The 72,089-nt window shown below is 31.4% G+C and overlaps 4 protein-coding genes and 2 pseudogenes across 4 annotated transcripts; 2 read left to right on the top strand and 4 right to left on the bottom strand.

Moving 5' to 3' along the window:
* The first annotated feature begins 12,089 nt into the window (after window positions 1-12,089).
* On the top strand, window positions 12,090-13,576 carry LOC105783756 (classical arabinogalactan protein 9). The gene is made up of 2 exons (XM_012609392.2): window positions 12,090-12,789; window positions 13,234-13,576. Exons 1-2 carry the CDS (start codon window positions 12,187-12,189, stop codon window positions 13,315-13,317), a joined length of 687 nt encoding a protein of 228 aa, XP_012464846.1. The 5' UTR covers window positions 12,090-12,186; the 3' UTR covers window positions 13,318-13,576.
* A 9,075-nt stretch (window positions 13,577-22,651) lies between these two features.
* Window positions 22,652-25,320, bottom strand: LOC105784036 (uncharacterized). The gene is made up of 3 exons (XM_012609803.2): window positions 24,618-25,320; window positions 23,998-24,345; window positions 22,652-23,890 (listed from the first exon to the last, which is right to left on the bottom strand). Exons 1-3 carry the CDS (start codon window positions 25,068-25,070, stop codon window positions 23,288-23,290), a joined length of 1,404 nt encoding a protein of 467 aa, XP_012465257.1. The 5' UTR covers window positions 25,071-25,320; the 3' UTR covers window positions 22,652-23,287.
* A 29,831-nt stretch (window positions 25,321-55,151) lies between these two features.
* On the bottom strand, window positions 55,152-59,632 carry LOC105783030 (uncharacterized). The gene is made up of 6 exons (XM_012608198.2): window positions 59,266-59,632; window positions 58,443-58,648; window positions 57,437-57,725; window positions 56,642-56,749; window positions 55,986-56,230; window positions 55,152-55,592 (listed from the first exon to the last, which is right to left on the bottom strand). The coding sequence occupies exons 1-6, from the start codon at window positions 59,494-59,496 to the stop codon at window positions 55,475-55,477; spliced, it is 1,197 nt and encodes a 398-aa protein (XP_012463652.1). The 5' UTR covers window positions 59,497-59,632; the 3' UTR covers window positions 55,152-55,474.
* Window positions 59,633-60,875: 1,243 nt separating this feature from the next.
* On the bottom strand, window positions 60,876-62,694 carry LOC128036247 (acetyl-coenzyme A carboxylase carboxyl transferase subunit beta, chloroplastic-like; annotated as a pseudogene).
* Window positions 62,695-70,085: 7,391 nt separating this feature from the next.
* LOC128036026 (ribulose bisphosphate carboxylase large chain-like) lies at window positions 70,086-70,415 on the bottom strand. Its single transcript, XM_052626534.1, has one exon. The coding sequence runs from the start codon at window positions 70,413-70,415 to the stop codon at window positions 70,086-70,088; it is 330 nt and encodes a 109-aa protein (XP_052482494.1).
* A 626-nt stretch (window positions 70,416-71,041) lies between these two features.
* Window positions 71,042-72,089, top strand: part of LOC128035919 (ATP synthase subunit beta, chloroplastic-like) — a 1,834-nt pseudogene continuing 786 nt past the window's right edge.

Genomic DNA, 72,089 nt, shown 5'->3' with positions numbered 1-72,089 from the left:
CCTCATCAAAAAGGATTGGTGGCGACTCCCATTTTCGTTTTCGTTTTCAAAATCCAAGTCGACCCCGTTTTATCAAAAAAATGGTGTCAACAAATAATTCATATTATCAGATTTTGATATTTCCTATTTTTTAATCGTATCATTAAATCTAAGTTGAGAAATTAGCCCAATTAATTCCTAACTATGATAAACCCTAAACAAAAGTTAATAACTTGGGAAATTACAAAACTGTCCAAGGACGCATCCGGACCAAATTATTGTTCCTTAATTAAAAAAATCTGTTTAAATTTAATTATTAAACATAAAAATTAATTTAATATATAATAATATTTATAATAATAATATCTGCCTTCAAGTATCCTAGACTCCTAGTAAGGAAAACCCTAAAATGAATAAAGCATAAGCGAATTATGATTGTTATGGTAAGATTAATATTCACAACTTTACGTAATCATTTATTTGGTCCTTCAATTTTAAAAAATTATATTTTGGTCTTATATTTAATTTTGTCTTTTTAGTTTTTGAACTTGTATTTCTTTGTCAAATTATTCCAAAATGGATGAAAATATTAATATTTGTTAACTTTACTTGACATGACATACATATGGATAGCCACGTAGATGACACATCAACATTTAATTAATTTTAAAAATATTTATATTTATTTGATAATTTTAATGATTTTAATTTTTAAAATAGTTTTTTATATTTTTTAAAATTAATTAAATGTTGATGTGTCATCCACATAGCAATCCACATGTATGCAACATTAGCAAAGTTAAAAAACATTAACATATCCATTCATTTTGGAGTGATTTGACAAAAAAATGCAAGTTTAAAGGCTAAAAATGGTGAAAAAAATACATAAAAAGCTAATATGACTTTTGTTTTTGTGCCAAATAAGTCATTATGCCAAAAGAAGAAGAAGAAGTAAGATTTAAAGTCAAAAGAAGTTGACCAAAAAATTGAAGCTAGATTTAGCTCAATTTTGTATATTAAATTTTATGTAAACTCGTTTATATTTATAAACTAGTTTTCTTATCTCGTGCAATGCATAGGTTGATTGTGTGTGTAAATTTTTAAATATAATATATTTATAATATTATAAATATAACTTATGCTTTAATTATGAGGAAGAAAATTTGAAAGATGAAACTATTATAATATATATAGAATATATATGATATATGATATAAATTTTTACCCGTTAATAATTAAATATCATTAAATCTTTTGTAAGTTTGTTATAATTTTTATGAATGATGTAAAAATAATTTAAACCATATTATGATTGTAACGCCCCAAAATTTTTATTTTTGAATTGTTAAAAATTATCAAAGTGATTAATCTAGTTTAGTGGTTATGTGTTGTGTTAGTGTGTATGAGGTTCTAGGTTCAAATTCTTTTGTTTAATTTTTTTTTTTAAATTTTTGACTCAACCCTTGATTTGGATATTAAGCTTATATATTATTTTTGCTCAATTAATGATAAAAATGAGCTTGTTGGTTCAGTGGTAAGACTTCAGCTTACCTAGAGGTCCTGTGTTTAAATCATTGTGGTATTGATTTTCTGACGTGTAATCATCGTGGTGCTATGTTCGAGCAAGGAATTCGTATTTTTGTTCAAGTGTAAGTCTCGTAAGTGTGTTCTTCAGTAGTAAGGTTAATTCGTTTCCGTATGACATGTTATGTTTCAATAGGAGAAGTTTGTGAGGCGTGTGATGTCTTTTCGGCGAATTAGAAGATTTTTAGGACTGTCGCTATTGTTCTGGGTAAGTAACCAAATGTCTGAAAGACTGATTTTTGGCTTGTTAAAGCCTAATGTTAGTGGTTGTGGCTGAATAATTAGTGGCTTATATTTAGTGTATCGTTGCTAAATTGTTCGTGTTAAATGTTGTTTTAGGTTCTAGAATCCTTGTAGTGGTGTTAGTATCAAAAAACGACTAGATGTGTAACGATAATCTCCAAGCCAAAAAATTCACTGTCGACGCCACACTACCGTGTGCCAAACCGTATAAGCCACACGGACTAAGTTAAGTGGGCCGTGGGCCACATGGGCATGTGTGAGGCCATGTGCCAGACCATGTGGGCCACACAGGTGTGTGAGCCCATTTTCTGTAAAATTTAGTTAGGGTCGTATTTGAAGTACGATTCGAGGTTTGCCATTTCTTAGGTTCCGTAATGTGTTATGTATGACTTATAGATATGAAATCTAATATTTTACTTTTGTTAGTGCAATTTCTAAAAGCATGATAATATGTTTTGATATGTATAGCATGTATGATTTATATATGCATCTATTATCTAATTAGTGTTTGCATGTGCATTGGGGTGGGATAATGATATGATGGAGGAAGTGTTGACAATTTAATGATTTGCCTTATTTGGTAGTATAAACCACATATCTATTCTGGTGGCTTTACCACACTTATTTAATTCTGGTGGATTACCGCATTATTTCTGGCAACTTGATTGCACTATTCTGAAAAATGACATATGCTCACTTATAGGTGTATGGGTTGGATGGATATTTAATACCCTAATTGGTGTGTAGGGATGGATGAAGATGGTGTGTAGCGAATGGAAATAGAACCAGTATTAGTATCTGTAGTTGCATATGTATTCGTATCTGTTACTGTATCTGTGTTGTTTGTATGGATTGAGTTACACATGAAACTTGTTAGCTCACCCTTTACTTTTATCATCTCAGGTGATTAGGAAACCTAATATTGGACGACGTGTGGGAGCTTGGGTTAGATTCTCTGAATTAAAATGGTTAATGTAATTATTATGGATTTTTTGGACTGTAAATTATTCTGGGACTTTATTTTCTGTTTTGATTTGCTTTAACGGAGTTTGCAACTGTTATATTTTTAAACTGCAAAATTATTTGTTTTTACAAACCAAGCCACAGTTTTCAATATTTTATAACTTAGAAAATTTCCGCTGCAAAATGAAGTGATCACTGAAGTGTTTTTCTGCAATAAAAGAAATAGTTTAAATGAGTATTTCCCTTAAAATTGGAAAGCGATTTTACAAAGTTAACATTATTCTATTACACGATTTCAAATTAAAAATCTAGTTTTAAAATGAACTTCTGTAATTCCTTAAGATCTGGCCATAACATCTAGACCGGGTATGGGGTGTAACAATTCATAAAAATAATAAAATTAATTAGTTCTTTTGTAAAAAGTTAACTACTCAAATAAATCTTCAATTCTTTAATATGACAAGTTGCAGATAATGATATGTTAGGAAAAAATAAAAAAATGTAATTAGTAAACATAAATTTTTATGTAAAATTATTATACTTTTTAAAATATGTTACCGTTAAAACATTTAATAGTATTTATAAAAAATAAAATAAATATTTTAAAAATAAATTTCTAATTACATTATATTTAATTTTGATTTAAAACTTTTAGTAGTAATTGATTATTTTTTAAAATTTTGTATAATTTTTTAAAAATTAATAAAATTTTAAACATTTTCATATTTTATTTTTTAGAATTATGAAATCTTATAAAATTTAATATTTCATTGTGATATTTTTTAAACACTATTGGTTTTTTAATTAATTAATTAAACAATATTTATTTTAAAACGGGCTGAGCCTCGAGTAAGGATTTTTGGGTTTGAGTCCGGCTCAACCCGACCCGAATATACAAAATAAAAAAAATTGCAGTTTTTTTTTCTGTTTTTTTTTTATTATTTTGTTGCTATTTTTTTTGTTGTTTTTCACTATTTTGCTACCATTTCACATTAATTATATTGCTACTATTTTGTTGTTATTATTTGGATATTGTACGACTATTGTTTTATTATTAATTTTGTTACTATTTTAGAGGTATTTGCTTGTTAAGTTTCACCTATCTTAGTTTTATTTAAGTACATATTTTTTAAAAACTTATTTTTAATTTGTTGAGAAAATTTTATTTAATATTTTTAGTGTTTTTGATGTATTGTATATTTTTTAAATTTGTATAAAAAATTAATACGGGCAGGCTGGACCAAGCCTAACAAATGGGTCTAAAATTTTGATTGGACCCGGCCTGGCTCATGTACACCTCTAATCATGGTGTATCTATCTTGCAAAATGAAGATAAAAGTTGTTTCACTAGTATGCAATTCTTTACACTCACTCTCCCAAAATATTATCACATACCGCAAACATATTTGCATACAAATGAATAAAACTCTCCAAATAATACCTAAGGTATCAAGGTGTATATACCTTGCAAAAACACTCAAAAAGTCTACCCCATCTGTGTGTATCGACCATCTTTTATAAGTTGTATAAATAGCATTTAATATCAAGATAAAATAATCTTATTAGCTTGTATTTTAAAATTGAACAATTCTTGCTAATAAGTTATTAGGGGTGAACAAAACTCGATTTGAAAAAATAAAATAAAAATTGAATTATGAGTTAATTGAATCAAGTTATTTGATTTTTTGAGTAAAATTTATAATTCGAGTTTTGAGTTCAAGTCGAGTAGAATTTTACAATTGAATAACTCGAACAATTCGAGTAATAGATTGATATAAATACCCTTTTGATCCCAAATCGGTTTTAAAATGAGCAAATTGGTCTTTTCAACAAAAATTACAAAAAAATCAAAATAATTTTAAAATTCAAAATATTTATAAAATTCCAAAAATTATATTTTTAAAAAATATAAAGAATATATAAAGAAAGTTAAAAATTTAAAATGTTCTAAAATAATAATTTTGGGGACTTAAATAAGTTAATTAATGATTCAAGTTTATTATACTAAAGTATTTTTTTCTTATCTTGCTTTGAAAAAGTTTTCAAATATATATGGTTTCAAATTTATGTGCTCTAACATGAAATTAATTATTCGTAATAAGATTTTAATTTGACATGTTTAATTTTTTAATTTAACTCGAACAATTTCACTCGATTCGACTTAATTTGAATTTCATTTTACTCGACTTCGAGAAAATTTCAAATTGAGTTAGAATGATAAAATAGGACTCGTCAACTCGATTAACTCAAAAATTTTTCACTCAATTCGATTGAAAGCTAAACCTATAAGCCACATTGTAAACCTTAGCTGATCAGGTAGACTCTTATCTTTTAAGCGAAAAGAATTCTATAAAGCCTTCAAAACAGTTTTTAGCATGCACTTTATACAAATTTATCTAATCCTACATTTCATGCACTACTTAATACAATAATACAAATCAACATTATTGATTTTATCACGAAATCATATTGTAACACTAAATTTTATAGAAACTATATCGAAATTCATGTTGCAATATTGAGTTAAATTATCCATGTTTTAATAATCTTAAATGAGTCCAAATGTATTTTACATGTCTGCTTTTATGATTCATGTTTGAGATTTGTGAATATTTTTTTAACAATGTCGTTTTTAATATTTGAATCTACATTCTTTTCTTAAGAGTACAATGTATCTTACCATTACGCTTAACATGACTTATCGATAAATTCAACCTATAATTTAAATAATTAAGCTTAATCTTTTCCCAAATCCATTATCCTATAAATCTTTGTATTTTTTGTGCAAACCTTTTAGAAAATCTTAGGAGCTTTAGGCTTGGTATGGCAGGTAGCCTGAGATGTACTTGAAAGTGGGTTATTAATGTTAATTATTAGTAGGTTATATAATTGAGAGTGAGAGAGAGAAGGAAGATATGAGTTGAGGTTGTTGATTACATTTAATTGAGATACTATAAGTAGTTTTCATTAACCCACATGCTTCTGCAGTTAAAACAATATTATGGCATAAAGTAAAACATTTTAATGATTAATGATTGGATTTATACACTTAATTGAAATTGTATAAACTGATTACCCATAAATATTTTTTTTAATAATCTCATTATAGGTTCTAATCATATCTATTTTTTTAATATAATATCTACAACTACTCATAGCCTCCCAACCCTTAAATAGGAGGATAATGTGCCGAATACACGCCCTCCTGTATTGACAACAATACTCATACTAATCGAGTTAAGACTCAATCGATTACCCATAAATATTTATACAATATATATTGTGGAAAGGAAGGAAAATGAATGGGGCAAGAGGAGGAAGCTAAGCAGTTAACATCACTTCACATTTGGAGAAAATGATAAGGGCCCTCAACTTAATCCCTTGTACTCTAAGCTACCTAGGACCACTTGAACTTATATAAATATACATAAAATGATTTAATACGTTATTAGTGTAGTTATTAGACTTTATAAGTAGAATCCGAAAGATAATATATATTTCATTCATGATTTAATAAAAATAAAAAATATATATAGAAAAATCGAGATATATGAAAATTTTGAAAATTGCTTATAGAATTAATATAATTTATATAAATATATTTTTGTTGGTAATGTCTAGATGTTTGTAGTCAATTTTTTTAAAATATATTGAATTAGGCGGAGATGAAGTTAGAGAAAAAAATTAGAGGCTAAAGTTGAATTATAATTTTTTAAGGGTTAAATTTATAATTTTACAATTTAAAAGAAATCCAATTTTAGTGCTTCAAAATTAGAAAGATCTAATTTTAATTTTACCAATTTTGGGTTAGGTCCCTGCCCAAGAAATTAGATAAATTAAGTTTAAACATTTTGATTTGAGTATAACTGATATATCTTTTAAGATGTTTTTAATTGGTATTAAAGGTAATCTCATATGAAAAAAAGTCCACATTTAAAAGTATTTGTAACATGCAACGTGACAATTAAATTTATTTTAAAAAAATCATAAAATTTTCAGATTAACGAATTGTATGAGGTACACAGAGAAAGGATGTTCTTCAAAATGTTAGGTGATACAAACAAAAAGACCATTTGAGTAAATTAAAGAAAACTCTTTCTGTGTTAATGATTTCTCTATTGAATTAAATCAAAGCTTTATTAACAAAATAACCCCTAAGTTATATCTCAATTCCTAGAGTAGTCCTTAAAACTTTTTATTTGATCAAAAGTGATCGTTAAACTGTTAATGTTATTTTAGTTTACTCAAAAATGATATTAACCAATAAGAATGTAACACGTGTCACATTTTAAATATTTTTATTGGATGTCGTAAGCTTTTTGGGTAAAATGAGATAAATTTGATAGTGTGGGGACCACTCTTGATAGAAAAAACTTTTAAGGACCAATCTAAAAATTGAGGTATAGTTTAATCAAACCAAAGCAAAGATAAAAGGGTATCCAAAGTAAAAGGGTAAGGGCCCATGTTATGGCAATCATGAGGGGAGAAAAAGAGCTTAATAACCGAATGGGACCCTCTAATTTAGATCGAAATCCTCACTAATTGATGGATCAAGCAAAAGCATTGGTTAAAGCTGCAAATTAAACCAACCAAAATTTGGTGTTTTGGGTTATTGTATTTTCCCTTTGTCTTTTTTAATATTGAATGTCTACCATGACATATTTAGAAATAGAGTCAATTCAGCCAAACCTCCATAATTATGGCCACGATTCTACGTTCATCTCGAGCTATAAAACATTACGATTGAGTCTGTAAAATATCATTATTATATCAATCAAGTTGTTTTGTTTGTCTAACCGTCAGCTTCGGTGATAAATGCTAGATAAGATCAGAGGTGGGGTATATTTAAATGTGTGGATCAAATTTTAAAACTATGTGTACCTTGGATATGATTATCTAAGTAGTACACTCGTATTTAGAATTGTATTGATTAACATTGTTGTCAGTGCAAGAGGATGTGGATTCGAATGCGCTGAAATGTATTATCCTCCTATTTAATGATTGGGGAGGGGCTATAGATAGTTGTAAGCATTGTATCAAAAAGAGCCGATATGATAAGAATATAGATTCAAATTACAGATTTGTCAATATTTTAGTAAATACTAATTAAGTATGTTTCAAGTAGCATTTAAAGGAACGAGGGGCATTACATTAATCTTATTATAGGTTCTTATCACATCTACTCTCGAACATATAGTCCCTTCGCAACATTTAAATAGGAGGATAATGCGTTTCAGCGCACTTGAACCCACTCCTCCTACACTGATATTAATGCCAATACCAACTGAACTAAGACTCAGTCGATAATTAAAATAATAATTAAATGGGTTGTGGTACAAATAACTCAATCCTTTTATATAAAAAAAAATTGGATTGATTTATAAGCAAAGTCTATGTACAACTTTCTTTTTAGGAACAAGTTAATCATTGTGGACAATTGGCTTGTCTTTCTCATTTCTTTAGTTTATTTGACATTAAATATCCAGCTGATATTGAAAATTTTACACTTCTAAATTGCTTGATAGTATCACTTTCAACATGAATTTCTTCTTTTTGAAATTTCATAGTTTAAATTATAAATTATTGATGCATGAAAATTCCTTTACTACTTCCTTCTACTCTTTTTTTAAATAAACTTCAAATTAATAAAATTATTAATGGATCGTCATGAATTTTTTGTTGATAATTTTCTTTTAGTAAATAGAGCCCAAATAAGCTAATGAAGCCTAAGGAGGGCTCAAATTCAAATCCACAATCAAATTTATTCTGATGACTTAGTTTGAGTTAAGTTAATTATTTTTAATAATTGGTTTAGTTTGTAATTGTTAATACAATTATAAATTATAACTTCGAATAAACTCAAATAACTTTCTTCCTATAAAATCCACCTTATCATTTTATTGAAGCAATCAACATCGTTATAAATTTGGATTTACTAATAATATTATAAAATAGAGATACCAAATTATAATAGATAAGGAACAATATCCCATACAAATGAGAAATTATTTTTGGACCATTCCCACCACATCATCCATGGTCTCTTTCCTATTATTTAATGACATTTCAATAATTTTTTTCATGTCATTGACATATAATTTTAGTAATTTTTTTTATCTTGAACCTCAAACCCAGAATCCTGAACCTTGAACCTTGACCTTAAACTCAGACCTTAAATTTCAAACCTCAAACTCTGAACTGCCAACTTTGAACCTGAACCTTGAGGGTTTCAAGATTCAAGGTTTAAGTTTAGAATTCAAGGTTCAAGATTCGGAGTTCGGGGTTCTAAGTTCGAGATTAAAAGTTCTGGGTAAAAAAATTAACAAAATTATGTATCAATGATATAAAAAAAATTACTAAAATAACATTAAATAACTAAAAATATATCGTAAATGATATGATGAAAAAATCCATAAAATAATTTCCATACAAACGGAGACTATTGAAGTCACAAACCCAATTATACAAAAGGGGAAAAATAATGGAGGACGTCAGTTGTGCACAAGACAAAATCAAAGAAAGAAAAACAGAAAACCTATGAATGAAAAGAAAGCAAATTACATATAGAAATTGAAGAGTAACTAATTAATAATGATGATGTTGAAGAAGGAAAGAACACGAAAATGTTGGATCCATCCAAAAGCACATATGATGGGGTGACAGCGGGGCTAGGGGCCTACTAATTGTGGCGTTGCACCGCAGGTGCTTCAACATCAACATACCATTACCAACCAAATCTATATGATTTCTCCCTTTTTCACCTTATAACTTGGCGTACAAATTACATTTGCCAGTTCACTAAAATAAATAAATTCCAGCTATTTCGATGGAGCACCCCCCCCCCCCACAATCATCATTATTCTCTCATGTACTAAATTATCAAAAAGGAGAAACTATCATGCAATTCATCGAATTTAATCCTCCTACACATGCCTTTTGTCAAAGTTTGTAGCCAATCCAGTCCAAGACCAATGAAGTTCTCTTTTATATTTATGTATGTATGTATATGTTGGTAAATGGAATTTATGGTGAATTATGTTACACGTAGGGTTGGCAAGAGGACGAGTGGTTTCCTTTTATCTGTACACATGATTAAATGAGTGATATATGTAAATTTTGATTAATTTTTACTCTTTAATATTATATTGAGTTATATCATAATTTTTAATCCTTATATTTGAATTTGAAAAAACCCCAAAAGAGTCAATGAGATCTTAACATTGTTGGTTAAGGCGAGATCTTGGATCCTTGAGTATCCAAGTCCAAGTCTCACCATTTGCAATTGGGTTGTGTAAATTTTTAATCTTAACATATGCATATGTTATGGATGTGTGAGTCCCCTACTCCTTCCTAATTTATTTCCCTTTTCAACTCTCCACTTAATTAGATAAACTGATCCTTTTAGCACCACCACTTTCGCCTCCCTACTTCTTAATGTCATGGGAGGAATGCGCAAAAAGTATGTCGTAGAAATCCTTAATGTTGAAGATAACCAAACTACAGATTTTAATATAGTTGTACAAAAATTGCTCAAAATGGTGTGACAGAATGAAAGTTTGGATATCAAGTATAAAAAAAAGCTTAAATATCATTACGGGAAAAAAGATACCAAGTTTATGCGTTAAACAAACATCAATTGTAACATACAAAAGGGAAAATGAAAGCTCAGTAGATGCTAAATTTTAAGTCTTCCTTGAAATTTTGTTTACAAATGGGCTAACATACCATTCCATATTTGAGTTTAGCTTCAATACTTAGTTGGTATTTGTGTTTTTTGTTTCAATTTGGTACTCAAGTTCGGATTTGATATTCATTTGATACCTAAGCCAAATGTCATCATATGACCCAATGAATGTTTGACACACGTGCTTTGGTAAACAAAATATAGGTAATTAATTTGGATAAAAAAAATTAGGTACCAATTTGAACATTGAAGCCAAACTTAAGTGCTTAATTGGAAAAAAAAATTAAAGCCAAAATTAGGTACCAAATTAAGACAGAAAAAACTCAAACACCAAATAAACATTACTAACAAAAGAACCCATCGTTAGACCTAATCATGGGCCGAGCCACCTGCCCAAGCCCGAAAGATCGCCCCAAAAGTGGGAGGATTTGGGAAAAATATAGGTTCAGAAAATGGGTTTCGACAATAAAATAAGGCTCGTTTTCTAAAAGGGCCGACCTCGGGTAAGATCTTTTTTTACCTGGGCTTGACACAGCTCAGCCCGAATTTGCCTAAATTTTTTTTCTACTGTTATTTTGCTGCCATTTTGCTATTATATTACTACTATTTTGTTGTTATTGTTTGGATATTATATAACTCTTTTGTTGTTAATTTTGCTACTATTTTAGAGGCATTTGCTTGCTAAGTATAAAAACTTTTTTAATGTATTTTGAATTTGTTGGGGAACATCTATTTTAATATTTTTAGTGTATTTGATGTATTATATTTTTTAAATTTGTTTTTATATAAATAATAATATAAAAAGTTTAATACGTCCGGACTTGGGTTTAATATTTTTATCTAGACTGGGCTTAAGTAAAAATTTAAACCTATTTTTCAAGTCAAATTCAAACCTAAAAAACAAACCTAAAATTTTATAACAACCCGACCTGATCCATAATCAAATCTACTCCTTAAAAATTTCACAACAAAACAAATTAAAACCTATTTGAATGATTGAAAAGTTGATGATAGTGGGAATCATTTCATGGAACTACCAAATATTGCAAAATTTTTAAGGTATAAATTAACCTTTCACTAAAATATTTCAATCTACACTAACTCACCTTACAGTTTTTTACCTAAAGTATGACTAACTAACGCATCATTTATAATCATCAAAGTGACATTATAACTATGCCCCACTAGGGTTTTTATTTTACCTCACCAAACGAGGAAAAAACTCTAACCCTTTAATTCCAGTTTAGTCCCTTTACTAAATTGAAATTAGAGACTTAATCCTTTACTTCTATATAATTTGATACTTATTATTGTTAAAGTGGTGACGTGATTTTTTTTTTATAACAGCTTTAAGCATTTGACTAAGATTGAGATTTATTGTTTATTTAACAAAATTGATTGATTTCTACATCTCTGCTTGTACGATCGAATATCAATTTTGAACCTATTAATAACACAACGAACGAGTTAAATTGCACTAAATTAAAATAGGAATTTGTATAGGATTAGTAATATAATTTTCCCATTAGTAATAAAATAAAAATGTTATTAAATTATTTGTTTTTGGGATTTAAAATTGAAATATGATATAGAAATTTCCATATCCTATATATAAATATCACCATCTTTTCATTTCTCATACTTGCTATTCTTCTCCCTCTTTTGCTTGCGCGGCTGGGCGTAGTTTAAGCGGAGAGGGTGTGCAGGATTAAAGGGTCACCATTGTTTCCAACATGATGCTTAATAACAAGTTTTTGTTCTTATCAGCTTTGTTTTGCATTGCTGTAGCTGGCGCTTTAGGCCAAGCTCCTCCTACTCCTAGTAATCCTCCGACATCCACGCCGGTGCCGCCGACCCCACCCGCTTCCACACCTCCGCCTACTACTCAACCACCTCCAACACCCACAACTACTTCTCCGCCACCAGCTTCCACTCCTCCTCCTACATCATCACCACCTCCAGTGACAGCTTCTCCACCACCAGTTTCCACTCCTCCTCCAGCGACTCCCCCGCCCGTTAGCTCCCCACCACCAGCTTCTCCTCCACCGGCTACTCCTCCCCCAGCTACCCCACCTCCCGCAACTCCCCCACCGGCTTCTCCACCTCAGGCTACCCCACCACCTGCTTCTCCCCCTCCTGCTACTCCTCCTCCAGCTACCCCACCACCAGCTCCTTTGGCTTCTCCTCCTGCCACGGTTCCAGCTCCGGCCCCTAGCAAGACCAAAGCTAAGTCTCCAGCGCTATCACCTTCGGCCTCCAGCCCACCGTCCCCATCAACTGAGGCCCCTACTCCCAGCCTCGGCGCTTCTTCACCAGGCCCTGCTGGAACCGATACGGTATGTATATGTATATGTATATGTATACGCATATTCTCTTATGGGGTTTAAAATTTAGTATGTCTAATATAGCAAAAATATAGAGGGTGTTCTAAATTCTAACGTAAACTCTGACATGGAAAGCTTTAATTAGACCTCAGGTTGGATCAACACACACATATCATATTAATGGCATCTATAAATTTTGTTGAAATTTATCTATATTTATAATTAATTAATTCTATCTAAGTATGTCTATACTTCAAGTATTTAACTAAAACCCAATTTATTTTTAAAATATTTTTTTTAATATTATAGTTTAAATTCATTTTTTCAAATCTAAATATATTTTTATCCAAAAGCATGTTTAGTTTTCAATGGATGAAGCTATTATTCTTTTGCATATCCAATTATAATAATAGTGGGAAAAAAATATGAATACAAGATGTTATTTGATTATTGCAGAGTGGAGTAGAGAAAACATGGTCCATAAGAAAGATGGTGTGGAGCTTGGTGATTGGATGGGGTGTCCTCACTTTAATGCTTTAAACCAAGAAGTCTTTTCTCCACCATTTGCGTCTTTAGCTATGGTTTTTGTTTTCAGTGTTTTAATTTCCATTATATATTGTTACTGGCTTAAGTCTCTTTGATGGGGCTTTTTACTATGCATATTTCAGCTTACATTTATTTATATATATTTGTATTCTTTGGGAGATTTTTTTTGAGGGGAGCTTTTATATTTTTCATTTGTATTGGAGGGAGTTTTATTGTTTCTTTTTGTATGGGATTTTATGTTGGTGGCTGCCTACTTCCTTCTCTCATACTTTTTTTTAAAAATTTTCCTTTACTTTTTTTTATTATCATTAAACATTTAATTCGATATTCAAATAGATGATTGAATAGAGGTTGGGAGAGAACCTTTTAAACACATCAAAGCAAGAAGCAAAGTAAAGAAAGAAATAAGCACAAATTCAAAATGTAAGACAAAGAGATAAGTAAATAAAGAATCAATATGGATTCACAAATCCTATTTGCGAGCCTCATTCAAAGAATGATTTTATTCAACAGTTAATTTGATATAACTATCAGCAAAAGCCCAATCTAACATCTCGCAATAATAATTGTAGCTGCAAAGTTGAATTTATATTGTTACAAATTACTCTCCCCAAATACCTCACATTACATGCAATATTAAACGAGGAAGTTGATCAACACTCTATTTATATGCTAGTACAAAAGAACAAGGTCTAAATACACCCAAATAACTCAATGAGGAAGTCGATCAACAGTCTATTTATAAGCTAGTACAAAAGTCTCCTCTTAGCAGTTTCTGTGGAGATAAAATCACCAATTTAATGCATAATAATTCGGGATAAAAACCTCCAAAATTTATCTCAAAATACATTCTTATATAAGTAAATTCATCAGCATAATTCACAGGTTTAAAGAATAAGGATGAGGGCAAGCCTTAATGGATAAGGCATGTTGATCTTATAGTTCCTTCAATCATCCAAATTCGACTACCATTTATTTACTTATGAAGAAAACAATTATGGTGATCCAAGTCAAAATGTCAACATTTAATCTTGAGCAATTTTGAAAGTATGCTCAAACGATTGTCCAAAGGGTCCAATTAAATTATTTATTTTTTAATTAAATTATAGCGTAAAAATTTAAAGGTTACAATTTGTTCAAACTTTTTTTACTCTTCGTATATTTGGAATTTAATTTGTGTATTTTTATTTTGGGAATTTAGTTTCTCTGCTTTTCAATTTAAAAATTTAGGTCCATTTGTTAACACTGTTAAAATTCTTTTGTGTTGGTGAGGCGTTTTGAAAAAATAAAATAAACTTGGTATCCACGTAACTAAAAAATAACATTGTAATGGACATAAATTCAATAAAAAAATTAACGGTGCTAACAATTCTTAAAAATTCATATATTAATCATTTTAATTAGAATAAAATATTTAGACTAACTAATGGCATTATAAAAATTAAGATATTAAATTATGTCAAAATTAAAGTATATAGATTAAATCTCAAATTTAAATAAAATATAGGGATCATATTGAAAATTACCCATTCTTATAATCTAAAAAGTAAAAGAAATTAGAATTGAAAAGCTTTAGTGCCTTTAATATATAGTTGTATAGATGTCAAGGAAAGGGTAGTTAAAATGGAACCATGAATGTATGGGTGGGCAATGGGGAGATGTGGCCATGGTGGCAATGGCATGGCTATAATGTCAATCACATGATGAAAATAAAGTAATTGAAATTAAATGATTAAAACTTTATTTTAAAGTCCTTATGAGTATTATTACTATCAAAATAAATGTGTTGGATAACTTGGGTAGTTAAAGCTAAATGTAATAATTGATTGGCTTAAAGCGATTTAAGAGGGTTAGTGACAACTTCTCTTTTATTCTTCAACTTTCTTCTTTGGATCTTGTTTTGAGTTTGGTTACCATTCTCTCCAATTTTTAATGTTTAGAGACATTTTGGCTGTCCTTGAATGGGGGTGGTGAGAGCATTTCTTTGCGTAACATAATGAAATTGTAAATAATATTCTTTGATGGAATTTTGATCACATCATTACTTGATGCAGTTCTTTAATTTTGTGTCTTGTGAGATGAAGAGAGATTGATTATCTTTTTTTTTTGTTTTGTTTTTAAGTATTTTTGTAGGCATTGATTATTTAGTGTCAAGCTTGGAATATCAAATTTATGAAATCAAATTTCTATTTTTGAGTTGTTTATCAAGTTTAAGTTATGTTAAGATGTGATTCTGCTTTAAATGATGACAATGACCTCTTCTGTTGGGGATAAACCTGTGTAAGCAACGACCAAGAAAACTAACGAAGAAATTGAAAAGATCGAACACACAAATTTTATGGAAAAACAACTCCAAAGAGGGTAAAAACTACGGGCAAAGATAATTCACTAAATCGACAAAAACGAAGAGTATAAAGATGGAGATAAAAACTAAACCCCGAAACCTGAAAATAAAAACCCTCAAAAATTAAATACAGAATTCTCAAAAAGCTTGTAAAAGTTAATACTTAAATGTGTTATGGGTTAATCTTTCTAGGGTAGAAAATAGGGCCTATTTATAGGCTAAATTCGTAAATCAAATAATCTTAAAATAATCTATACTAATCAGAGTTCGACTAGAACAAATAATCGGAATTTGACTGGAAGAAGAAAATCAAGAAAATTGCATGACACGTTGCCACATTGCAACGTCCCCTATTGTGTCGTCGCAACGTCATTTCTGCTTCTCCCCTATTTCATTGTCGCGACATCCAAGGATCCTTATCACGACGTTGCTCTCTGTTTGTGTTTTAATTTGACCGAAATGCGAGGCATACTCCACATCTTTTCTATAATGATCTATGATTTTGTACGAGTTATTTAATTTAGGCAACATAATTTTAGCTTTATTTGGTTTTGGACCCAACAACAATACTATTATTTTGAATCATATGCATAGGCAAAGTTCTTGAGTGATGTGGGTTCAATAAGTTGATGTGTATGGAGCCTACTGACTTTGAGACTTTTAGGCCCATCTAAAGCCCCATGATTGTCTATGAGGGAGTTGTCCTTACAAATAATTTAATTTTACTTTTTTATAATTATATACTCAATCGAGCTAAAATCGAATTTCGATCAATATTTCAATAATTACATTGCTTAAATAAATTGAGAATCGAAACATATTCAAATGTGGAAAACAAATTTAAACTAAAATTTCAAACATAATTTATACAATGAGAGATTCAAATTTGAGATTTTTAAATTATCAAAACCTCGACCATGCCATCTAACCAAAACCTCATTAACATACTTGTGAAAATTAAAAACTTCAACACTATTACAAATAATTTCCCACATTTCAATCAACCATGGTGTCTCCCCAAAAAGAAATTATTATGAATGTTGCAACAACTAGATTTTATCAATCTGGTCCTAGTCCCGCTTATTGTCCCTTTTATTAACCATCTTTCTCCAATAAATTTGTAGCAGAAAAAGAAATTAAGTTTCCCTCTTTTCCCTCATTGAAAGCAATGCATGTTGAAGTCAACTGAGATACTATCTTGCTCCATTGCTCCACCATGCACTGCCATTAATATGGGTTTTTTCTTCCTTCGCTCTCCTAAATATCCATCTATACTTCACGTCCAAATTATATTTACAAAATATGCGCATATATCATTGCGATCAGAATCAATCATTACAATATATATTTATATATATGCATATATATTCAAGTGAGTATCTTCGCATTAACATCGTTAGTTTGTGTTGACATGTGATAATCTCTCAATATGCAACGTGGTGGACATAAATTAAAAAAACTCTTAATATTAAAAAATATCAAAACTTTGTAAATAATTAATGTAATGCAATTAAATTAATACATATAATTAATTTGTACATTGTACATGAAAGAAATTTAGTTAAATATATATAATCTTAAAAGTTATATTTATATTTATAATATATACGTTTATATCATTATGATCAAAATCAATCATTACAATGCATAAATAGATTGATAACAAAAATATATTCGAATCTAATTCAAAACAAATCTAAACATGATTTACATAAATTGAGACTCAATCTTGATATTTTAAAATTTCCAAAACCTTCAACCATGCATGCCATCAACCCAAAACCTCGCCTGCATACCTGTGAAATATAAAAAATCCAACTCTATTACAAATAGATTCCCAAACTTCAATTAGTAAAGGTTAAAGAGGTTAATGGGTGGGTATATTTATAATATTAGCACACTTTATATTTGTCCAAGCTTGACTCGACCTGATCTAAAATATGTGTCTAAAATTTAGTTCAAATTTACCCAGATTTATAAATGGTTAATCTAAGTCCATTTTAGACACACTCATATTTTTTTTAATTTAATATTTAATATTTAATATGGTTTTTTATTAAAAATTTAAATTTAGACATCTTTGTTATAATGTTACCTAGTATTGTATTATCATATGTATATATATAATTTTATGTGGTATCAATTACATAATATACATAAAATAAAAATATATTATAAAAGTATAGAATGGGTGGGTCGAGCTTGCCGAAGCTCATTTTGTAGGTATCGTACTTTTTTTCAAACCTTTCGTATTTCGAGTAACCTTCAAACTTAAACCGATAACCCGACTTGTGGATAGGTAATAGTCTCTCACCTCTTACCCAAAACAAATTATTATGAATGTTGCAACAATTAGATTTTATCAATCTTGTACAAGTCCCTCTATTGTCCTTTTCTTAACCATCTTCTATAAATTTTTAGCAAAAAAAAAAAAAATTAAGTTTCCCCTTTCCCCCCTTTGAAAGCAATGTACGTTGAAGTCAACTGAGATACCCTCTTGCTCCATTGCTCCACCATGTACTGTCATTAATATGGTCTTTTTTTCCCCTCCACTCTCATAAATATCTATCTATGTTTTTACCACTCTCGCGTCCAAATTTCCTTTGCCGACACTCTAATATGAATTGACATTGCTAACTTTTATTGCATATTGTATTGTGTATTGTCCACATGTATTTTTGAAGTGCTCAACAATGTCCACCAGTTTAACAACACTCCCTAAAGATCCTGCTGCAACTTATGAAGATGGGAAAAAACACAAAAAGAAACCATAAGATAGATAAAATGTAGATACTAGTTTTAATTATGAGGAGTAGTACGGTGATTGCTCATCTCATTATTTATTATGTGGTTGGGGCTTCGATCTCTGCTTAGGGGAATAGAGCACATTTTATGACTAATTATTTACTTTTTCGGAGAGCACCCATGGTGAGAGGATTAGTCATTGCCGTGGACAATAGATACTCTGATTACAACAAAAAAATGTAGGTACTAGTTTTACTACTAATTTTTTATCTCTTTTCAAAGATAATAAGGTTCTGTTTTAAGGAATTGCACTCCCAAAGGTGATAATAAAAAGGTTAACTATGAATAAGTAACGATATTGTTTCACTTAATTCTTTTTCCGAAAGAACAATTCTTGTTTAGAATAATTGTTGTTCAAAACAATCTTTGCTGAGAATAGCTAGTTCAGAGCGACTATGTTCAGAATAAGGCTCTAGTTTAAAATAGCTGTGAGTGTAGTTGTCATTTGGGAACAACTAATGTTCAAAACAATTTTTGTTTAGAATATCCATAATTCAAAACAACCACAATTCAAAACAATTTCTATTTAGAACAATTGTGAGTTTTTTAAAAATATGAGTCATTATTCAAAACAATCTCTTTAAAGAAAAGCATCATTGCAAAACAATTCTTGTTTGAAACAACCACTACTAAGAGTGGCTATGTTGAGAACAATTCACGTTTGGAATAAATAAAAATAACCCTTATTCAGGAACAACTCTCGTTCAAGAAGAATTCTTCATTAAGAATAGCTTGCATTTCAAGTGATGTTCTACATAAAATGTTTCACAATGTATTACTTCACAAAAGCACAAGAAGTGAAAATAACCTCAAAATAAGGCAAGATTCTCGGGATGTTCTGAAGAGATTGACTTGGTGTATTAAATATGGAGGTAGTTAAATGGTTTCCTCTTAACTTTTTCATATAACATTGTGTGCTTCTCCCTTTTCTTTCAGAAACATAGTGAATTCTTATTCACTATTTACCCTTCACTGTTAACCTAAACTATTTATTATTAAAAGGATATTAATGCCTTTGTAACTTACAATATTTGTCATTACTCCTATTTAATACTTAAATTTGTAACTCTTATTTTTGGACATTATAAATAGAAGCCTTTTGCAACTTGTGAAAGGACTTTTTAACAATTTTAGCATTCTAACTCCCAAAACTATCTCTAAGACTCTTTTAAACTATTCTCATACTTAGTCTTATTCTAAGCCACGTGTAACCTTTTTCCACCTTACAAGCCCCCACCTATTACTATGCTCAATTTATAAGATTTGCTCTAGTTTTCCTCTTTAGCTACTCCTGATACATTCTATTTACTTGCTTGCAACACCTCCTCTCTCTACTAAAGAACCCTCTACACAAATAAAAGGTCATAAAAAATTAAATGAAATAATTAGTAGATACCTTAAAAAATGTTAAAGTATATGTTTTTTTCCTTTTTTTAGCCGAAAGGGATTTCATTGGGATTAAACCCTAGATGCATGTCAACACATGAACCCACATGCAAGTTATTACTAAACCAATAGCTTGTTGGTTTTTTTTGTTATTATTGGATGTATGTTCAACATATATGTTTGAGTATACACATAGTGAAGGCAATCAAAAGATTTACACTCAATTAATTTGTTAGTGCTAGTTATAAATGTCAGATGCAACTCCAGTTGCAATTTAACGTGCATTTGGTAGACAATTGTAACTTATCATATTGGTTGACATCTTTTGATCAAAACTATTGGGGTTTTTAATTGAGCATCTTGGAAGATTTTTTTGGCAGCGCATTAGTGAAGGCAAATCGTACAAGAATCATGTCAAAGTAAGGACTTTATCAAGACTTTCAATGTGATCGAAATTTTCATAATTGAAGAGATTTTATTTTCAAAGAAGTTTATATCGAGAATATATCTACCACTTTTTTCTTTATTGAAGACTATTTTTGAAGAGAGAAAAAAAGAGAGAGCTCTACATTGATTGTACTTAGGAGTGTTCAATTAGTTAATCAAACCAAACTAGCATTAATCGAATTAACCGAAATTTTTAAACCCTTAACCGTTAAATGAACCAAAATTTTTTCAAAATAAATTAACCAAACCGAATTATTTCGGTTAGCCGAATTAACCGAAATTTTTATGTTTTTGTTTTTTTGTTAAAACAAGTATAAAACATATCAAAAAGTAAATTAATAATGTTCATTTAACCGAATTAACCAGATTAAAATTAACTTAATTAACCAAAATTAACCGAAATGGTAATATATAATATTGGTTTTTTAAAAGTTCGGTTAATTCGGTTAATTACCCAATTTCAACCTGAATTAACCGATAACCGAACTTTCAAGAAATCATTAACCGCCCTCCGATCGAATTAGATTGGTTAACTGATAGATTAATCGAATTAGTTGGATTTCGGTCGGTTAATTCGATTTTAACCAAAATTTGAACACCCTAATTGTACTTTTGCAAGCCATTAAACACCAATTTAACAGAATACTTGAATCTATTTTGTTGAAGTCAAGAAATTATTGTAGTACAAATTCATTGTAAGGAACTTGTTTTGTCAATTAAGTTTTTAAGGGAAAAGGGTTGGGGAGTGAATTGGACTTATTTTGTAAGAGTTGATTTATAATAAACTACTCATTCAACAAAGCCTCACAAACATAAGAATTGATTTATAGTAAATTATTCACGGGATAAAACCTCACAAACAACCTAATATTTATTCAATTGCAGCTTAACCAAAATCTTAAAAGTAAATTTAACCCATTTTTATAGTTAATAATCTCAAATTAAACCAGCCAATCATTAAATCTTATTTTTATATAAGGCTTATAATTACTCACGACCCCTTCCTGATTCTCAAAAAAGAGGACGAATGCGTTACAACGCACTTGAATCCACGCCCTCCCATATTGATAAAAATATCGATGTCAACCGAATTAAAACTAAATCGACAATTAAACAAGTTAAACTCAAAATTAATAACATCCAATTCCGACCCCAAAATGATTTCTTCAATCCACGTGGCCTCCAACTTCTTGAAAAAAAAATCCCAACTCAACTCTATATTTTACATAATATCATAATGTTTTATACAATAGAAGTACCATGAAGATCCTTATACTAGGAGTCACATTGTATTTTGCTCCTTCTACTCAAAAAATAGATAAATTAATTTTTGTACATTAGATCAAAGAGTAAATTGGTCTTTTCTGTATATGAATCAATTATTAGCAGCAAGAATGGATAAAATATTTTACAAAAAGACCACCGCTCTTTGATCTAACATATAAGATTAATTTACCCATTTTTAAGTAGAGAGGACAAAATAAAATCCAACTCTTAATACAAATACATATATAGTATTTTTTCTTATTTTATATTTATTATTTTGAATTATTGTCTTGTACACCATCGGTAAAGTAAAAAACTCCTCAAGCCATCTATAATGATAAAATTTAATCAAAATAGATATAATATCTATAAAATTAAAAGAAAAACATTTTAGTAAAATTTTATATGACTTGATTTTACATATAGAGAGAAGTCCTCTATGGCTCCTAAAAAAGAAAATGGAGTAAAAAGAAAGAGAGATTGACTTTTCAGAAAACATGGGATGAGTTGGAACTTTCCCTACCCTCAGCACCTATATCTTAGAGAGTAAAGATGAAGAAAGACCGAAATAAATAAATAAATAAGTTGGCAAAAGCAGGTAAAAAGATCTGTTAAAACAGTTAAGCAAAGGAACCAAAGCAAAAGCAAAAGAAGAATGAAGAATCACATGGGGGTTTTGAGGAACTTTCATCTCGTGCTTAGCTTTTTTAGCTTTGAACGATGCCACCACAACTTCACACCACTGACCCAACCTAACCCCACATTACACCTGTGGTCAAAGGTGGGGCTTTGCATTGCTTCAAAAATATGTTGGCTTGTCTGACTAAAAAAAGCTTTGGACACCCCACCAAGGGGACACACTCGAGCCTTAAAGGGTTCCAATGGCAGTGATGGGTCAAAGATAACCTTAGATATTGCTGCCTACTTGGTGTAGGAAGATTAAGTATATTCTTAAAGATATGGTGGTTCAACCAAAGTTCTTATTAACACCCTAACAACAGCATTAGGGTTCGAGTGTCGTCACTTTTAGTACAAATAATCTGGGCATTCACAAGTCACATATTAAAACTTAGAAAAGAATGAAGGAAATATGGGGATCACTGTATATTCATCAAAAGCATTGAATAACTTTCAGAAGGTAAGAAATATAGTTAGTTCCATCTCATTTACCATTATGCCTATTTATCACCATTTCCACAAAAATGGCAAAATCTCTTTCCCTTCTCTCAAACCCCCCAAACAACTTTCAACCCAAATCATCACACTTTGAATCACAAATCCAGAATTTGTAACATCAAAAAAAAAAAAAACTAGACATTACTGTTAAACTGGCAGCATCCTTTATGCTGCCATACTATATATAGTTAGTGTAACTATAGAAAAAATAAAAGGGTTGATGGGGTAGCTTTGCTACTTACCATCAAAGCCGGGTAAACTAAAAACCAACCTCCATTAGCTCTATCCCTAATTGGAAAACCTGAGCTCCAACTCTCCATAGTTGGATTCTGCATTGAGAGTATAAAGATTCATAGAGGTCCCGATATGAACCATTATGCTCTATTTACAGATTAATAGAGGCATAAAACCGAAGTCCAAAAATTGACTTCTACCTTCTTCTTTTTTAATTTCTAATGGGTTAGTCAACTGAACTAGCTACCAAATTGAGCACTTGCTAAGTTGTGAATTCTACACTTCTTCAGACTTGTATCCTGCAAATCATACTGTCAGCCAATTATCCTGTGCCTTCTCGAGTGCAGCAACTTTGGCATGATATGCTGATAAGGCGATCCCACTCTTCCCTGTTTCGTCCTGAGGTAGCTCATAGGTTTCACTGATGGATCCAGATTTCAAATCACCTGGAGGAATAAAACAATCAACAGAAAGGCCTGGTATGTTAAAGGCAACCTCCTCGATCGTCCAAGCTTCTTCCATCCTTGTTTTCGTATGGCTCATTGCAGCTTCCCCGAACCTGAAAAGTGTAATGACAGAACGGCCAGAATGTGCTATCATGATACCTTCCACGGGACGGTAATCGTGAAGATATGAATTGATTGTGGTTTCCCAATAAACAGTATCCCCACCGTTGGATTGAATACGAGTCAAATGTGAATCCTCCATGTGAACCAGAAGCCCGGTCTTCTGACTAAAGTAGCCAAATAAGACATGCCTAATGATCTCCGCAGGGCCTTCACTCCTTGCCTTCAATGTCTGGGGGTCGGTACAGAGCTTGAGGATGAAGCAATCCTCACCATTAATTGTCTTCTCTCCTATACATTTTGCATCAGAAAACATACTAGCTGTAGTTCTCGGATCAAGACCCTGAATTAGGAATAGTGAAGCACAAAGAGAGAATCAGAAAGCCAGTAATGCTAGAAGTATAACCGAAGAGCCAATGTTCAGCTGCTGATAAGCATAGGAGACCTCACCTGAAGTGCACGACGCAAGGGTCTAACAGGCCCCTTTGCAGTGCGAGCACCAAGCCAAGGTGTGTGCCTCCACACAAGCTTCCCATTACAGCCAGCATGAACCTTGCTGCCCCCAACCGCAAGTTCAACATACCACATGTCCGGATGCATTTGCCAGAGCACAAACCCACCGGACTCCGCACCTCTGGAGCCATATCGGTTCTTAACCGTCTTCGCAGCAGTTTCGTATTCACAAGCTACCATTTTCAGTTTTCCCATTGCATACGCATTCCGAACAGAGTTTTGCAGCTTCAAACCACCGGAAGCAGCTGTATACTGCTGCAATATGTACTGAGCAGTGGAAGTTTCCTGCACCATACCGCAATGAAATGGAGTTTTTACTCAAGTTTCTTGCTAACCACAGTTTGAATGAAAACCATGATTTAATAAAATGGATCCACAGACCATAGAAGAAGCTTAAAGAAAAATACAAGAACATTACAAATAAAATACTATAACTGATAAATACTTTAGCCACAATTCAAACCAGCATAAGCAGAAAAAAAAACACCCAGAAGTTCATTTGTTCTTTTTTAAGTCTATTATAAGCTAAAGAAGACCGGGGGGCGGAAGGGACTAACAATGGGAGTGTCTTTGATGCTCAAGTGAGGCAAAGGGTCAGTGGAGCAAACTTGAACAGGAGCCAAAGGTGCACCCATGACCCCGAGCAACAGCCTTAGATCGGACCTTTTGCAACTCAAGGAAGCCATGGATGGAGTCCTCGATAACTGTCCCATAACCCATTGTCCTAGCCCCGACCCAAGCCTCTTGGAGTCCCCGGTTTCACCTCCGTCCGGGTCGGGACCTTCCATGAGCGGAGCTAAAGCTTCCCCGACACCGTACCTCGCGGTCAAGGGCTCCGGTTGCGCCAGGTAAGCGCCTCCGTAGTTGTTGTGGCCGCTTTTCTTTCTCCGCAACAGAATGGCAATGGGTGACCGGGCTCTTCCGGGGCTGTTGGTCCTCGAGCGGGAAGGTGAAAGCCCACGAATTACTTCCTCTTTGAGAGCTGAGAAAAAACCTTGCTTTTTCTCCATTAATGCTCGGGCGTTTTGCTTTTCAAAAAGAACCCAAAAAAAGAGGTTCCTTAGTCGATTTAGTAATGAAAAAACAAGAGAGAAAAAAAGGGTTGAATTGAAATGAAGTTTAGAGAGGATAAAGGGAGAGGGAAGGTTCTTTCATGGAGCGACTGGGAACTGGCGAGCAGAGCAGAGCATATAATATGGGAGAAAACGTAGCGAATTTTCAAGGAGCTAAATACAGAATTTTTGCTTTTCCTAATTCCCTAGTGTGGTATGGTGTCAAGAGAGAGAAAGAAATAGAGTTAATTAAAAAAAATTAAAAATATTATATAAGTATTTGTAATCTTCATATATTTAAAATTTGGTCTCCTTATTTCTATTTTAAAATTTTAATTATCTATTTTTACTTTTCAAATTTAAAATATAAATTTAATTGTAAAATTGTTGGAATTTTATATTAAATTCAAGTAAATTAAAATGTTATTATTTACATTGCTATCGAGTAAGTATTTTGTTTATTTCAAAATATCACAAATAAATTTAATTTAAGATTTTACTTATGTTGGACTATTTAATTAATATATATTTAAATTTGATATAATTTTATTTCAACATAAAAGATAATAATTCTACCTTATATAATGAACTAACCTACCCAAATGAATTTAATAAAACATTACCTTAACTCCAAATAATTTAAATTCAAAAGAAGTTGAATTTCAACTTGAATAAAAATAATCCCAATATTTTAATATCTAAATTTGCCAGATTTACTCTTATTTTTTTATATTTTTATGATTATTTCATGATTTATGTTCGTATTTGTTATTATTTTTCTAACAATATTGTCTCTAAAGTTTAAACGTATGTATTTTCTCTTGAGAATATGTCCTATTTCTTAAAAGAAAAATTGTGTGTGAATATATATTGAAGATATTGTTTTTTGGGGTTAAAGTATAGTTCGGTATTATTTAATTTGTTATAATTTGATTTTTTATAATACCATCTATCACTCAAAAATGAGGTTAAAATACAATACGAGTCCTTATAGTATACCAAATGTTCATTTTAATCCTTTTATTATTGAAAAGGATATTTTAATTCTTGTACATTTAAAAACTTAACAAATTGGTTACGCGACCATATGAAATTTTTATTAATCTATAGCTCTAATTGAATTTGGTGTATGTGAATCAAGTCGCACAAATTTAATTAGAATAAACTTTAAAATATTTTTATTAATTATTAGTTAATATAAGAGAGGTAATAGGTGTGTTTTTTTGGTGTTAAAAAAACTGAAATAATAACTGGAGCCAAATTAACTTGAATCTTTATAGGAAGGACATCAAATAAACACAAATCTTCATCATTTGCAAAAGCCATTTTAGTTAATGCATTCGCTACCTGATTATTTTTCTTAAAGGTATGTCGCACGAACCACTTGTCATCATGGGATAAAATATGTTGGATTCTCCTAACAAGTGATATACTTGCCCCAGCTAACTAACGGTCGCAAATAGCTTTAACAACATCAAGATTATCAAATTGGATGATGACCCTATCATGTCTTTACTTCTGAAGTAGAAGTAAACCATCCAAAATGCCTCATAGCTAAGCAACAAAGACTGAACACTTTTCCAAGAACCGGTTATATCCCAATATCCACTTCCCCATGTCATCCCAAACCACACCACCACTTGCAACATATAAATCAGTGTTCGCCTGAACGACACCTTTAGTATTGAGAAAAAAAACACATACTTGGAAGTGAATGCTCACAATAGGGTTCTAATCCTAACCTCGACACATCCCTATGTACTAAAATATATTGTTTAGCTCAGCTATATGAGACCTTAATAATCTCATTTGGATTCATGGATATACCTTGGAAGATAAAAGAATTTCTATTTTTCCAAATATGCCACACTATTAACTCGAATAGATAGACCCAACTTGTAACACCCCCTAACCCCAAACCGTCGCCGGAACAGGGTTACGAGGCATTACTGGACATACTAAGCAATTTACAAATAATTCTTAAATAAATAACCAACCTATTAAAATAATTCATAAATTGTTATAAATTTTACTAATTGATTTCATTCATTTTAGAAAAATTTAAAGATTTCGCTTATTTTACATCAAACCCCGCAATTTAAAACCATATCATTTGCAAATATAACCAATCAACCAATCCATTTCACATTCACATTTTCTATTCTAAATACTTCTAATCAAACTCAATCAACATAATATCAATTTAAAATTTAACAAGGTAATAAATAAATCAAAATAGATAAACTTCTTTCATAATAATTCATAAACTTTTAATATTAACATTTTTTAACCATTTATATTAAAACATAACAACCTTTATACACATCCTATGTACATGCCACATTACCCAAAGGAAAATATACATCACCAAAGTTATGCTGAAGTCGGGATTAGTCTGGATGCTGAACCGGGACCTTTGACTTCTATCGACCTGTGCACGGAAACAACCGTATGCTGAGTATTTCATACTCAGTGGTATTACCATTGTAATAGCCCATTTTTGCCCGGGCCCAGTACACTCAAAACCCCAGACCCAATCTAAAAACAAAGGCCCAATTACAATGTGGCCCAAATGCCCAAAATAGTTTCTGAAACCCTAGGGCAACAACAGTGGCATTTGGCGCCGCAACCAGAGTCCTTCCCCGCACGTGCTGCGCCTCCGCGTGCGTGTGCTCCTCCAAGCAGGCACCTGCAAAAGGCAACAAACAGTATAGGCAAGAAAATCAGAAAAATAGCAAATCAAGCAGAGAATAGAATGATTTTTTTCCTTTATTTTCTTGTTTCATTTCGGCTATAAAAGCCATCTTAACATACTATAATGGGGGGATACTGAAAAAAAAAAAGCAATAAAAATACATCAGTTTTCTTGAAGGTGATTCTCAAAGTTTTTTTATTTTTATTTATTTTTTGATCTGTTCTTGAATAAAAGAAAAAGAAAGGAAAGAAATTCTTACCTTCATACCAGCGTCGTCGAAACCTCGTACTCCATCCAAATCGGAGTCTGATGAAGTTTTGGATTTGAAGGCGACAGAGGAGTGGAGAGAATTTAGTTTTTTTTTTTTCTGATGGTTTAATGAGAATGGAAAAGATTTTAGGGTTATAGATAGCTTTTATATTGTGCTTTTGGGTAATTTGTGAATTTAATCCCTCTTATTTTGTAGTGTTTTCAAATCAGATTTTATTTATTTTAAATTTCAGCTTACATTTTTGTTTTTGTTTCACTTAGATCCTGAACAATGTGCAGCATTTTGGGGGAGAGGAAATATTTCCAATCTGCCCCCATGTAATCCGTATATTGCACTTTATCCCCCTCATCTTATTTATAATGCTATTTTTTTTGTTAATTTAGATTCAATTGTGATTTAATCTGTTTTAACATTTGTTTTTATTAATTTATTAATTATTTTATTATTATTATTGGTGGTATATTCGGTCATATTTTCATTTTTCATATACATTATCCTATTATACACTACTATTTTGAGTTTTACTTATATTATTATTACATTTTTTATTAACTCAACATAATATGTTTTTTTCTGTGGTTTTATTTTTATAATATATTTTTAAATACATTTTTATGTACTTTATATTTAAGTATTTATACAAATAAATATTCTTATAATATTTCTATACAGGTACAAATTTATATCAAATTATTTCTTATACATGCATATATACATAATAAATCATCGATTACATGTTATTATATTATTTCCATTTATTTCATATATAATTTCTTTTTAAAATACTCCATTATATACGTCATTTATTTCAACCTTTTTTATGTACTATTATATATATACTATTATATGATTTTTTAATCCCTATGCATAACTGATTTAAATATATATATATATTATTTTATGTATTTTGATTTATTTTGTATATAATATCTACTTTTAAATTTATTTGGATACTATATTTTTAGATGGTATTTATTTTTAACTATATTTTTATTTATTTCAAATTTCCGTATATGTATATATTTATATATTTTCTTGTTTTCATAAATGCATTACGTATTTTATATATAAATTCTATAACCCAAAATTTTATTTGTAAATTATATGTATATTTTAACCTTCATAATTTCCATGTGTACGTCCTTTGATCTTTATTTATTTGTTTGCTTTCCCATCCATTGTATAATTGTGTTTACATTTAATATTTTGCATGTCATGGATTACTTTTTCTATTTCGTTTATTCATTTGCTTATATTATTTTTATGTTGTTGATGTATTTATTATTGTTGTTATTATTATTATAGCATTTGTATGTATAAAATAAAGTTACATCAATTTTACTTAAATTTAAAGATACAAAATTTTTTTAAATTGAGATAATGTTCGTATTTAGGATTTTCAAGGAAATTGAGCCCTAACGTATTGGGTTCTGATTTTCTTCGTTAAATCTAACAATCGAGCATTTCTCTTCAATCAAAAAATAAAAGCTCATTATTGGGAATTCAACACGTTGTGTCCTAACGTATTGGATGTGACGCATTGATTTCTCGAAATGAAGATTTCTTAAAAAATAATAAAGGAAATATTCCGAGTTTGGGATTTTAAAGGAATTGTGCCCTAACGTATTGGGCCGCGATTTCTTAAATCTTGGATAAATGGATATTCTTTTAATTATTTTTATTATACGAGTATTCTGGCCTAATTCATTTTGGAGGAAATTAGAATGTTGTGCCCTAACGCATTGGGTGTGGCATTTTTGCTTCTCTGAATTGAGAAGGGTCTTAATACGTAACGTTTTAAGTTTTTTTAAAGATTATATTTTTAAAATTTTCGACCTTAAGACATTAATCAATTAACTAAGTACCAATTTTTGGGCGTAATGAGGGTGCTAATCCTTCCTCATACGTAACCGAACTCTGAACTGCTTTTTCTAAAATTTGTAGACCAAAGTCATTTTTAGGTGACCCAATCACACCTTAATAAAAGATTGGTGGCGACTCCCAATTTTCATTTTTTAAAGTTGACAACCTAAAAATTTTTTGTTTTCAAAAAAATGATTTCGACAACCATAATTCAAATTATAACAATAATAAACATGTAATGCATAATTCAGATATACAATTTAAATTCAATATCTCAACAATAGCAATTCATCAACCAATATCATATATCCACAATTTGAGTTTGAACAAATCATGAACCTTAGGTTCATTCCTCTATCTCATATCACATTTCAATTCACAATTCAACTTTTCATTTCATTTCAAGAGCTCGTTTGACCAACTCGTTCGGTTTATCATTTCATCATTTACCCTATTAACAAAACTCGGACTTTGGCGGATACACGGATCCAACCAAACACACCAGAATGGCACCCAATGCCTCATCGGATAGTTCGAAGCAATAGTTGACACCCAGTGTCTCATCGGCAAAGCCGAAGAAAGTTGGTACCCAGTACCTCATCGAATCTATCCGAAGAAATATAGTGACACTCAGTGTCTCATCGACTCAAGGTCGAAGTATCCCTGAACTCTTCCAATCCTATGGCATGCCAACTATATACGACTCAGCCCGACTAGTTAATAGAGTATTTAAATCACATATAATCTCAATTCAATCACAATTCCTCACATTTTCAATTCAATCATTTTTCCACATTTCAATCAATAATTAATCCGCAATTCAGACATTTTCACAACTCAATACATTTCCATTCAATTTAATATCGGTCACTATTCGATTTAAATTCACTTCCCACTTTCAATCATCAAACAATTCAATTATTAATTCATATCAACTATTTAATTTAAATGCCACTCATTTAAATAATAATAATAATAATAATTACCTCACATTTCAATTACCAAACACATAAATTAAATTTAACATTTAAAAATGAATAATTTGAATTATAGTAATACAAACCGTAAATCTCCCGCTTTAGTCCTCGATAGCATTCCCTTTTCCTTTTGATGTCGATGCCTCGGGTTCTTTGTTAACAAATTAACTCCAAGCTTTAAAAATCTAATTTCCTCTTTTTCTTTCTTTTTTTCTTCTTTCTTCCCCTGTTTCGTTTGCTTCTCTGTTTCTTTGTTCTTTCTATTCTGTTTCTTTTGTTTTGTTTTTATTTCTTTACTTTCTTTTATTTACTTTATTGTTTTAATTATAACAATATAATAATATATTTACTTAATTAATAAGTAATATATTTTATTCTTAAATACATATGTTTATTATTATTACACATGTATTTACCAACACCACCCACTTGTCTATTATCATCACTATACATTTGTCCTTATTTAATTTATTTCTTAATATAATATTTATAATATAATTAATTTAATAATATACTTTATAATTAATTTATATATTATATAAATAAATAATATAAATATCTAAGATTTTTCCCATGTATTGTCAGCCTATTCTTAAGCCATTGGCTTATTTACCTATTTAGTCCCTTTTATTTTCTTTTGATTTATAATTAGACTTTTACCCTTTATTCATTTTAATCCTTTTTTCCTAATTACTCTTAATTAAGCTAAATTCACCTTTCTAAAACCTAATTAAATACACAACTAGTCTAGTAAATATTTCTAATAATTATTTTCAGACTCAGTTTACTAAGACAGAGGCCCGATATTATACTTTTCCAATGCTCGTGAATTTTGGGTCATTACACAACTCGGATCCCTCGTGTTGTGATTTGAGTGATCATGCAAATTTAAAATCAGCCATTCTGTTAAATTGCTAGAGAAGAAAACCCCATGTTGACTTAGTGGAAAAACTTGGTACCAAACATCCTTTGCAACCGGGCAATCCCTAAGCACATGTAATGCATCCTCATATCTATGTCCACAAAGAAGGCATGACTCATCCTGACCAATCCTCCTTTGAACACTCTCGACATTGGTTCGGAGTCTCTGTTTCAAAACTATCCAAATGAAATGCCTAACTCTCTGAGTCTGAGGGAATTTCCACACTATATTCCAAACTGCATCTCTGGGATTCCAAGACCCCTATTTCAATATCCAATATGCACTTTTAACAAAGAAGGCAACTGTTGCAGAACGAGACAAAAAAAGATCAAATCTTGTCCTACAAAAAGACATTGGTAGGGGAATGCTAACGATGTGTTGGATAACATTTTCTGTCAACCAAACTCGAAATAGATCGATGCACCATGTGCCATTTTTCGTAACCATCTCACTCAACTTACAGTCTGAAACAACATTCGCATAAGCAGAAACATGTTTTCTTAATGGTCTCATATTAGAGACCTAAGAATCCTTCCAACAATGAATGTTATTTACATCAACCACTGACCATATCAAATTATCACACAGTAAAGGTCGTGCTTTAGAAATGGATTTCCACATAAAAAAGCTTCTACTCCACGCAATACATTCCGACAATTTGTCATTTATCCCATACTTCGCTCTAAGGACCCAAACCCATAAAGCATCAGTTTTGGTGACAATCTTAAAACCAAGCCTCATTATAAAAGTGAAGTTTTGATCGCTAAGATGTCGTATCCCAAAACCTCCACACGATTTAGGCTGACAAATAACATCCCACCTCACTAATGTCATTTTCCTTTTACCACCAGAAGATCCCCAAATGAATTACCGCACCATTTCTTCAATTTTGTTATAGACGCCTTTCGAGACCATTAAGAATTGCATGAGATAGCTTAGGATTGAAAGTAAAACTGTATATGCTAAAGTTACCTTTCCCACAAATGAGAGTTCCTTAGCTTCCCAACTAGAAAGCTTCCTTCGAACTTTTTCTACCAAAAAACTCAACGAACCTTTGGTGATTCTTTGGTGAAAGGGAACTCCTAAATAATGACCAAGATCCTAAACGTGTTGGAATCCGAGTATATCACTAATCTTCCTCACTAAGTCCTCATTAAATCTAGTAGAAAAAAACATATTGGTTTTCCAAACATTAACCTTGTGCCTGGAAAACTCACAGAATCACTCAAGGAAGTCCTTAGGAATTTTGTTATGCTACAAGTTCGCTTTGGTAAAAATCACTAAGTCATCTGCAAAAAATAAATGCGAAAGGGAAGGCCCTCTTTCGAGATAACCGAATAAGGCTCTATTCCCCAGATGAGATAGTCGAATGAAACCAATGGCCCAACCATTCCATGCACAACACAAAAAAGATATAGAGATAAAGGACAACCCTAACGAATTCCTCTAACAGGCTTGAACTTAGGGGTCGTAACTTTGTTCCATAAAACCTGCATAATGGACGTTGAGATAGCTGACATAATAACCTTTATTAGAAAGTTAGGAATAGCTGCCACTTTAAGAGATGCTTCCACAAAATCCCAATGCACCCTATCATAGGCTTTCTCCAAATCTATCTTAATAGTTCTCCACTAAATTGTACTCTTACTTTTCATGGAATGCAACACTTGTTGTACTATGGCAACATTGTCAATAATATTTCTACCTACAATAAACCCTGCTTGCTCTTGGCCTATGATCTTAGGAAAAATAATCTTAAATCGATTCACTATCACCTTCATAACTAGCTTGTATAAAACGGAGCACAGACTGATTAGACGGAACTGCGTAAAATTTTTCGGATTAGGAGCTTTAGGAATTAGAACAATAAGAGTATTATTTAACTCCGAATCTATAGTGCTTCCTTAAAAGATCTTCCTAACCCAATCACAAATAGCCCCTTCAATAATATGTTGGATCTGGTGCCCTGAGTGTAGTATTTTCGTTTAAGTACACTTATACCTTTTCCGAACAGATTTACTTATAAAATTATTCATGAATTACATTAATATACTTTGTATTATTGTCCTCGCATAGTTTTTTCATGCAAATCAAAATAGAAGCAAATATTGCTCATTGGTTGTTTAAATGTTTAAGTAATACTAAACGGTATTATGTGGTTAAATCGTAGTACAGAAAGACAACTTGTATTAGTAGACGAACCTAAAAATATCTTTAGTCTAATAAGAAATGATCAAACTGATTAAAAGACTAATATGTCGTCTATCAAGTCCAATTGGGGAGATGCTTTGTCTTAGGCATCGGAGCGGATGACTCCTAGAAGATAGAGATCTAGATGTGACTGACTAAACTGATAGTATATTGGACAAGACCCAAACAGAATAGATCCTGAATCCATTTATGGATTTATTCACTTGTGACGTTTATAGTGTGACATACTTAAAACAGACTATATGTGTGTGACTCGTCCACCTTGATGTAAGTAAAAGTCTGACTTAAATAGATAAGAAACTGAAAGTTGGTGCGTTGGGTGTACGCCTATGACCATCAACTTGGCAGGGGTGGTTAACTCTGTGTTGAATCGAACACGACATCTTCTAATTTCATCTATTTTCTCAAATATGTTCTACATGCTGACAACCTTGATGCCAAGAATGGGGCTGAAATAAGTATACCAAATGGAGGCGGGACACGTGTTTGTCGAGGAGGTCAGGAAGGCAATAGATGTGAACCATCAGAGATCGAGTTTGATCAATGTAGAAATATATTCTCAACAGTTAGAAACTTTTCAAGTTATGGAGTCCATTAGTCGTCGACTCGGTATTCCACCTAGGTCCTACGGAGTTGATCTCTGAAACAGACGGTGCAATTGTGGAAAGTTCCAGAGATTTCGCTACCCATGTACGCATATCATTGCAGCTTGTGCTTGCGCCTCTATCAAATGTTGAACAATATATTGATGTGGTGTACACTTTCGAACGCACATTGTGTATTTAGGGAAATGATTTTCCCGCTTTGCGTGATTTGTCTACATGGGAAGTGTCTACGTTGACTTTCGAGTTTGTCCTAGACAAGGGGTTACATAGGAAGTCGAAAGGTTGCTCGCAAGTTACCAGGATCCATAATGAAATGAACATGAGTGAGAAAATCGACCCCAAAATTTGTGGTGTGTACAGAAAAACTGGTCATAACTGAAATAAATGCCCGCATCGAACCTACCATATTGGACAATCGTCTCGATCGGGTGGAATCTGAATTAATCTACTCTATGTTCAAACTTGTAATAATTTTTTTATGATTATGATGGAATTTTCATATTTATATTTTAGTAACAACAAAACTATATTACATCTTTAAACACCACTTTGGCATGAATATTGTTTTGAAAAAAATCAAAAGTTTGTTAAAAAATTAAGTCAAAAGTTTTAAAACATTAATTTACTATAATTATATATTTGTTGAATGAATAGTATTTATTAATTATATGTTTATAGTTCGTAATCATTAAAAAGAAAAATGATTTAAAACATAAATTTACTATAATTTCTTGCCACCATCACTGGACGAGTGCCTAGTAAGTCATAGCAAAGGGTCGCTGGTTTGGATATTGTACTTACACCCGTGACCGCACTATCGTCGATTGAGAGCTCAAGTTGCAGTGCAATATCTTCCAGAATAATAGTACACTTCCCACACGACAAATGAAATGTGTGGGTCTTCGGGCGCCACTGCTCGACTAAAGCGGATATCAAGTTGTATTTCAAATCAAACATGCAGATCAATGTCACTGATCTGAATCCAGATGCCTCCAAGTATGGCATAAGCCACTCATCTGATAGATAGCCCACAACATTGACATGACCCCTCAATACGCGGTACGGGCCCTGACCATATTAATTTACCGCAATAATTAATATATCCCAATTAAATAAAAAATGACGTGAAACTTTATAAAGGGACTCATGATTAACAAATAACAATTTTGTTACACCGCATTAATCGTGTCTGATGTGTGATCCATTCTTGTAATCAAAGAATTCATTCAGACATTTGCAGTTTCAAATAAAAAATTTAATCATCACTTGAACAAATAACGAAAATGAATTTTGTACCATTTGTTATTTTTTGAAGAATTAATAATATTTTTACCAATATAAACAAATCAATAACAACGTAATTTGGGATACACTAATGTAAGTCGATCATTTATTTTTAGAAATCATCTCATTTTTTTCATTTGTTATTCTAATAACAGTTTTTTTTATTACGTAATGATATTCAACGTATGTGAACTGTAAAAATTTGTAAAACCAATTCAGTTCAATTAATTAACATTCAATCAATTTAACGTAACATGTATAAATTAATTTTCTTATCAAAAATTAAAAGTATTATGATAATTTCTCTACTTGAAGACAATTAATTTACAACATATTTGGGGTTTTATCACAATAATCCAAAAATAATTAAATACCAAAATGGGTCACCGTACAAATTTGAAGCAAACAACCCGTTTCAGTAATTCATTTGTACAGTGACCCATTTTGGTTTTTTTTTTTGAATTATTCTGATAAAATCAAATAAATAATAAAATTATAAATCCAACTAATAAATAACACAACACAACAAATCCGAACAAATATTAAAATTATCAAACAAACAACTAAATATTGCCCACCAAAAATATGTACGAATGTACCTTCAAACCAAATTAAATTACTACTTCCAAAACTAAAAATAAATTTACCTTTAAATAATTACAAAAAATAAATTTACCTTTAAATAAAAATTTGGCCGCTGCCTCTCCTTCTTAAACACACAAAATCAAACAATTAATAAATAACCATAAACACTAAAGAAATAAATAATAATTACTAAAAAGAAAATTTACCTTTCAAAATCAAAGAATTTGGCTATTGTCCCCCTCTCAAAACCCTAAACACTACTCTTCTCCCAACTGTTACTTTCTTTTTCTTAACAAGTAAAACCCTCTTCTCTCTTTTCTCTACTCCTTTTTTTTTTGTATGACTAGAGCTCTATTCTTTCTCTTCTCTCCTTAATTTGCTGCTATCTTCTTTTTTTTACCTCCTTCTTTTTCTCCCTCTCTGTTATTGTTTTTTACAACCAAAACCGTCTTCTTTATTACACCACCATTGATGAGGGGACCATGGTTATTATAAGGTCCCCTTAGTTTTCCCCACAATATCTCATTAGGCCGTTAGAAAAAACTGAAACAATCGGTTACATCCATAGTCGGTGTCACTTGACAAGAAGGCACCACTCATTCGGTGTCGCTTGCCAAGTTGTCACCATTCATTAAAATTTACTTCCCAAAATACTCGTATTTAACTCGTAATGTATACTGGTGTCGTTGATCCCGAATCCTCCACCGTTAAAAAACTTATTTTTTTGTAACTGGATTAATGATTGGGCAGCAAAAACAATGGTGGTGCTACCACCCTCAAACCCTCCAGCCCTAAACATGGTTCATAACATACCATTTTGGTAAATAATGGCATTGGGATACTATTTTGATATTTAAATATTATTTTTGTATTATCTAAGTAAAAAAGTAGACAATGTTAGCTACCAAGGCCTACTTCATTGCGAGAAAATGAAAAGACACTTGCTTCTCACTTTGATTGATACAGGAATGAATCTAGAAACCAGAATTGAATTATAATTTTTTGACAAGTTATAATATAATTTTATCAGGTATTAATTTATGATTTGATTATCTTTTTAAGGGACTTAATCGATTTTTTTGGGTCAAAATACAATTTGATTAAATATTAATTTATAATTTAAACATTTTAAGGGATCAACATAGCAATTTTCAATTTTCGAGGACCAATGCACTTAACTACTCCTTTAAATTCGTCCATATGTCTATATATGAGAAATGATAATATGAAATCGAGATACCATGTCATTTGTATCATTTTCTAATAATTTGATATTATTTCAGATTTTCATCTTAAATTTCAACACATCATGTTGAATTTGATTTTTTAAGGATAAAATGTTAAAATAACATTAATTTATTGTAAATAAATACAAATAACATAGTATCACAGTTCATATAATCTTTTTCCTCTCTATATATTTACATCTTCAATATATTAACCCTTAAATTTTATTTATTAAAATAATTTTAAAATGAGGAAAAATAAATGTATTTTTATTCTTTATTCAGTATTAGATTATCGCACATTTACGACGTTAGGAAAAATTCTATATAAAAAGAATTAATGTAAAACAAAGGAGACTTTAACTGAAATAGTGATATTCAAAACCATTATACTTTAAGCTTGGATCTCATTAAAATACAATTTTTAAATTTGACATAAAATATAAAACGGTAAAAATATTCTCATGGTAATGTTTTTCACTTTTTAAAATCAACGAGTTTTCCTAATTTCTCAATTAAATTAGACCCGAGAATTGGAATTTTATATATATATATTCATATACATAATGAAATATTTGAACCCAAAATACTACGGTGTTTAACATCTCTATCCACTATTTTAATCAGAGTCTAATCTTTTACGTTTTAAAATTATTTTTAATTTTTATAAATATATTTGTTACGTAATTTTATTTTTAACCTGAATCTTACATCTAACCTAATTTAATATACAATTAAATAGTTAGTGTGTATAAGTATGTTTGATATGATTAAATAGTTAATTATACATAGAATTAAATAGTCATTATCAATGCTATAATTGTTTCTTACGAGCGATCATAGATTTACAGGTGAATCACATAATTTGAAGTAGTGGGTTGTCATATATTTAAAAATATTGCCAGCAGCAGTGGACAAAATCCTTGTTCCTTCTAGACAAAGGCATTCTTATTTTATATAAACAACGTCAAAATCCGAACCCCCCCTCCAAAGCATCATAAATTCAATTATTTATTTATAAAATTACAAAATTTATTATCGATTGAGTTTTAACTTGATTGGCATGAATATTATTGTCAATGTAGGAAAATGTGGGTTCAAATGCGCTGAAGCGCATTATCCTCTTATTTGCGTGTTGGGGAGGGGCTATTGATAGTTCTAGGTATTGTGTCAAAAAGAGCTGATATGATCAGATCCTATTATAGATTGTGGAAGAGTTATGGGTAGGTCTAGACATTGTGTCAAAAATAAATACATTTATAATAAAATTTGTTGTTTTTAAAAAAATTGGATTTTTTAATTTTTTTTGTTCGATCCAGTTAACTCATGATATTAATTTAATTAGGCATTGAATAGTAATATTTTCTTTAAAAATGTGGGTTAACTGTACCAAACATTCTTAATTTATAACTCAAATTTTAAACTAATTTCTAAATTTCAAAACATTTCAATTGAGTCTTCAAAGTATCAATATAATATCAATCAAGTTTTTTATCGATCTAACTTATTGTAAACATAAGTATACTTATGCACCAACATTTTATTTTAACACATCATACTGAAGTTGTCCATATAATTAATATACACGTGTTTACGATTTGACCCATATGTTCTAAATATGCTTACTATAGAACCAAACACCTAAATCGATGAAAAGATCCAACTAATATAATATTGGTAATTTAAGTATTCAATTAGTACATTCTATAATTTAGAGTTTAATTTAAAATATGATTGATAGTTTAGACACTTTTGCCTAACCCTTAGTATTTATGGGGGAGTAATTTTTTTTAATAATTTGCTGGTCAGTCAAAAAATGAACTTGCTCGGCAACTTTACTGCATGTGATGTGATACTGAGGAGATATAATAAAAATAAAATAAGTATATACTCAAGTAATTAATTATGCTATTTTAGCATTTTATTTAACAGAAGTTACCATATAGTATTTATTATCAATTGTTAATTGGTCGGGTGTTCATTTTTTCAAAATTGTCTAAATTTAATCTATAGAAACGTGCACGGGTAATAATTTGCTCTTACGAGTCCTTTTAAAATTCGTAAATTATAAATTAATATAATGGTAAATTTATATTTTGATCATTCCAAAAATTATAATTTATTTTTGGTCCTTTGATGCAATTTTGTAATTTTTCTGTTATTTGTTTAGTATTATAACTGTGGAAAAAGCAAGGTACTGCAAGTGTTGATGTTATATATTCTCTTCCATTTCATGCTAATTGCTTTTGACTGATTACTCAACAGCCTTCTTCTTTACGCCCTCAAATCACGTGCACTTCTTATTCTATACTCTCTCTTTTTTAGTTAAAAATTTCAGTTATTTTAATACAGATAGATATATCATACTGATTATTGAATCGAATAATTAAAAAATTTTAAATTAGAGTTTTATTGATAAAGAAAATTGGAAAACTCTGCTTCCTATTTAGAATCCCAACTCGATTTAATTTCAAATTTATTTGGGATCGAATAGTAGAAGGTTTGATATTGAAAAGAAAAATAGATAGAGAGATGAGAGTTAAGCTTAAGTTTCATGGAAAAGATGGGTCACAAATCATAATCTTTGATATTAAAAAATAAAAATAAAAATCCAAGAAGGAGCAAAGTTTCAAAGGCATTCAACATTGGATCTGAAAATATATAACTTTATAATCCTTTTCCTTTACCCCCTTTAATTTTTATTCTTTTATGTCCAACACCCACATCTATAATCTAATTAGAGCTAAACTGTAAGGACCTTAATGCTTAAAAATTCGAATTTAAGTCTTGTGGATGGATAAAACAATAATAAAAAAATTTTACTCTCAATTAAAGATTAAAAATGGAATTGGGATCTGGATGGAATGTAATGAAATAGAGCCACTTTGAGGTTCCCTATGAAATGAGGCATGGAACGGAGCCACTACAAAGAAGTTCCGGGGGTTACAAAGGAAACTTGAGTTCATCTTGGTCATGGGTTGAGAACGGAATTGAACTCTATGAGATCTAATCTCCGTTGTTCCTCGATAGCTTAGTGGTAGAGCGGTCATTGTTAATCGATCGGGTCGTAGGTTCGAATCCTACTTGAGGAGATTTGATTCATTCAATTAAAGAATTGAATGTCGAATGAAAGGGTTTGTTTTGATTTGTTAAGAGCGGTACCGTTCCTATGTCTTTGTTTCTATTGCATTCTATCTCATCGTATCACATTTTGTTCTGCGATATTTGAGAATCACCGTCAATACCTCGGTGGGATCAATGCGACTCCATATTTAATTGAAGTGAAGCTTTTGTTAGTGTTGTATTATGGTTGGTCCACCGTTAGGGTTTTGCATTAAAGGGCAGTTCACAGATAATCGTAAATTATTTCGTAACCATGTAATAAAAAGAATGAAATTGTAATAGACTTGAATTTAGTAGAAGAATTTTAATGGTATTGACAATTGAAATTGTATTTTTAAATCTAAAAAATAAAGGGGCTAAATTACAAATATAGAGAGTAAGGGAATTAGAGCATATTTAACCTAGTTAAAATTTTATGGCATAATTGTAAAAAAATCGTAACGTTGAGGGGTTTTTTTTTTTTTTTTTGCAATTATGCCAAATTTTATTTTAGTTATAATTAATAAAGTCAATCGAGGTTGTTGATAGGCTTAAGTGGTTAGTTTAATGATTGTTTTTTCACATTATGAATCAATGAATTATGAAGGACCACATTGTAAAACAAAATATGTGGTACAAAACGGTGCGCATAGATCCTAAAACCTCGCTTTTTGCTTTTTCACAGACACAGTATATTCCTTAACTCATAAGCATTGATTTATCAGTATCATGCTTTAAGAAGTACTTTATTAATTTATTATTCAACAACACTCTGTCAATATTCATGTTATAATTTTAAAGAAGGATGGGGCGATGATAGATATTGTTAAATTTATCATAGTTCCATTCCCTCTTATTTTTGTCTAGTTTCGTCCCAGATGTCAATTTTTAAAAATTACAACTTTGGCCCTCCCTACTAGAGGTGAATCCCAAGGGAAGAATTCTAATTTAATCTCTCCATAAACGATAAAATTATAAGTGAATGTATGGTAAAATTGTACTTTTAACTCTCCAAAAATGAAAGAAAAAAGTTTAGTTCTTCTCGAAAAAATACTCCTAGATTCATCCCTGACCCTACCTTATTTGATACTTCTTAATTATCTATACTATTAATAAAATCACTGATTGAGTTGGTGTTACAAGTCAATCGGGCACCAACTCGATTAGGGAAATTACAAAATGATTAAGTTATATTATATGAGGGTATTTTAGTCTTTTAATTTTAAAAAATAATAAAATATACATATGGTGGGATTTGAACCCATGCCAATTTTGTTGAAAATATTTTAAATTTACCACTGAACTAAAAATTTATTTTGATTTGTTTATACATTTCAAGTTTAGTATGCACACTTTATTACCTCCAATTGTATATCTATACTTACTATTAATAAAATTCTTGACTGAGTTGGTGTCACGAGTCAACCAGGCCCCAACCTGGTTAGAAAAATTATAAAAATTTAAGTATTTAAAATAAGTTATATTATTCAAGGGTAATTTAATATTTTTGATTATAAATAAATAAAAATATCCATATGGCGGGATAGAGTTTTCACACAAATAAATTATATTATCATACGTTTCATTATTTATTGCATGTTATTTTCAAACAGAAATCTATATTCTAAATTCGTTATTTCCACACGCATATGTCATAGGCCACGGATCAGAGTCCATGACCATTGTGCACAAAACGTCCCATAGAGGTCAACTTATTAAATGTGGCTTATTTGACCCACTTGAACTAGCCCGATTCGTGGAACCCATGGAGAAACTCATCTACCTGAAGCCTTGGTGGCCCTATGAAACAGTCTAGTAAAACTAGAGTTACCAGGGTAATTAATGTAAATCCTAAGGGATAAAGATGTATAGAGTTTAAATCTCTTATGACTCTCATCTTGTAGATAGGCTCTAATCTCGACCATAGACGTAACTCAATTTGTACCGTTGGATTTGGGGAGGTCAACTATAAATTGAGGCCTTCCCCCTCATTTGTAACCACTCAATTGTAAACCCTCAAGGTAATAGATTACTTTTCAGAGCATTTACTCAAACAGTTGGTGTGCAATATTTTTCTGTGGCATTTTGTTCATTTGTAGCTTTTTTTTGTCTTTCAAGTTTGCTTTCGCTTTGCTTCGGTGCCTTAGAGAATTTTTAGAAGAATTCTCATTTTTGGGGAGTAGGCTGACTTGGGCAGGATTTGAACCCAAGATGTAACGATCCGATAGTCAGGGGTGTCAGAAAGTGTATTCCCGAGACTCCGTTCTCGCAAATCAGACTCGTAAATATTGATTACAAATATTTACAAAGCTAGTTGTGTAGTTAATTAGGTTTTGGTTAAGTGAAATTGCATGAATTAAGAGTAATTAGGTATAAGGACTAAACTGCATATAGGGTGAAAGTTGAATTATAGATTAAAGAAAAATTAAAGGGATTAAAGAAGTAATTATACCATTGTTCTTTAATAAGGTGGCATAAGGTAAGATATTTATAAATTTAATATATATTATAATAAAATAAATTTACTTAATATTTAAGTATATATATTATAATAATAAACTAATGTATAATAAAATAAAATAAGTAAATGAATAAAAAAGAAAGAACAGAAAGCGAAAGCCAAACAAAAACAGAAAAGAAAGAAAGAAAAAGAAAAAGAAAAAGAAAAAGAGAAAGAAAGACGTAAGGCTTAGGGATTTCTAGGGTTCAAAGCTCAATTGGTTAGTCAAATTAGTCATTTTTCTTATAATTTTTATGTTTTTGAAATCTTGGTGTTAAGTACTACCCGATCCATGTTGAAATTTTAGCAATTATTGAGTTTTTAAGTGTTGTTAATGTTGAATAATTTTAGTATTAGGGATTAGATTGATAGATTTTTAAGTTAGAAATGAAAAGGATACAATGAATTGTAAATTTTGAATAATAGGGACTAAATTGTGAAAAAATTGAAATTTAGGGATTTAAGTGAAAATATGGAGTTAAATTTAGTTTAAAGTGGAAATTGCATGAAAATATAGAATTAATTGTAAAGAATAAAAATTAGTCTCGGTTTAGGGACTAAATTGGAAATTAGGCAAATATTGAGTCAAATTTAAATATTCAATTTGAAATTGAATTTTGTTGTATTGATGAATTTTAATTGTTTTAATTTCATAGCTAACGTCGTACTGGAATCCTCGATTAAAAAGGGGAAAGATAAAGTCGACATCGAATAGCTCGGAATTTCTAGTTTGTATTTCTATAATCCGAACCTAGTTGTTAATTGTTGTATTTTAATTTAATGTATATGGCAAGTGGTTAAGGTGAGTATATGGAACTTTGATTATTGGATTGATTTAAAATTGATTGAATTGAATTGAATTGAAATGAATATATGTGTTAATGTGAAATTTGGATATTGAATATTGGTTGTATTTGGAAAGTGAAATTAAACCCTATTAATTGTATCGGGCTGAGTGGGTATAGATGGCATACCATAGGATTGGAAGAGTTCAAGTATTTCTTTGACTTCGAGTCGATGAGGCTCTGGGTGTCAATTTACTTCGGTTTAACTGGTGAGACACTAGGTGTCAAATTTATATAGCGATGGACGCAGTTATTTCTTCGGATTTATCCGATGAGGCACTGGGTGCCAAACTAGTGTGTTGGTTGGATTCGTGTATCCGTCCGAGTCTAAGTCGTGTTAATAGGGGTAATTAAATAAAATAATACTATGATTGATATTGGATGATATTGCATGTGAATGAAAATGGGATAGTGAATTGAAACATGAAAATGACACACATGAATTACGTATTCATGAATTGGATATGGATTGAATAATATTATTGTTTAAATGATATATATATTAAATTGTGAAAAGCTATTATATAGCAAGTGATGAGATTTGAGAATTGTATGAAATGATGTATTTATCAATCTGAATATTGAATGGCTAATGCCATTGTATGAATAAATGTGGTCATAAATATTCAAATGTGCTTATAATTAAAATATGCATATTATATTGTCTTGTTTTTAAATATTCGGATTATATAAATACCACTGAGTTTTACTCAGCGTACGGTTTTGTTTTCTGTGCGCAGATTAGGTACTTCAATTTTGATCGCCGATTCAGCATCCAACAATGCTCCCGAACTCAAATGTGGTGATGTCTATCTTTTGTGTCGGCATGTACCTAGGGTGTCTAAATAATAGTTATTTTGTGGATTGATTGTAAATGAGATTATAAGTTTAATATTGGTTGATTTTATACATATAAACATGTATTTGTGTTTGAAACCATAGTATGGTATGGTAAATTGAATCAAAGCTTAGTATGTGCATGTGAATTTAAGTTAATGTTTTAGGTAGATATAAACTAGGCCAAATTGATGGATTTTGGCATGTTTATAATTTTAATTTGATGACTTATTTTGATGATATGAAATGTTTGGGAATTCTGTCTGTTTCATCGATAAACTTTGATAATGCTTCGAAACCCTATTTCGACGACGGATATGGGTTAGGGGTGTTACACAAGAAATCGCCTAAAGTCACGCAATTTTCCAGATTAAATTTTTAGCCCCGTGACAATTGGTACTTGAGCCAGTGTTCGAAGGCACCGATTGAGATGTTGAAAGGAGGAGACGAGCAGAATGTCCCGATAAAGACCTGTGGGAGGTCCAAGAAAATAACAGATTAAGGGATATGATGTCAACTTTAGAAGGTCAGGTGACCAATCTCGAGGAATCCATGGGTGGTATGAAGGAAACATTCGAGGTAGTTGAAGAACGAACCGATGAGTTAGACTCGATGAGAATGCAACTTAAGGACTATGTGGTAGAGGCTCTTGGTGCCAATCAGGATGTGTTGAAAGAGGCCCTCAATGCCACCATGGGTGATCAGATCGAGAAGCTAACTAAGAGTAATGGTGTTCTCGAAGCTTCGATTATGGCTTTGAATGAGGAAATTGAAGCCATGATGGCAAAAATTGAGGAGTTCAAGGGAAAGCTTGTTATGTGCAGAGCTGCTATGGGAAAAGGGATATTGGTTTCAGTTCCTAAGCAATATAAAATAGATGTCCCTAAGCCGAAATAGTTCAATGGAACGAGGTCCGCGATGAACGTGGACAATATTCTCTGGGGGATGGAACAATACTCTCGTGCAATAGGCATCAAGGATGATACCACTAAGGTAAACACTGCTGCAGTTTTTTTGTTGATGTCGCTCTTTTATGGTAGCATTGTAGGTCCACAAATGAGAAACGAAGTGGTATCGTAATTAGGACTTGGGAGGAGTTAAAAAAATTGAAAAAATAGTTTTACCCATAGTATGGCGAGAGAAGGCTCGAGCTAAGTTGCGCCGGCTTACACAACAAGTTACTGTTCGGTAGTATGTCAGAGACTTTAGTGAATTGATGCTTCAAATCTCTGACCTAAATGAGAAAGAAGCATTCTTCTATTTCATGGTGGGTTGAAGCCGTGGGTGAAACAGGAATTGGAATGTCGAGGGGTCCAAGAACTGTTTAAAGCCATGATTGTGGCAGCATCCTTAATTGAGTTTGTTCTGAAGAAAGACAAGTTCGAGTCTTTCAAGCCAAAGGACAAGGGCAACAGTGCGGAATATGGAGAAAAACAAGTTGAGTATATCAACAGTAATGGTGGAAATGGGAAACCATGAAATGGGAAACAAAAACTCAACAACCCGAATAAAAAGAAGAGCGAGATAAAATGTTTCTTATGTGGCAGTCCGCAAATGGTAAGGGACTGTAAAAAATTATTAGTGTTTTCTACCACAAAAAAGGATTATGAGCCAAAAAAAGCACCCATGAGGTTTGGTTCGATCATGCATAGTGTCAAAACCAAGAGGGGAAAAGAGAGTAAAAAGAAACTAGCGAAGTGCTTCTTATGTAGTAGTCAGCATAGGAGGCAAAACTGTCTAGAGCGATCCAAACTGTCCGCGATCAGTAAAGAAGTTGAAGAGGAGCCTAAAGAAGAAAGGCTATCAAAGCTTGGATAAATTATACTCAGTTTTGCTAACTCAGTTTTGCTAAGGCAATGAGGAATCGTAAGCAAAAAAAGGTTGATGTTTGCAGACATCAACATCGCAGCTCAAAGGAGGAGTGCTCTTATCGATACAGGGGCATCTGATCTGTTCATTTCGAAGAAATTCATGGGTAAAATTGGTAGCAAATCGACCAAGAAGATCAAGATTGTTAATTCCAAAGATGTCCCAACTGTGGGAGTAGCACAAGAAGTTGAGTTACAGATCGGTCAATGGAAAGACTAGAAAGATTTTGAGGTAATTTACTTAGATTATTACAACTTCGTGCTTGTCTTGAATTTCCTTAACAAGATTGATGCTTTTTTTATTCCTTTTGTCAAATGCATTTGCATCTTGGATGCTCAACAAAAGCAATGTGTTGTGTCGATGAGTCAAGACACAAGGGGTGGAACCAAGGTATTGTCAGTAATTCAACTAGCCAAGGATGTTCTGTGTGGTGGGGATATTGACTTGATAGATCATAGTACTACAAAAATCCCCTTGGAAATGTTAAAGGGGCAAAATATCGATATGAGGCCTGTTAAGATATTAGTGGGGCTACCACCTATGAGAGAGGTGGGTTGTGCATCAGATTTTGTGGGAAAAGTAGTGATACAGAGTATGCAGTTAGAAAAAGTAAATGTTATGAGCGAGGAACATCTCAAACACATATCTAGTGTTTTACATTATGACTTATCATTGGCTTGGCAAAGACATAGGGGCTCTTTCAGAGTTTTGAAGGGGGTAAGCCGAGAACCTTACAAATCAGAGTTAGGGCAAGACTCAAGGTGAACTCGATGTTCAATGTAGGTGATCGCGCCTCGGTGTATGTGCACCAAGGCTATGAATCAACACAAAAACAATTATGATATGGTGGTATACTGCAAGTGTGACAGATTGAGTTGTAATATTTGTAGTGTTACAATGGAGCACTCAAGTATTCTAAGGATCTAACCCAAGGGAATTTAGGGATTAAGTGATTCCTATTCAACTAACATGGAATCAAGAAGTCTAGCTAACTACTTGCTAAGTCTTATATTACACCAATTCATAATTGAAGTTAATTACGCTAATTAAATAAAAATGAGCAAATTGTAAAACAGACAAAACTAAGTAATCAACAATTCAATAAACAATAGCGATTGGATGACTTCTATGTTGCTAATTAGTAGTTAGATTATGGATCTAAAAAGCCTAAACTTCTAATTGACTCAATTTTACCTCTAGAGCACCATTTTACCAAATTAGACGATTGAGTTTGGTTTATCTCTCAACCTCACCAAACTAACTTGGGACAACCAAATTGATGCACAATAGGATCTCTCAAACTCACTTATCTATGTTTTACCTTAAAGGCGTCAATTCTAAGTTTTGAAGTTTATTTGATTTAGTCTAGTTTTTACGATTTAGTCTATGTAGCAAAAACTAACCAAGCAACATTTCAATCAACCAACCACCATAGATTTAGTTACTCAACATCTTTTCCATACAAGCAACAACCCAACATAAATTCAAAGCAAACATTAAAATAAGTACAAAAAAAGGGTTAAAGAAAGCTTAAAGTTTTTTTTATAGTTGTTTAAGGAAGATAAAGATGGCAATAATGGTGGTGAAAGTTAACACTGAAGTTCAGATTTTTATCTAAGAAAGGAAAATAGAACTGATCTATATTAAATGTTATGGATTAAAATGAAAATACAAAAAAGGTTTTGGGCACCAAAGTGCTATTAAGACCAAGCTACAGTAAATACTAACTAACTTAACAACTAAAACAACTAAAACCAGGAAAGCTTTAACTAAACCCTAAGACAATAAAGAAGACACTAACTAGAAAGCTAAAATAATGAAAGAAAAGGTAAAGACAACAACCCCCTTTTGTTCTCAGCCACAAGTGGCTTTTAACATCTTATTACAATCCAAAATTTTAGACCAAAATGCCTCAGAATGCTATATTTTGATTGGGTTGGTATTGGACAAAAATGACCCTTGTAATAAAATTTCCCTCCTTCAAGTAGCAGTATGGTGACACCTAAGCTTCAGTGTCGTGATACCTAAAATAGTAGCTAAATTGAGGTTTTGGAGGACTCAGTGTCGCGATACCTATTCCTCAATGTGCGATCCTAACACAGTGGCTAAATTGGGGTCTTAAAGGTCTCAGTGTCACGATACCACTAGAACTGGACTCAATTTTCTTCACTTTAGCACCTTTATCGTCTCCTTACACCAACTCAATCACATCCTTAGTTTCCCATTGGCAACATTTGGCCAATTTGGATCTCAAAAAAGGTGTAAAACTAAGTAAAAATGTTTATTAATGCTTAAAGCTAAAAATTGACAAAAACATACAAAAGGCACTTAAATTGCTTAATAATAAGCTCTTCAAGTGTATTGGAGAGCCTAATTTGATATATCAAATTACGGCAGATCAGTAGGCATGCTTAAGCTTATTTGTATGAATCAAGAGAATCTCGATCAAAGCCAGTCACAGTGGGGGCAAGTAAGAGCGGTGGCCTCTTATGAATGAGATGTACAAGAGATAAATATAGTGCTAGTTAGGCAACGGCAGAGGCATAAGCTAAGGCAAATGTTCCAAAAGGAAAAACTACCTGACAAAAACAGTAGTTGAAAATTAGCTGATGCATCAAAACCGTTATGAGATGAATCAAACCAGTGTCATTCCAAGGACTTGATGAGGGCATCGCGAGAATGGGTGGGGCAGAATGTCACGGGCCGTGGATCGAAGCCTATGAACACTACACATAGAACGTCTCATAGAGGTCAACTTATTATATATGGCTCATTTGACCCACTTGAACTGGCCCAATTCATGGAACCCATGAACAAACCCATTTACTTGAAACCTTGGTGGCCCTATAAAACACTCCAGTAAAACTAGAGTTACCAATATAATTAATGTAAATCCTAAGGGATAAAGATGTATAGAGTTTAAATTCCTTAAGACTCTCATCTTGTAGATAGGCTCTAATATCGATTGTAGATGTAACTTAATCTGTACTGTTGGATTTTGGGGGAGCTTAACTATAAATAGAGGTCTTCCTCCTTATTTGTAATCATTCAGTTATAAACCTTCAAAGTAATAGATTTCTTTTGAGAGTATTTACTCAAACACTTGGTGTGTGGTATTTTTCTATGGCTTTTTATTCATTCGTTGCTTCTTTTTATCTTTCGAGTTTGCTTCCAATTTGCTTCGGTGCCTTAAAGAATTTTTGTAAGAATTCTCATTTTCCAGGAGTAGGCTGACTTAGGCAAGATTTGAACCCAAGAAATTGCCTAAGGTCACGTAGTTTTCCAAACTAAAATTCTAACCAATGATGGATCTAGGGGGCGCGGTCGCCCCCTTGGAATTTTTAGATTTTTGAATTTTATATATAAATTATCATGTATTTTAGATTTGGTGTCCACATTGTATAACATTCGCCCCCTTAGCTAAATTGTATTTCATATGATTCACCCCCTTTAGCCATAAGGTTATACTTTATATTAACAAAGTATTTTTCAGTTTTTAATTATATAACTTTAATAATAATCAAATATTAATATATGATGGGCCTTGAAAGACTAAACTTAGAGGCCCAATATGGACTTTAAAGCTAAACTCCATAATTAATTGATTTGGCCCATACCTATACATATTAAGTTAGTGACTTTTTTGTATTTTGATTTGTATGTCTTGCTAAGGAATTATCTTCCTTTGGTAAGGTATCGACACTGCCGAGAGAAAAAGAAAGGAATTTGATGCTGATACTGAGAGCACAGAGTAAAAAAATACAAATTATGTTCCTTTTGGCTCCTTACACAAAAAACCTTTCGGTAAATATTTTTGCATAAATTATGTTCTTTATTTATTTGAATTTTTTTTCTTTTTCCTAATATGTTTTCATTTAGTATATTATTACAGTCTTCAAGTTTTTCTATTAAATTATGGTCAACAAAAAGATCAAATTTTTTTCAAGAAAAAAATGTCAGAAAGCAATAATGATCAATCGGTTCCTCAACCTTCTGTTATTAGTGGAGAAAAATCAAATATTAGATCTTTCCAAGCTTCTGAATGAGATATCAGGCCTTCTTAATCCTAAGCTCCGAAATGCAATATTGAGTCTTCTCAAGCTCCTGAACGAGATATCAAGTCTTCTTAATCCCAAGATCCTGAACGGCATATTAAGTCTTCCCAAGCTCCTAAACAAGATATTGGGTCTTCTCAAGTTCTTAAACGTCCTTGTAAGGTGCCAAGAGTCGAAACAAAGAAGTTTGATGCTTCTTCTTTAGAGCATGATCTAGGACTACGAAAATCTATTTGGGATTACCCTCCAAATCAACAGGATGAAGTTCATCAAGCTTACATTAAGTTTGTGCCATATCAACCGATTCCTCCAAGTGAGGCTCCAACATCTCCTCAGTATATTAACAAGAATGGACATAAATTTCTCCCATATTGGTACAAGTTATTCCCAAATTGGCTCAAGAATGTCGCATATTGCCTTCCTTGTTTTCTCTTCAACAAGTCATTTGGGCATCATGGAAATACTTTTACAAGCCAAGGATTTTGATCGTGGAAAAAGGTCAATGAATGATCTAAATGTCCTTTTATTACTCATGTAGGTAAGGATGCAAAAAATTATTTAAATAAGAATGCAATGAAAAATTATCTTGATCTTCAGAATTCCTTGCAAATTATTGGGAGGATTATTGAGAAACAAAATTCTGAACAAATTGCAAGAAATCGGCTACAGCTCAAGGTGTCAATAGATGCTATCAAGTGGCTTATATTTCAAGGTTGTGCTTTTAGGGGACGCAATGAAGCACAAGATTCAAGAAATCGATGTAACTTTCTTGAACTAATAGAACTTCTGGCTTCTTATAATGAAGATGCGACAATTGTCTTAGAAAATGCCCCTTAAAATGCATAGTATGTCAGTCCAACTGTTCAGAAGAACATTCTTTCTATTTTGGCGAGTAAAATTCAGGGATTCATTTGGGAAGAGATTGGAGATTCAAAGTTCTGCATTATAGTGGATGAAACTCATGATGAGTCAAAGAAAGAACAAATGGCAATTTTATTGCGGTTTGTTGATAAAGAAGGTTTTATACGTGAACGATTCTTTGATTCGGTTCATGTGTAGGACACCGCATCGTTAGCTTTGGCAAAGGCAATTTGTGAAGTTCTTTTACGTTATTGCCTTAATGTGGATCCGAGAAGTATTCACTTTTTTACGTTAAAAAAAAGGTTGTTCGGATTTAGAAATTTTATCCCCTTTGGAGTAAAATGCTAGATCTGTCCTTGGTTCTAATCCCGTGACACATGCATGTGCGATGAAGTTTCTAATTTCTAATAAGGTCAATGTGTAGTACGTAAAAAGATAATCTATGAATATCTAACTTAAATATTTTTAAATTTATTGTATAATATATAATTACATATTACATCTTGTCTTTGCTACTCAAGTTAAAAAAAATATTTCTCTATTCAAGAAAATCAGATAAAAATCCATCAAATAACATAAATTTTGTCATCCTTACTTAAATATTATTAACATGAATCATAGAATATATTTATGATATTACGTATATTTATGTAAACTCAATTGAATTAAAATATGAATTTTATATTTACAGATAAATAATCTAAACCTGCTTGTTTTTTATTTGTCAAGACTTCATTTTCTAAAAGCACCTCAACCCACAAATAATTATCTCCATTATTATGGTCTTTTTAGTCTTAGATTAACATTGGTGAAGAAAAGGCCCATGGTCACTAGTCAAGCCCAATTAGGTAAGAATTCAATTCTAAATATAAATTTAATATTTATTCTCACGTGTATCAATTAAGTCATTGGTGTAGTGACAAAAAATTTGTGTTAAAGTTATGTTTACAATTGACATTAGGTCTAGGGTTCGAATCATTGATGATTCAGAATTTGAACTCTAAATTTGATGCCAACTTTAAGCTTGATTTTAATACAAATTATTTGTCACTATATCAATAACTTTATAAAAAATATATATTATTTTTAATTTTTTATAAAAAAAAAGTCTTCCATTAATTTTTAAACATAAGTAGACCTAATCATGGGTTGGGTCACCCGTCCAGGCCTGAAGGCCTGTCCGAAAAGTGAGAGGATTTGGGTAAAAATATAGGCCCGAAAACTAGGCTTTGACAAAAAATTAAGGTTCGTTTTCTAAAATGGCTAGGCCTTGGGTAGGATTTTTTGCCTGGGCCTGACTCAGCTCAACCCGAATTAGCCTAAACTTTCCTTTTTGTTGTCATTTTGTTGCTATTTTGCTACAATTTCGCTATTATATTGCTATGATTTTATTGTTATTGTTTGGATATTGTACAACTCTTGTTTTATTGTTAATTTTGCTACAATTTAATAGGTATTTGCTTGCTAAGTTGCAACTATCTTAGCGTTATTTAAGTATAAAGATTTTTTTAATATATTTTCAATTTGTCGGGGAACATTTATTTTAATTACTGTATTCGATGTATTATATTTTTAAACTTATTTTTATATAAAAATAATAATCTAAAAAAAATTAATACAAGCGGATCGGGTCGAGCTCAGTTTAGCATTTTTAATCAGGACCAAGCTTGGGCAGAACTTTAGGCCCATTTTTCGCGTTGAGCTGAACCCAAATCAATAATATGAGCCTAATATTTTGTATCGACCCAGCCCATAAACAAATCTAAACATAAGCAAATCATCGTATTTTTTAACATTTACACTTTGATATTATATAATTAATCTTTATATTATATAAAATCATAATTTACATGATTAAAGAATAGATATAACTACCAACAAGCGGTTGGGTGTAATAGTAAGGCACATTGTACTTTCAAAAGGAAAACACAAGTTTAAACTTTAAAGATGACATTGTTAAGAGAAACATCCACGAACCCCGAATTTAAACAGTAAAACAGATATGAAAAATACTCAAAAGAATATATAACTATTTTGAATCTTTCATGGCTTGAAATCGAAATCCAACCGAATTTAAAATGGGTCTCAATTTCTCTATTTTTTTTTCAAACCCTTTCCAATATTAGATAAATTAGACTAATCTTTGGTTTAGATAAAGAAAAAACTCATATATAATGTTTTATTGAATAAGCTCTATTCTATTTTTACTCCTAAATAAACCCTAATCCTCTTGGTAAGCCCTTACTTTGGAAGATTGATTTATCTTAAGGGTTCATTTAAGTAAATATTCAAAAGTCAAGCTTATTTAATTATAAGTTTTTTATATAATATTAAGAGTTGGGATGAGATAACATGGTTCAAATCCGTTCAAAATGATGTTTGATAAAAACTTTAAAAGTTAATTTAAAGTGTAAAATTGTTGCCATATTATTGATGAATATTAAAACTTGTCACTATACTTTATTTTAATTGATGTTTGCTATCATATTTCGGGAATATAAATAAATTTACCAATCAATTTTTATGTTATTAAATTTTGCTGCTAAACTTTGAATTTTATTTAAATTTATTATTATTATTATTCTAATTAAAATTTGACCGCTAGTGTTAATTTTGATAATTTCAAAACAAAATTTAACAAGAAAAATATCCTTTCAAATATTTTATTTTAATAATTAAAAGTAAGTTAATCTTTTCAAATTTATATATTAACCTGAAATTTTATTTAATGAAAGAAATATTGAAAATAAAAATATATAAAATAAGTTTATACTTTTATAAAACAATAGCTTTATTAGTTTTATTATAGTTAACTCGTCTTTTAAAATAAAAAGAATTAAAGATACTTTCTAATTAAATGCTATCTTTAGATTATTTTAAATTAGGTTAAAATATATTGTTAGTACTTGTACTTTGACCAACTTTGAGATTTGGCTCATACACTTAAAAATTAAAAATTAAGTCCTATTTTTCATTTAGAAATCTCAATCCAGTCATGGAAATCATAAGTATTTTTTGTCAAAATTGATCAACTCAAAAATGTATAATGGCTTTTTCATAGCTTAATCACAAATTTAGCACTTACTCTTTCATTTTATCATTTTCACCATCAAAATTCAAGTTTTAATCAAATTATTTTTCTTCAGAAAAGTTATTGGCCGTCCACGCATGATAAAATTAATAAAAATTTTCAAAATTTAAAACTTTTAAAAACGTAGTACCATTAAAATTTTAACAGTTCGGTCAAATTTTTCGTTCAAAGAAGATTTTCACAAAAAATCTGAAAGTAGACACTGAAGAAATAAAAAAAATTAAAGAAATAATTAAGGGATAATATAAAGCGACAGTTCAACTTCCTTTTTATTAGTTTAGGCTTGCAACAATGACATTCAAGATGGTTCAAAGCAAACCTTAATGCAACTAATAATGAGCATTATCAACAAGGTTTCTCTATTTCTGGGTAAAAAACATTAACATACCAACGCTAAACTCCACACTGACAAAAAACAATGTATCGTTTTTATACATAAAAACAATTCGCCATCTGCAAGAGACTGAAGGGCCTAATCTTGTCCGATTCTTACCTCTTCCTGTAAAAGAAGTTAGTCGATACGCCAATTTACACACATGTAGCACTGGAATCAGAGAGCAACTCTAAACAACCTGCTCATCACCACAACTATTATTGCCGGGACTGCTTGTTAACGACAGAAGCTCCATTAGCTCCAACCGATACTCGAGGCCTCTAAGGTAGTGCCCCAACAGCATGCACCTTCAGGACAGATATGAGAATATTAGAACTCAGCTATATTATAATACGGTGATGGGGTTCAGACAAATTCTTTGAATCTTAGACGGAGTGACTGAAGCTTATTTGAAGTTTAAACACAAGAAAATCTCTCAGATCTCCATACGGTCATCTTTCTTTCTTACAAAGTGTAGTGGTCAAACACAAATAATACGTTCAAATTTAAACAGGATTGTACCATATGGTGAGCAAATAAGTACATAGAAATGCAGATATCCAGTTAAACTTCTGAAAAACCAGATTTCATTTTATTTTATATTTTTTTAATTATACATAAGCTTCTTGGGTCAAAGTGATCTAAAAGGAATAAGAGTAGCGTGTGTTTGAAAGAGGGGGGGGGGGGGGAGGTGGACTAACCAGAAAAGAAGACGAGCAAGATAGTCCCGCGTTAATGAAATGAAGGGCTGGAATTGAAGTGAAGTATTCTCAACAAGTTCTGCACAGTCTTCACTCCCAATGTTTATAGTTCCAGTTGTGGTGTTCTCTGACAAAGGAGGAACCTTGGAATGCATCCTCGGAGAAAGAGTGGCAAGGAGACCATGGACTACAGAGTGGATTGTTTCCTTCAGTTCAGGAGATGTTGGTTCAGAAAGTTCAGCTACCTGAAATTATGTTACAAACTTATTAGCCACGGCAATATAAATTTTTACTGAAATTCGCTGCTAAAGAAACAGTTTAATGTGACAGATTAAGCATTAGGCCATACTGGTATAGAAATATCAATTTATATTGCTATATCTAGCAATTTGCACTGAGCAGAGGTACCCCTTCAAGCCAAAAGCTAACCCTCCTTCCTATACAATCCGAGGGGAAAGAAGGGGGGCGGGAGCGGGGCACAAATCGTGAAATTGCAAAAAACTACTTTTAATTAGTTCAATCTTGCCTTCATGTGAATGGGGAAAAAACAAAAAAATCAAATAGTATATTCCTTTCAGATATCAAACCCATAGCATCGTGTTTATGGGATATTACTAGATTAATTTGCTTTAGAGGGTTTTGAGACCAAGGATAACCTTTTCTGGTTGAAGTGATCTTAAGTAGTCAAGTAAATCATTCTTTTCTTCCCCAACAAACTGTTGCATTTGTAGAGCAGCATTTTTCCTCTTTACTTCATGAAGTTCCTTCAATAGAGCAAAAAATGGAAACATGAGCATGTACCCCACCAATTTGCAGAAAAGGATTTGAAGAAATTGTGAAACAAATATATATGTAAAGATAGATGAAAAGGAAAATGAGATATTCAACAAGCTGAGAAGGTTCAATGTTCTAACATAGCATGGATGTATGAAGCAATCGTTAATATCAGATCCTGACCAACCATGGGAATTGCCACTCATGCAATGTAGATTTCGGTAAGCCAGAATTCACCTACCAATACTTCCATGGGGGTTAACTCTCAAAAGATAAAATTATGAAGAAAGATATATTTAATATCTTAAATTTTCTGTTCCCTTGTATGTTTCCATTGAGTGATCTATTCAGTTAATCAGGTTGGCATGTCTAAATTCTTCCATAGTGCTATTACAAACAATTTGGAATGTATAAGTTAGCCTAATATCCTATCTCAAATGAAAAACATAGGCTTTCAAGGGAGAATGTTTACTAGGATCAGAAATACGGATACCATATAAAAAGGGTCAGATAGTGTTCACTTTGTTTAGGGCACAGCAAACAATGATGTGTCTCTAATTAAGCAAACTCACACATAAAACATAAAAGGTAACTTTCTAGGCAATGCATCAAGTTGAACAGTTCAATTTACAGGAAAAAACAGACCATGGGAGGCTCCTCAATATGCTGTAGCATACCTTTTTCACTGAAGTTAGTCGAGCCTTCAAATGAAGAATGTATTTACGAGTTTCCAGGGGCATTTCACCCAGGCCTTGAAAGTCAATATCTTCAAATTGGTCTTCAATGGTTTTTTCAGATTCAGAGGACAAATCATTTTTCTCTGAAAATTCATTTATTTTTGTACTGTCCAATAACATCTCTTGTAAATCAAAGTTTGACTTTTCTGAAGTTTGATTTTTCAAATCTCCTTCACAACCAAGGTTCCGTTCAAGGCAAAGCCTATATTCAGCATTTCTCAATGTATAACTGCAATTCAAAAGAAGAACTATTATTCCTGATAATCCCAATATCTGACAGACATCTATATTGGAGGTAAATGCTACTTTGCATGTCTCATGGTACATCAAACAATTAAACTTATGATCTTAGTATAAATATTAAAAACAAAAATTCTTAAGATTCACATGTTAAAGTGATTGTACCACAGTAAGAGATGGGATGTAAATCAGAAACGTATGCACAGAGGAGATAAAAAAACCGTTAGGATTCAGCTTTTAAGTTCCAGTGGTGCCAAACAAATAGATATTGAGCCAATTTTGGCATAATCTAAATGAGCTTAAGATTTGGCACTTCTCTGAAATAAATGTTAATAGGATATCAACATTTTCTGCCCAAAAGAGGGGTGAGAAAAAATATACTGTGGTCAATATGCAAAGCTAAAAAGGTTATGTCTAACAACCTATGTTTCTCCAAGTTTTAACTTTTCTTAAAGTATATATTGTATGTGACACCAATGACCCTCCAAATACATGGAAAAACTTCTCAACAATGAATATACCAGAGTTTAGCACATACCCATATTTGACACACCTGATTACTATTAACATAGCCAACAAGTATTGAAACTACAACAAGCAGAGGAACTTATAGGCCCTAGCCAAGGTTTCGTCCTCTTAGCAACCAACACAAATATAGCAACATCTAGTAACATGGAGCACCTTATGCAGAACATATGAACATTACCCAGTCATCATAGAAGAAACCAACAATTTGGAGAGAGGTTCCCATAGTGCCTCGATAAAGACTTGAAACCTATCAGATGGAAGTAAACCCAACATTCCCGAGATAGTCCTTTTCATAGCATCCACAGTTGTGGGGGGGACATCTTTTTGAATAAGGCTAACATCCAGTGGTTCAATCTCCTGTATCAGATTGGTAAGGACAGATTTCTGAAAGAACATTGCTAAAAGTCAATTTTTAAACCAGAAATGAGCAAACCCAATCTAACTTTAGCAAACTATAAAAAAAAGGGTAACTTTCCAAAATTGAAAGATCTGATTATGTACCAATCCCTGTACTCTTAGTATATTTGAAATTTAGTCCTCTGCATTTAATTCCAGGAATTTAATCCTCAACTTCTCTTATTGAAAAATTAAAGTCCAACTCATAACACTATTAAGTGATTTCTGTTAAATTTGACTGTGCTATCATTTTTTTTTTATAATCATACGCGTCCTCATCCATTTTATTCTCTAAGTCTAATCTAATCAAGCTTCCCAGATGACTTCAAGATTCGAACTCAGTCCAGATGTTCAATTGGTTACTATGTCTTAGCAATTCAACTTTAATTGTTTAAGCCAAAATTTTGAATATTAAAATATAACATATTCAAATTTAACGAAAACCCATTACCAATGTCATCAATTGGAGTTTAATTTTCAAATCAGCCAAGTAGAGGACTAAATTCCTAAAATAAAAACAGAGAGGAACTCAATTTTAAAAGTCCGAAGAGTAAAGGGACTAGGGCCTAATTAAACCAAACTGAAACTGGTTCTGAAAAGCTTACCTTAGATGGGGTAGGATTGGGACCGAAGCCATCATTGAAATGAGAGGCATCGAAATTAGAGGAAGAGAAAGCGAGGAGAGGGGATTTGGAGAATTTTTTAGCGTTCGAAGGGGAGAGGGAGCGAAGAGGAGGGAAGGAGAGAGAGGAAGGAAAGAGATTGGGCTTTGGAATCGAACATGATTGGGAAGAGAAGCAAAGGGGACGGAAATGAGAGGAAAGAGGGGCGGCCATATAGTTTTAATTTCTGCCACCGCGGCTCTTCCTCTCCGTCGTTCTTTCTCCGCCAATTAGGGTTTTTTTTTTTGGTCTTCCCTTTTCCCTCGTGTAGCGACGGCAGCCACCTATTATTGAGTGGATGGAAAATAGAAACGAAAAATGTTAGAGGTAACGTAACACGGTGTCATCATACTTACATTATGTCATTACCTAGATGACGTGGCTTATTTCTCTCGTTTCTTTTTTATTTAATATGATAAAAAATATATATTTGTGCTTTCTCCCCCTCTCAGATAGTGGAATTCATGAAAATATGTAGAGATTCTCCACTCATACATAAGAGAATAACGTGTTTTAGTATCATCAACTCATACATATTAGGTTTAATTGCACTTTATTCGAATTGAGAGAACAATAAAAAAAATTTGACTTTACTTTTTTTGTTTTCGAAGTAACTCTCATCAACTAAGATTATTTTGATATGAACTTTTAGAAGGAATTCATCAAATTGCTTCGATCTAAAATCATCCCCTTTATATAATCGCATATACGGACCTACTAGATATATAGACTTTAATTTCATACATTTGTTCGGTACCGATCCACTTGCTATAATTCATTTAACCCTATATCATGTTTACGTAGGCTTTTTCATTTATGTTCGGTTCAGGTAAGCCGGATGTTATACAATATTCTACTAAATAGGTATCTATGACATCTAAGTCTTGAAAAAAAATAGATAAGACTTGGTCTTGGCCACATCAAATCTAAAAAATCTTAGTTTTTTGAACATACAAAGATAAAAAAGCCATTGCAATTGTCGGAAAATACTAAGCCTACTAAAGGCACAAAAATAGAGAGAAAACGGCTGAAAATTGTCATAAAATGGGTACCTCAATTTAATATTTGTACATGTTATTGTTATATTGTTTAGTTAGAAATATATATTATAACGATTATATTATAATTCTTATATTATACTAATTATATCTAAATACTAAGTATATCGAAGCGAGTCCATATATCTAATAGATATCTAATAAGTGCAAGGAATCTAGAATTAAATTAGAGGACTTTCCCATCTTTTAAATCAAATAAAATAGGTGTATATGATAAGATAATCCACTTTCTTTATTATCTTACTTTATTCTTACTTTTCTTGTTATTCTATTGTTCTTGTCTTCTAATTTAAATTTTGAATTTAATAAAGAAAGAGTTTATTACAAATTATCGAAAGATTCGATTTCGTTAGAATCCGATCCAAGAACGAGGATTATTAGTAAAATAGAATTTTAGGAGATATAGAAAGATGCAAAACTCTATATTTCTATTCTATTTTTCTCTATTTAAATTATATATACATTACGCAATAGAGGAAGATAAAATTTGTTTTATTTGTCTCTCCAAATGCGAATTTCATTTCACAGAAGGAAAAATTCGCTTTTTATCTTGTTGCTAGAGGTTTACTCATTAGTAATATCGGATAATGATAATAATAATTATCCACATAATTTGTTTTTCGACAATTCCTTTTTTTTTGTCACAAAGTCAAAGCCCATTACGCGGGCTTTGACTTTGATTCTGATAAACTAACTAACTACCTTTTCACTACAAATAAAAAATTTCACTTAAGACTCTACTTGATTGAATTTTGATTCAAAGGAAAAAAACCGTTGAGCTAAACTAACTCACTCAAAACACCTTTTAAAGGATTACATGGTACGATTGGATCAAATAAACCCTTATGGAATAAATATTCAGTCGCCTCTGAACCTTCCGGTATTGTTTTATTCAATGTTTGCTCAATTAATCTTTTACCCGCAAATGCTATATAGGCATTGGGTTTAGCAATAATGATATCCCCCAACATACCAAAACTCGCGGTCACTCCACCAGTAGTAGGAGATGCAAGAATTGATACATAAAATAACTTTTTATTTGATTGATAATCATATAAAGTGGAAGATATTTTAGCCATTTGCATCAAGCTCAAACATCCTTCTTGCATGCGTGCTCCTCTAGAAGCACACACTAGAATAAGAGGTAAAAAATTATTGGTAGCATATTCGATCAAACGGGTGATTTTCTCGCCTACTACGGATCACATACTCCCCCTATAAACTGAAAATCCATAACCCCGATTGCTATAGGAATACCGTTTAGTTGACCCGTGCCTGTTTGAATAGCCTCAGTTAATCTTGTCTTTCTTTGATAAAAATCAATACGATATTTATAAAGCTCTTCTTCAGACTGAAATTCAATGGGATCCAGAGAGATCATGTCTTCATCCATAGGACCCCAAATGCCTGGATCAATCGAAAGTGCGATTCTATCTGAACTCCTCATTTTCAAATGATATCCACATTGTTCACGAATATTCATTTTTGAATTAAGCGATTTCTTATAATTTACTCCATAACAATTTTCGCATTCGCATTGAACCCACAAATCCTTGTATAGATCGAGATCATTAGAACTTTCTTTTAGAGTTAAATCATTACCATTTTCACGAGTTATTATATCGAAATTCTTGCCTTCACCACTATTTCCACCTTCGCATAAATGTAATTATAAATATAATTATCATTGGAATTATCACTACCACTTAAAATGGAACTATCAATACAGATTTGAGAACGAAGATAAGAGTCAATACAACTATTAATGTGATTATTCCAACCATAGTTAGTATCATTATCATACAAGTTAAAAAGATAGTGGGGCTCATCATTTTTCGATCCATTATTCATATAACTAGAATTATGATAACTATAAAAAAAACTTTCTAGTTCACTCAAAAAAGAATGATCATTGTTAAGCTCAAAATTTTGATTTTCACTATCAAAATATATGGAATAACGGTCCTAATTACTATCCCTAATTAAAAAGGTGTCATCAGAAATGAAATTTCGAATGTCTTTGACATCAACTAAATAATCAACCTTACTGTAATAACTAGAGCCGTCACTACAATCATGAATGTTTTTATCCGTATCATTTCTAGTCAGGTCTTCATTTACAGTAGTATTTTCAATAGAACCAAGGCGGCTACCCATTGATTTACTTAGCCCACATCTGTATTCTAATTCTCCCTTAGACAAGATCAAATTGAACTATGATTTTTCCATAGAGCTTTCTTGCCTCTATTTCCATGAAAGTACAGTAGATGAATAGTCATTCGATGAAAAATCAATTGAATATTTTATTTCCTATCAGAATATGCATACTAGATACAATCACTAGGGTTATTAACGAACAATGAGTGAATATTGAAAGAAATAATTCTCTTTTGTGAGAACCTGGAGTAGTAGTTCATTATATATGATAGAGCTCTTTTTTTCTTTTGAATTAGAAATATCAATTTTCAATTAGAAATAGTGATTTCCCCATGTTGTGTAAAATCCGCACTGAAAAAATGGAAAAAAGAAAATTTCCTTCTATCAAGAACCTTTTTCATAAAATCTCGTCTACAAATACAATACAATAAGTTTCTATTCCAACACGGAGGCAAAAGGACAACATACATGATGTGTAACACCCCAAACCCGGCCTAAACGTTATGGCCGAATCTTGCGATGTCACATTGTAACACCCCTTACCCGTATTCGACGCCGGAATAGGGTACGAGGCATTACCAAAACACATACATTTATAAACGTATTAAACTGAGTTATAAAATTTTATACAAATTAAAACTTTCAAATTATTATCTTCGAATCGCTAATTAGCACTTACAAGGCCCAGTATATATATACTCATTCGATCCAAGCCTTATAGCTATCACCATTTGTTCATTTCATAGCCATATATGAACTTATAATCCTTCACTTCTCCTCATATGAATTTATCAATTATTACTTACTTCTCGCGAGTACCTGAATTGATCCGTATCATTTCATATTCTCGTATCGTCATATTTTTCCTATTAAACCATTGTAATATATTAAATATTCAATATCTTGTAAATATTCGCTAATCTATCCCATATACTTTCACATAGATTAATTCACAATTCACAAGTCTTATCATTTCAAAGCTTATAAGACACATGTACATATCTATACTAACTCGTATGAGTCTCATACTCATTCATGTGCTCAATAAATCCGTTAAATCATTTCAACATCGAAGAATCCACATTATGTCGGAAAAATACTAATAACAATCATAAATCTTTTCATATTAATTTCATATATCACTTCTTGAACTTCAAATATCATTTCATAAATATGTAATTCACTAACACATCTTGCCATATACAATATCCAATTGGTTAAATCACTTAATTGAATTCAACTTCAATAATCACAATAAATCTATCACTTGAGTGTGAGTCCATGTAACACTTACCAATGTTGTCAAATTAGTGAACATCTTATGGAATTAAGTACTTTATTTTCTTGATGCCATAGTCCAACTATGGTCTTACACGTAATCACATAACATATACTGATGTCATAGCCTAGCTATGGTCTTACACGGAATTACATATCACTTATTACCATGGCCCATCCATGGTATTTTCTGTCAATTCGTCTTTATCACTGAACGAAAGTACTCAACCCTGCGTTCTACTCAATTTGAACTTTTTTTCCAATTTATCTATCTTTCTCTATAACAGCCCGATTTTGGGTCTAGTCGGAACAGTGGTTTTGGGACCACAAATCCGACGAGGAAAAATGTAATGGCCTAAATTTTCAGAAGTGTCGGAACGGTGATTTGAGATCACTAAATTCGACAAATGGGTAGAAAATATTATTAATTTAGTGAGTATGGGTTAAATGTGAAGTTAGGAAACTTTTTGAAATAGTGAATAGTACACTAGAAATAAATATTAAAATAATTAGAATAAAAAATTAGGTATCGAGACCTCGGGGATGTTAAAACGAGCCATAAATATTTTTATAAATATTTATGTAGTGTTAAAAAGTTAGTATTAAAGTTTCGTTAAGAAATTTTAAAGTTCCGATAATTAATTGAACAAAAAGGACTAAATTGTAACAAATGCAACATTATGGGAAATGATTAAATAGCTTAAATGATAAAAGGAAGAGGGCTTAAAAGGAAAATAGACCCAAGGTCTATTTGGGCTGGACGGCAAAGGCATGAAATCAGCAACAAAGTAAGGAGAATTAATGGCAAAATTGGAATATTGCAAAATTTACTTAATAAAGTTAGGACCAAAGTGGAATTATTTAGATTTCTCTTTATTTTTCTGAATTCTCATCATCAAAAACACCATAGAAGGGTTTCCTTAAGCTGGTTCTTCCTATTTTTACTGCAGGTAAGTTCAATTCTTGATTATTTCTTGAAAATTTTGTGTTTTTGTGACTTTTACAACTGGGCCCACTTATTGTATTCATTAGTTTTTGATTCTATGAAAGAAGTTGAAAGCTGCTATGAATACATGCTAGAAGTATATGATGATTTAGCATGGAATTAGAGTTTTAAATTGTTCATATGTTGATTTTATTGAAAGACTTTAATAGAAAGTGAATGTTTGGGACCTAATAGTAAAAGAGTTTGAAGATAGAGTTATATGAGTAAATTATGAATTTTAATAGTTGTGAAACAACTTATAATGTCTAGGGAAAGTATTAATTGAGAAAATTAAATTAATTGAGGGGTTAATTGAGAAACGACTGAATTGTATAAACTATGAAATTTGGGGCAAAAAGGAAATTAACATTTTGCACTAAAGCAGTTTTGGACAGCAGCAGTAGTATAACTTTGAAAAATCACCAAAAATTGTTGGAATTTAATTAGAGGGTGAATAAAATGTGAAATTAAATATCATTGAGTCTAGTTTCTCATAGAAGAAACAGTGTAAGAAATGGAATTGTAAATCATGAGATATAATAAATTTTGTGAGACAATGTCAGAATGATTTCGGGTTCCCCTGTTCTGACTTTGGAAAATCATCAAAAATTGAAGAAAAATAATTATGAGTTATAATTTATATGATTAGAACCCTTAATGAGTCTATTTTCAAAGGAAATAAACAGAAACATCATCCGAATTCTGTACAATTAGATAATTCATTTTTAGTGAAGAGTGGTCAGAACTGTCAGACAGTGAAATAGGGGAAACTTTAAAGAATAAACTGTACTATTTGGCTGAACAAAAAATTCTTAAAATTTTATGGTAAGAAGTTATGTGAGTCTAGTTTCATGGAAAATTAGCTGATCTTAATTTGGAGCTCTGTAGCTACAGATAAAAATAATTTAGTGACTCTGACTCGGATAAATAGCTTTGAATATACATGTGAGTGAATAGTGAAATTATAGCTAGTGTTGTTTAAGTGTGTTATACACATTAAGGATGTGGAATGGAGAGTAGGAGGAGGAAAAATTGGGAAATATATGAATGATTTGTGTATAATTGGTCATATGCTTAATTATAATTGATAAACGATGAAATAGAAATGATGCATATATTTGTGCAGTATTGGTCATGGTTTAAGCTCATGGGGGAAAATAAAGTTTATAGTACGTGTGTATTGTATTTTTGGTATATGATTTGGCATGAAGTAATGTCGTGAATGGGTATTGAATTAACACATGTTGGAAAGTTTGATATATGAATAAATATTGTGATCATGAAAGGGGTGGTAAGGTTTAAATTATGAAATCTTTAGTGAAATGGTTTATTATGTGATTATTTCCAAAAAGAATTATGTTTCAATGTACTAGTTTGCGACTATGGTTGAATGATATGTTTATATCTTGTGTGATGTGCATAGGAAACGAGTGTGGAAAGGTAATGAAATAGTAAGTTCATATGGCTGAAAATTAATGATTAAATGTTAATTTCATGAATTATATAATGTATGTTGAGATATATTTATTGTTGAAATGAGAATAAAATAAAAATGCGAAAACTGAATAAATGATCAAATTGAGCGGAACGCCGGATTTGAGTACTTCTGATCAGTGACAAAGTGATAAGTGGTAGCTTTAGCTACACTTATCTGATCAAGGGACAAAGTGATAAGTGGTAGGTTTAGCTACGCTTATCTGATCAAGTGACAAAGTGATAAGTGATAGCTTTAGCTACACTTATCTGATCAAGTGACAAAGTGATAAGTGGTAGCATTAGCTACACTTATCTGATCAAGTGACAAAGTGATAAGTGGTAGCCTAGCTACACTTATCTGATCAGGGACAAGTGATAAGTGATCATACGTAAGACCATAGTTATACCATGGCAAAGTGGAAGTGAAGTACTCAATTTTCCGTAACCGTTCCCTAATTTGATTAAGGATGGTAAGTGACAAATGGGCCCAAAAGAATTAAAGTAAATGGTTAAGTGGTAGTGCATTTATACAAGGATGATGTTGTTATTTTAAAGTGACATTTTCATTGCAAAATTGAGAATTTCATAAATGTGTTATTGAATGGTATAATCGATAAACGTTGAGTTAAATGGTAAGTATGTATTAGTGTTGAACTTAATGTCATTGAGTTGTACGTGAATTAAATGGAAATTGCTAGTGATATGATTTAAATTGTGAGCATGAGAAATTGCGAATTGAATGGAATGGAAATGAAGCATTGAATTGCATGAGTATGTATCGGGTCTCGTAGGCCCTAATTATTATAATTATAATATTTTGAGGATATATTGTGAAAAGTTATAGAAGCATGTTAATTATTTTGAAAGTTTCAATTTATATGAAATTTTATAACTCGGTTAAATACGTTTACAAGTGTATGTGTTTTAGTAATGCCTCGTACCCTATTCCGGTGTTGGATACGGGTAAGGGGTGTTACATTCTCAACAATCATAATTCAACCATGATATATATATATATATATATATATATATATATATATATAGAATAATACATTATGTCATGCATAATACTCACAAAAAATTGTTTGGTTTCATCCATATGAATTTACAATTCAATTCATAATAACTAATTGAAATAAAACATTTTGTCATTTCTAATTCAACGTTTATCAAATATAATCGGCATATTACCAAGTTATATATAAATCATTCATATATTTTATTTTTCCTCCTCCTCCTCTCCATTCCACATCCTTAATGTACATAACACTCTTATAAATAACATTTTATATAATTTTACTATTCACTCACATGTATATTCAAAGTTGTCTATCTGAGTCAGAGTCACTAAATTATTTTTATCCGGAGCTACAAAGCTCCAAATTAAGATCCATTAATTTTACCTGAAACTAGACTCAAATATCTTCTTACCATAAAATTTTCATAATTTTTGGCTTAGCCAATAAATACAGTTTATTCTTTAAAGTTTCATCTATTTCACTACTCGATAGTTCTGACCTCTCTTCACTAAAAATTAATCATCTCACTGTACAGAATTTGGATGGTACTTACATTTGTTTAACTTGAAAATAGACTCATTCAGGGTTCTAAACATATAAATTTTAGCCTGTAATTATTAACAATTTTCCAAAGTTAGAATAGGGGATTCCAAACTCATTCTGACCTTATCTCACTAAACTTAAAATATCTCAAAATATATAAGTTTTTTGCTTGCTCTGTTTCTTTTATGTAAAAATAGACTCATTAAGCTTTCATTTCATATCTTATTCACACTCTAATTCGATTTTCACCATTTTTGGTGATTTTTCAAAGTCACACAACTGTTTCTGTCCAAAACTATTTTGTTGCTAATTTTACTATTTCATAATTTCACTTTTTCACTTTCGATCACTATTCAATTCAATTCCACACATATATTCATCATTCAATTACACTTAATCGTTACATGATCTCATGTATTCTCACTTAGTCAATTTCCCGTTGAACACTCGGAATATACACGGATACGTAGAGAATTAGCACATAAGTGCCACACTGATATGTAGCCGAAGCTACCACTGATACGTAGCCGTAGCTACCACTGAAATGTAGCCAAAGCTACCATTGATATGTAGCCGTAGCTACCACTGAAATGTAGCCAAAGCTACCATTGATCAATAACACTGGAAATGTCCACGGGCCTGCTCACACAAGCTATCAGGTGTCTGCAACACATGCTAGATCACCCAGCACCCGGGACTCACTGTAACACTGTAACACTAGTCTCTAGTGACATGTCACTTGTATCCACTTCTATTCCTAAGTTTAACCGGGAATTTACACTTAACACTTTATTTTAAACACTTTATCACTTGGATAATTCATGAACAATTTTCCTTCCACATTCAATATTAATTCACATATCAAATATAATTCACAATTTATAAATATATTGCTATTATTTACACATAACTTACTTTGGTGCAACAATATAAAAATTTAGCAATTTAGTCTTTCATCTTTTTTTTTCTCCGATCAAGGTCGATTCTACTTCTTTCTTGATCTATAATAACATATTTGACTTATTCAATACTCACATTTATCAAAATAGTCATTGACTCAAACTTTGGAAAAATTACAATTTTGCCCCTAAATTTTGCTATTTACACTTTTGCCCCAAAGCTCGTAAATTAAACTTCATCCCTTATGCTTATGTATTATGCCATGCTGAACATTTTCCCTTCTATGGAAACATCGAATTCCCACTCTAACACTTATGAACATTAGGTATTTTTACCGATTATGTCATTTTACTCGTTTTCACTTAAAATCGTTAGCAAAAGTTGTTTAACATAATTTCAAGCTTCATATTCTACCATAAAACATCAAAATAAGCACATTTTACCTATGGTTATTTTTCAAAATATAAACCCTAGGTTAAATTATTGCTAGAATAAGCTAAATCAAGTTACCAGGACTCCAAAAATGTAATGAACATTAAAAACGGGGCTTGAAATCACTTACTATGGAGCTTGGAAACTTGAAAACCCTAACTATGGCCCCCCCCTTGTGAAATTCGGCCAAGGCTTGAAGATGGACAAACTTTTGGCTATTTTGGCCTTTTTAATTCTTTTAATTACTAAATGACCAAAATACCCCCAACTTGAAAATATCCTATTTCACTTATCTCATGTCCATTTTTGTCCAACAAGTTAACCAATGGTCTAATTTTCATTTAAGGACCTCTAATTTAAAATTTCATAACAATTGGACACTTTTAACATGTAGAAATCAACTTTTATACTTTTTACAATTTAGTCTTTTTTACTAAATTGAGTGCCCAAACGTCAAAATTTTCGAACGAAATTTTCACAAAATCATTCCATGAAATCGTAGACCATAAAAATATAATAAAAATAATTTTTTTCTAGTCAGATTTGTGGTCCCGAAACTACTGTTCCGACTAGGCCTAAAATCGGGTTGTTAGAGGATGGGTAGAAGCAGTTGTGATGCTCAATCCATGATCTGAAACCGTGGTATATAGGATAGAAAAGAATACACCAATCCTAAGGATCCATACATAGGATTAATTATGGACCCAAGAGAAATTTTGAGTTGTGTTTAGTCTTTTATTTTTGTATTTAATATCTTGTATATCTAGATAAAAATATTTCTATCAAAAATATAAACAATAGAATCGGCTCAATCCTTTTAGTAAAATATTGGGCCGAGTTTAATTGCAATTTAACAAACCGACTATAATTACTGGATTACAAAGTATCCATTGCTTCAAATTTAAATTTGATTTATCAAGTTGGTTTATCTAATTTATCCACTGCGTCGAATTCAAATTTGATTGCCTTCCATACTTCACAAGCAGCAGCTAGTTCAGGACTCCATTTGCTAGCCTCGCAGATAATTTCATTACCCTCGTGGGTAAGGTAACGTCCCTCATTACGAGCTTGTACACATGCTTCTAAAGCTACTCGATTAGCTACGGCACCCGGTGCATTTCCCCAAGGGTGTCCTAAAGTTCCTCCACCGAATTGTAGTACGAAATCATCTCCAAAGATCTCGGTCAAAGCAGGCATATACCAAACGTGAATACCCCCCGAAGCTACTGACAGAACACCTGGCATAGAAACCCAATCTTGAGTGAAATAAATAGCACGACTTCAATCTTTTTTAATAAAATCATCACGTAGTAAATCAACAAAGCTCAAAGTTACGTCCCTTTCTCCTTTCTCCTTATTAGACCATGGTATTTGATTCGCCAAATACATCATTATTCTATATTCTTTCATATGTATGGCACAGCCCGATCCGTGTTTTTCAAGTTTCTAATTCCTTACTTTTTTTTTAAATCCAAATTCTAAATGCAAATGAAATAAATGAAATAGAAATAGATAAGTAATATAAAAATAATATTAACATAATATTTTAATATATTATAAATAAATTAATAAATATATAAATAAATTCTAATACTAATATATATTAGAATATATATAATAGAATAGATAAATATATAATAGAATTAATATTCTAACATCTAATATAAATTATATATTATATATTATAAGCTCAATAATAAGAAATAAGAAATTCACCCTTGATAGTAATATATGTTGTATATGTAAATCCTAGATGTGAAAACAAGCGTAATTCGACCCTGAAATGAAAAAAAAAAGAATATAGATGGAAAAAGGGGGGAGAGGTTGGGCGTAAAGTAAAAAAAATCTGATATGCTAAAATAAATACGAAATGAAATTGAAACAAGGCTAATGAGATAGAAATAATGAATCATAAATAGAGTTTGGGTTCGAATTCCATAGATAATATAGATGGTGTTGCCTATAATGATGGACAAATGAAAGACTCTCCCAAAATTTTTATTTATCCACTTCCTATTTTGAAAATAGGTTGGTTGAACTTAAAAATTCCTTCATTGAATAAGGAAACAATCCAATTGCATGCACTTGAATTGGATGGGACCAACGAAATCAAGCGCGAACCCCATTTCTTATTGAATTAATCGATCAACCTCCTGTCGAAGATTTATTTTGTATTAGATAATTTTGGAAAAACAAATTGACATATTTCACTTTATTATGAAAATAAATCCTACTACTTCTGTTCCTGGAGTTTCCACGCTTGAAAAAGAAAATCTGGGGCGTATTTCTCAAATCATCGGTCCAGTACTGGATGTAGCCTTTCCTCCGAGCAAGATGCCTAATATTTACAATGCCCTAGTAGTTAAGGGTCGAGATACCACCGGTCAACAAATTAATGTAACTTGTGAGGTTCAACAATTATTAGGAAATAATCGAGTTAGAGTTGTAGCTATGAGTGCTACAGATGGTCTAACAAGAGGAATGGAAGTGATTGACACAGGAGCTACTCTAAGTGTTCCAGTCGGTGGAGCGACCCTAGGAAGAATTTTTAACGTGCTTGGGGAGGCCGTTGATCATTTATGTCCTGTAGATACTCGCACAACATCACCTATTCATGGTGCGATTCATACAATTAGATACAAAATTATCTATTTTTGAAATAGGAATTAAAGTAGTCGATCTTTTAGCTCCTTATCGTCGTGGAGGAAAAATCGGACTATTTGGAGGGGCTGGGGTAGGTAAAACAGTACTCATTATGGAATTGATCAACAACATTGCCAAAGCTCATGGGGGCATATCCATATTTGGCGGATTAGGTGAACGGACTCGTGAAGGAAATTATCTTTACATGGAAATGAAAGAATCTGGAGTAATTAATGAACAAAATCTTGCAGAATCAAAAGTGGCTTTAGTCTACGG

Source organism: Gossypium raimondii, chromosome 13 (assembly GCF_025698545.1).
Source record: "Gossypium raimondii isolate GPD5lz chromosome 13, ASM2569854v1, whole genome shotgun sequence".
NCBI classification, from domain to species: Eukaryota; Viridiplantae; Streptophyta; class Magnoliopsida; order Malvales; family Malvaceae; genus Gossypium; species Gossypium raimondii.
The sequence above is the reverse complement of the archived record's forward strand: the minus strand, read 5'-3'. Positions and strand labels throughout refer to the sequence as shown.

Bases quoted from the DNA above. Each gene is read 5' to 3' on its own strand.
- LOC105783756 (XM_012609392.2), top strand. From the start codon at position 12,187: ATGATGCTTAATAACAAGTTTTTGTTCTTATCAGCTTTGTTTTGCATT. The intron at 12,790-13,233 runs GTATGTATATGT...TGATTATTGCAG, and splicing joins GCCCTGCTGGAACCGATACG to AGTGGAGTAGAGAAAACATG.
- LOC105783030 (XM_012608198.2), bottom strand. From the start codon at position 59,496: ATGGCCGCCCCTCTTTCCTCTCATTTCCGTCCCCTTTGCTTCTCTTCC. The intron at 56,750-57,436 runs GTATGCTACAGC...GCTCTATTGAAG, and splicing joins GACTAACTTCAGTGAAAAAG to GAACTTCATGAAGTAAAGAG. The intron at 56,231-56,641 runs GTTATCCTTGGT...ACATAATTTCAG, and splicing joins GATCACTTCAACCAGAAAAG to GTAGCTGAACTTTCTGAACC.
- LOC105784036 (XM_012609803.2), bottom strand. From the start codon at position 25,070: ATGGAGAAAAAGCAAGGTTTTTTCTCAGCTCTCAAAGAGGAAGTAATT. The intron at 24,346-24,617 runs GTTAGTCCCTTC...GGTATGGTGCAG, and splicing joins GCATCAAAGACACTCCCATT to GAAACTTCCACTGCTCAGTA. The intron at 23,891-23,997 runs GTGAGGTCTCCT...TTCCTAATTCAG, and splicing joins CCTTGCGTCGTGCACTTCAG to GGTCTTGATCCGAGAACTAC.
- LOC128036026 (XM_052626534.1), bottom strand. From the start codon at position 70,415: ATGCCAGGTGTTCTGTCAGTAGCTTCGGGGGGTATTCACGTTTGGTAT.